At 43.6% G+C, this 72089-nt stretch overlaps 1 protein-coding gene across 6 annotated transcripts; it reads right to left on the bottom strand.

Annotated features, from left to right (window-relative positions):
* Positions 1-14193: 14193 nt before the first annotated feature.
* On the bottom strand, positions 14194-43227 carry GNG12 (G protein subunit gamma 12). Of its 6 annotated transcripts, none has more exons than XM_047085342.1 (3): positions 43176-43227; positions 16096-16214; positions 14194-14443 (listed from the first exon to the last, which is right to left on the bottom strand). In XM_047085342.1, the coding sequence occupies exons 2-3, from the start codon at positions 16186-16188 to the stop codon at positions 14318-14320; spliced, it is 219 nt and encodes a 72-aa protein (XP_046941298.1). In that variant the 5' UTR covers positions 16189-16214; positions 43176-43227; the 3' UTR covers positions 14194-14317. The 6 variants fall into 6 exon arrangements, with proteins under 6 accessions (XP_046941298.1, XP_046941297.1, XP_046941295.1 ...); XM_047085341.1 differs by lacking the exon at positions 43176-43227 and adding an exon at positions 42563-42907; XM_047085339.1 differs by lacking the exon at positions 43176-43227 and adding an exon at positions 42578-42906.
* Between the last annotated feature and the right edge of the window lie 28862 nt (positions 43228-72089).

The following is a 72089-nucleotide window of genomic DNA, read 5'->3' as shown; positions in this document are numbered from 1 at the left end:
ATGAGTGAAATCATAATATGTGTCTTTCTCTGGCTTATTTAGCTTAGCATAGTACCCTCTAGATCCATCCGAGTTGTTGCAAATGGCAAGATTTCATTCTTTTTTATGGCTGAATAATATTCTTCTTCTTGATCCATTCACCTATTGATGGACATTTCCATAATTTGGCTTTCATAAATAATGCTGCTATAAACATAGAAGTACATGTATCCCTTTGAATTAGTGTTTTTGTATGTTTTGGGTAAATACACAGTACCATCATTACTGAATCATAGGGTAGTTGGATTTTTAACTATTTAGTGAAACTCCATACTGTTTTCCACAGTGGCTGCACCAATCTGCGTTCCCACTAACAGTGCAAGAGGCTTCCTTTTCTTCCCACATCCTTGCCAACACTTGTTGTTTCTTGTGTTTTTGATTTTAGCCATTCCAATAGCGGTGAGGTGATATCTCATTGTAGTTTTGATTTGCATTTCCCTGATGATGAGTGATGTTGAGTATCTTTTCTTGTGTCTGTTGACCATCTGGATGTCTTCTTTGCAGAAAAGTCTGTTCATTTTCTGCCCATTTTTAAATTAGATTATTTGGTTTTTGGGTGTTGATTTGTAGAAGTTCTTTGTATATTTTGGACACTAACCCTATATTGGACATGTCATTTGCAAGTATCTTCTCCCATTCAGTAAGTTGTCCTTTAGTTTTGTTGATAGTTCCCCTTGTTTTGAAGAAGCCTTTTATTTTGATGTAGTCCCAATAGTTTATTTTTTGCTTTTATTTTCCTTGTCTCAGGAGACATATCTAGAAGAATGTTATTATGGCCAACGTCAGAGAAATTACTGTCTGTGCTCTCTTGTAGTATTTTTATGGTTTCAGGTCTCACATTTAGGTCTTAATCCATCTTTAATTTATTTTTGTGTATGGTGTAAGAAAATGGTCCAGTTTCATTCTTTTGCATGTAGCTGTCCAGTTTTCCCAACACCATTTGTTGAAGAGACAGCTGTCTGTTTCCCATTACATATTCTTTCCTGCTTCATCAAAGATTAATTGACCACATAATTGTGGGTTTTCTATTCTGTTCTACTGATCTATGTGTCTGTTTTTGTGCCAGGACCATACTTATTTCATTACTACAGCTTTGTAATGTAACTTGAAGTCTGGAATTGTGATGCCGCCAGCTTTGCTTTCTTTTTCAAAATTGCTTTGGCTATTCAGAGCCTTTTGTGGTTCCATACAAATTTTAGGATTGTTCTAGCTCTGTGAAAAATGCTGTTGGTATTTTGATAGGGATTACATTAAGTGTGCGTATTGCTTTGGGTAGTATAGACATTTTAAGTTTTTGTTCTTGCAATCCATGAGCATGGAATGTCTTTCCACTTGTTTGTTTCATCTCCAAATTTTTTCATCAATGTTTTATAGTTTTCAGAGTAGAGGTCTTTCACCTTTGATTAGGTTTATTCCTAGGTATTTTACTATTTTTGATGCAATTGTAATGGGATTATTTTCTTAATTTCTCTTTCTTCTGCTTCATTATTAGTGTATAGAAATGCAACAGATTTCTGTACATTGATTTTGTCTTTTGTGACTACTAAATTCACTGATCAGTTCTAGTAATTTTTTGGTAGAGTCTTTAGGTTTTCTAGATATTATTTCTATATATTATGTCATCTGCAAATAGAAGTTTTATTTCTTCCTTACTGATTTGGATGAATTTCATTTATTTTTGTTGTCTATCTGCTGTGGCTAGATCTTCCAGTACTATGTTGAGTAAAAGTGATGAGAGTTGACATCCTTGTCTTATTCCTGACCTCAGGGGGGACATCTCTCAGATTTTCCCCATTGAGTGTGACGTTTGTTGTGGGTTTTTCATATACGGCCTTTATTATGTTCAGGTATGTTCCCTCTAAACCTACTTTGTTGAGGGCTTTTATCAAGAATGGATGTTATACTTTGTCAAATGCTTTCTCTGCATCTATTGAAATGATCATATGGTTTTTATCCTTTTATTGATGTGGTATGTGACATTGATTTGTGGATATTAAACCACCCTTGCAAACCAGGAATAAATCCCATTTGATAGTAGTGAATGATATTTTTAATGTATTGTTAGATTTGGTTTGCTAGCACTTTTGTTGAGGATTTTTGCATTAATGTTCATCAGAGATGTTGGCTTGTAGTTCTGTTTATTTTGGTATAAGGGTGATACTGGCTTCGTAGAATGAATTCGGAGGTTTTCCTTCTATTTTTTGGAAGAGTTTGAGTAGAATACGTATTAACTCTTCTTTAAATGTTTGGTAGAATTCACCTATGAACCATCTGGTTCTGGACTTTTGTTTGTGGGCAGTTTTTTGATTACTACTTTAATCCCCTTGCTGGTGATTGGTCTTTTCAAATTTTCTGTTTCTTCCTGTTTCACTTTTGGGAGGTTGTATGTTTCTAGGAATGTATCCATTTCTTCTAGTTTGTCTAATTTGTTGGCATACAGTTTTTCATGATATTCTCTTATAATTATTTGTCTTTCTGTGGTGTTCATTGTTATTTCTCCTCTTTCATTTGTTATTTTTACTTGAGTTCTTTCTTTTCTTTCTCCCCCCTTCCCTTTCTCTCTTTCATCTGGCTAGAGGTTTATCCATTTTGTTGATGTTTTCAAAGAACCAGCTTCTGGTTTCATTGATCTGTTTTATTGGTTTTCTTACTTTCTAAATCATTTGTTTCTACTCTAAACTTTATTATTTCCCTCCTTCTTCTGGTTTTGGGTTTTATTTATTGTTCTTTTTCTAATTCTTTTAGGTGTAAGGTTAAGCTGTTTAGTTGAGATTTTTCTTGCCTCTTGATGTAGGCCTGTATTCCAATATACTCCCCTCTTTAGAACTGTTTTTGCTGCATCATACAGGTTCTGGACCATTGTGTTTTCATGTTTGTTTCTTTTCTTTTCTTTCTTTCTTTTTTTTTTTTTTTTTTTTTTACTTTTTTATATTTTTTTTCATTTTTGTTTGTTTCCGTGTATTTTTTGATTTCTGCTTTTAATTCTTGGTTGACTCACTTATTGTTTAGTAACATGTTATTTAACCTCCATGTACTTGTGGACTTTCCAGATTTTTTTCTTGTGGTTGATTTCTAGTTTCATAGCATTGTGGTCAGAAAAGATGCATGGTATGACTTTGATCTTTTTGGATTTGTTGAGGCTTGTTTTGTAGCCTAATATGTGATCTATTCTGGAGAATGTTCCGTATGCACTTGAAAAGAATGTGTATTCTGCTGTTTTATGGTGGAATGTTCTGAATATATCTAGTCCAGTGTGTCATTCAAAGGCACTGTTTCCTTGTTGATTTTCTGTTTGGATGATTTGTCCATCGATGTAAGCGAGGTGTTCTTTTACTGTTATTTGTTTACTGTTATTGTATTATTATTGAATTGTTCCTTTGTGTTTGTTATTAGTTGCTTTATGTATTTGGGTGTTTCCATGTTGGGTGCATAGGTATTAACAGTTGTCATATCTTCTTGTTGGATTGTCCCCTTCATGATTTTATAGTGTCCTTCTTTGTCTCTTTTTACAGACTTTGTTTTTAAAGTCCATTTTGCCCAATATAAGTATTGCTACTCCAGCTTTCTTTTGACATCCATTTTCCTGATAAATGTTTCTTCATCTCCTCACTTTCAATCAGCATGTGTCTTTAGTCTGAAATGAGTCTCTGTTAGGCAACATATAGATGACTTGTTTTTCTTTTTTTTTTTTTTAAAGATTTTTTTTTTTTTCAACGTTTATTTATTTTTGGGACAGAGAGAGACAAAGCATGAACGGGGGAGGGGCAGAGAGAGAGGGAGACACAGAATCGGAAACAGGCTCCAGGCTCTGAGCCATCAGCCCAGAGCCTGATGCGGGGCTCGAACTCCCGGACCGCGAGTTCGTGACCTGGCTGAAGTCGGACGCTTAACCGACTGCGCCACCCAGGCGCCCCTATGACTTGTTTTTCTATCCATTACATCACCTTATGTCTTTTGATTGGAGGATTTAGTCCATTTACATACAGAATAATTATTGATAGATAACTATTTGCTTTTTTTTTTTTTACTTGTTTTGTGGTTGTTTCTGTAGTTTTTCTCTGATCCTTTCTCCTCTTTTTCTTCTTCATGGTTTGCCAGTTTTCTTTAGTGATATACTTAGATTGCTTACTCTTCATTTTTTTGCATACCTATTTACTGTTTTTTGGCTTGTGATTACCATTCAGTTTATATAAAACATCTTCTGCTTGTAGCAGTCTATATTAAGCTAATGGTTGCTTAATTTTGAACTCATTCTTCTCTTCCCTCCAAGGTTCAGATATTTGGTATCATATTTTACATCCTTCTATTTTGTTCCTTCCTTGACTGATTTTTACAGATTTATTTATTTATTCACTTATTTATTTTGCTTTTGTGCTTCCTATTTTCCTTATTCTTATGTTGTTATTGTTGTTTCCCCCCTCAGAGTCCCCTTTAACATTTCTTGTAGGGCTGGTTTAGTGGTCATGCATTCTTAACTTTTGTTTGTCTGGGAAATTCTTTATCTTCTATTCTGAATGATAGCTTTGCTGGATAGACTATTCTTACCTTAAGATTTTTTCCTTTCCACACTCTGAATATATCATGCCACTCCCTCCTGGCCTGCAAAGTTTCTGCTGAAAAATCAGCTGATAGTCTTATGGGATTTCCTTAACTGTCTTCTTTTCTCTTGCAACTTTTAAACCTCTTTATCACTATTTTTTTTTTTTTTTGGTCATTTTAATTATTATGTGTCTTGGTGTGGACCTCTTTGGGTTGAATTTGTTGGGGGAATCTCTGTTTACTTCCCCAGAATCATGACATTTTCAGCTATTATTTCTTTAAACACATTTTCTACCCCCCTTTCTCTCTCTTCTCCTTCTGGGATCCCTATAATGTGCATGTTATTATACTGAATGCTGTTGCTGAGTTCTCTAAGTCTGTTCTCATTATGCAGTATTTGTTTGTCTTTCACCTCTTCAACTTTATTGCTTCCCATTACTCTATCCTCCAGGTCACTGATCTGTTCCTCTGCTTTCTATAGCCTACTATTTATCCCATCTATTACATTTTTAATTTCATCTGTTGAGTTTTTCATCTCTGATATGTTAGTTTTTATCTCCTTTTAAGGGTCGCACTGACATCCTCCACTCTTTTCTGAAACTGGTAGCTTTATGATCATTACCTTAAATTCTCTATCAGGTATATTACGTACTTCTGTTTCTGCTTAGATCTCCTGCTGTGATTTTGTCATGTTCCTTCAGAGCCAACTTCTAATAATAGCATTTACCACAATGCATAGTAATTTATGTTTACCTCCTACTACCCATCCCCATAACCCCTGCCTCAACTATCCTGGGAGATCCCTGTCTTTTCTGGGTTTATCCTAGGACATATTTAGCACACTGCCAGTGGGAACTACTACATTCCTAGCAGGGCATTAACAAATGAATGAATTCCTCTTTTTCTTGCTTCTAAAAACCAAATTCTCTGTTACTCACATTTAAAATTTGGTTGAGCTATTTTTCTTTTTGTCGTTATGTTTTTGAACTCCTCTTAGAAAGGCATTGTTGGCACTTTGCTCTCTTAATTCTATTAATTGCCTCTAGACAAAATACCTTTCTGCAAATCATTTTTACTTAAAAATTCTTTCCAGTCCTGTTGATGAGTCAATAGCTGAAGTATCAGGAAGTGATTCTTTAAATATCTTTTAAATACCTATAATTACACGCAGCAAACCCACATATCCTCTGACCTCATACTCTAGACTTGGTTCTCCTGATTTTTAATTCAAGGAAGGAAATATAAAATGACTTGGGGTGGAGATGGCAAAATGCACCTGAAAGTGAATTGCTCACCTCTCTCAAATTTGTATAAAATGTAAAGTTAGAAGAAACGTTAACAATTACCTAGACTAAGTCCTTTTTAAAAAGTAGATCCTTTCTTTTTTTTTTTTTTTCCTGGAAGCAGGACCAGAAGTCATAAAGGTCCTAAGGTTGCATAGCAAATTAGCGGCAGTTGGACTAGAACCTGCATTTCCTGATTCCAGGACATGTGTTCTCTTACCTCATACTAGCTGCTCATGAAAAATTCGGTGTTTTTTTTTTTTTTTTTTTTAATTTTTTTTTTCAACGTTTATTTATTTTTGGGACAGAGAGAGACAGAGCATGAACGGGGGAGGGGCAGAGAGAGAGGGAGACACAGAATCGGAAACAGGCTCCAGGCTCCGAGCCATCAGCCCAGAGCCCGACGCGGGGCTCGAACTCACGGACCGCGAGATCGTGACCTGGCTGAAGTCGGACGCTTAACCGACTGCGCCACCCAGGCGCCCCTGAATTCGGTGTTTTTAAAAGACCTAGCAAATATGCATTTGGATCTCTTCACACTTGTATTTCCTCATATGTAAAGTAGGGATAATAGTAGCTGCCTCGTGGGTCTGTTGTGAGATTTTAAAATTGACACATGTGCAGTGTTACATTAGTTTCAGGTATACATTGTGGTGATTCCACAACTCTCTCTGTTATGCTATGCCCACAAGTATAGCTACCATCTGTGACTATACAGTGATATTACAGTATCAGTGGCTATATTCCTTGTGTCGTCCCTTTTATCTCCATGACTGACTCATTTCATTACTGGAAGTTTATACCTCCCACTTGCCTTCATCCATTTTGCCCATCCCCCAACCCCCTCCCCTCTGGCAGTCACATTTCTTCTCTGCATTTATGGGTCTGTTTCTGGTTTTTGTTTTGTTTTTTAGATTCCACATAGGAGTGAAATCGTATGGTACTTGTCTTTCTCTGACTTATTTCACTCAACCTTATACCCTCTAGATCCATCCATGTGGTTGCAAATGTCGTTTCATTCTTTTTTTATGTCTGAGGTAGTAGCCCATTGTGTATGTATCTCACATCTTTATCCATTCATTTATCCATGGATACTTGGGCTGCCTCCATAATTTGGCTGCAGTGTAGCATTATTTACAATAGCCAAGACATGGAAGCAACCAAATGTCCATGGATAAAGAAGTGTTTTATATATATATATATATATATATATATATATATATATATATAAAATGGAATATTATTCAGCCATAAAAAAGAATGAAATGTTGCCAATTGCAACAGCATGGATGGATCTAGAAGGATATTACACTAAGCAAAATAAGTCAGAGAAAGACTAATACTGTATGATTTCACATATGTGGAACCTGAAAAACAAAACAAATGAACAAAGGCAAAAAAGAGAAACAAAAAAACCCCAGACTCTTAACTATAGAGAACAGATGGTTACCATAGGGGAAGTAGGTGAGGTGGATGGGCGAAATAGGTGAAGGGGGATTAAGAGTACACTTATCTTGATGAGCACTCAGTAATATATAGAATTGTTGAATCATTATATTGTATACCTGAAACTAATATAGCACTGCATATTAATTACATTAGAATTAAAATTTTTAAAAATGCAATAAACATAGGGGTGCATATATCTTTTCAAAGTAGTGTTTTGTTTTCTTTGGGTAAATACCTCACAGGTAAATTACTGGATGATAGGGGTTTTTTTTGTTTTTGTTTTTTTAGGAAACTCCATACTGTTTTTCACAGTGTATTTGTGAATATTTGTATTCCCACCAACAGTGTAAGAGGATTCCTCTTCTCTACACCCTAACCAACACATATTATTTCTTGACTTTTTGATTCTAGTCATTCTGACAGGTGTGAGGTGATGCCTCGTTGTGGTTTTGACTTGCATTTCTCTGATGCTTAGTGATGTTGAGCACCTCTTCATGAGTCTGTTTGCCACCTGAATGTCTTCTTTGGAAAAATGTCTATTCAGGTCCTCTGCCCAGTTTTAATTGGATTATTAGTGTGTGTGTGTATTGAGTTGAATAAGTTTTTTATTTATTCTAGATATTAACCCCTTTTCAGATATATTATTTGCAAGTCTCTTCTCCCAGTAAGTTGCCTTTCATTTTGCTAGTTTCCTACCCTGTGCAAAAGTCTCTTATTTTGGTGTAGTCCCAATAGTTTATTTTTGCTTTTGTTTTTGTTGTGTCTTGGGGAGACAGATATCTAGAAAAATGTCGCTAAGGCCGATGTTAAGGAAATCATTGCCAATGTTTTCTTCTAGGTATTTTATGGTTTTGTGTCTCATATTTAGGTCTATAATCCATTTTATTTGTATATAATGTAAAAAATGGTCCAGTTTCATTCTTATGCATGTAGCTGTCTAGTTTTCCCAGCACTATCAAAGAGACTCTTTTCCTCATTGTATAGTCTTGCCTCCTTCGCCATAGATTGGCCATGTAAGCATGGGTTTATTTCTGGGTTTTCTCGTTTGTTCACATGCCAACTTTTACTTAGGGTTATCCTTAACCAGATCCCAGGAGACATGAATGCTCTGTGCCAGTCAGTGCCAGGAACAAAGCAGGTACTGCTGGCCATGTTCTTCCAGTGAGTGCCTTAGGCTTGCCCCCAGTAGAACAACAACTTCTAGATCCACAGGGTCCCCCATGATGTCACAGGATGAATATTTTATGTTAGGACCAGATTTAAAGTCTCTTAGTCAATGAAGCTCTCATTTCTACCTAAGTAGGATGTGTATGTGGAAGGATGGGGGTGGTGGTGGGTGGGTGACCGGATCTAGAGACCAGAAGTAGCAACTTGTACATAGATGTTTTGGCTGCAAATTTCTTAGACCTCCAAGCCTGGGATCTTGCCATTATGCATCTCAATGATTTCAATTACTTGCTTTTATAATTAAGAAGATTATCTAGGATTTATAGGGTATAGGAATGCTTCATATGAATAATTCTTAATGATATCTAAAACTTTACTATTAACTTCTCCTCCTTTATGCTAAACATTGCTCTTTCCATAGTGATCTTCTAACCATTAAGTCATTAGCATTTTAGAATGAATTTATTTGGATTGCATTTTCCCTCAGGATAAAGAGAATATTGGTTTCTGAAAAAATTGATAATTGAAAGGTTCTTGAGACCAACTGTGCATGTTTGTCCAAGGCTGGCCTACAGTTAAACGGCCTTGATAGACATGAATGACTCTGATAAGGAGATAGTAATTGGAATAGCAGAAGGGCTCATCTGAAGGCAAAGGTTGTTTGCTGCTTACAGTGGTAAAGAGATTAAGTAAAGTAGCCAGTAGGGCCATGCTCTGAAGACAAGCTAAAGGTGATATCCATGCTAGATGGTGCAAAGATGGGTATAGCTGATGGTGGAATCAGGTTCTACAGAGCTGTAAGCCAAAGGTTTGTAAACCTAGGGACAGGGAAGGAAGGAGGGAGAAATCCTCAACAGGTGTCTACCTACCACCAAATAAGGCGGCTTATAAATACTATACACATGTATATGTATGTTGTAACTGACCATCTTGCCAATGAGAAGGTGTTCACCCCCCCACCCCCCCCATCTTGGAGAGTTGGAAAGCCACGTGACATGAATCTCCACACCAAGCTACCACCATCACCTGTAGGTTTGAGTTCCTTGTTCATAACATTAAGGTAGTATAACATTTCATCTGCCATGTTTACTTACATTGTCTATCCTATGCATTACCTTCTCTTCCCTCACTTTGTTTTAAATTCACCCCTACCCAGTCCCATCTCCTAATACAATTGGCCTCCACTGAAAGTCACAGGAACTTCTGATACTTTGGTCTGAACCAGTGAAAGTGCATGTTAGCTGCTGTTTTTCATGATCAAAATCTCAATTCTTCAGTCCTTTCCTAGAAAGGGCTGAAGGACTCTTTTGCTCCTACCCTTTATAGTGTGTATGTACTGATTCTCAGAAGCCAGGGTCATCTCTGTAGCTGCCCAGATCCATAACCACTCACTGGCTGCCTTTTTTTTCCTTTCTGGATGATGATATTGTTCATCTCTAAGGGAATCCCAGCCTTAGGGGAAGGAATTGAGGAGGAGGCAGGGTACCTTTGGCAAATACTTGGTGAATATGAGTCATTGTGAGCGTAATGGCTTTTTCATTTGTTATCTGTTTCCATGGTCACAGCTGGGTCTCAGGCTGGGAAACCACCCTCTCTACACATTGGATACCATTACATCATTCCTCTTTAATAACCTCCACTGCCTTCCTGTTGCTTGCAGGACAAACAAGTAGTTTGGGAATTACTCTGTACTCTAGTTTTGAGCCCACTCTCCTCCTCTTCCCTCACTTTCTTCCAAGTCTTCATTCTAGTGCTTACAAAATTTCTTCTTTTCTCAAGACCCAGCTCACACATCACCTCCCTTGGAAGCCTCCTCAGACCTCACTGTTGTGGAGCTGGTCCTTCCTCCTCTGGGCTCTCACAGTACCATGTACTCACCTTCACACAGGGTACTCTGCTACTTGATTGTCAGTTTCTCTATCTGCCATGCCACCCTCCTTGCTCCGGACTGTGAGCTTTGCACGGGCTGGTGTGAGTCTTACTCATTGGAGGGTCAGAGCCTGGTATTCAACATCTGGCTCTTAGCAGGTGTTAAGAAAATGGTAACTGAATGAAGGAGAATGGAAGAGAGCTGGTCTTCTATTAATTTATTGAGCAAAACACGAGTAAGATGATACAGTGAGGCACGGATCCAGTAAAGAGAAGGATGTTTTAATGAAACTTCTTTTGAATCTGTGAAGTACATGTGAAGGAAATGTTTCTATTCTTTCCATAGGACAGATTTCCAAACAATGATCACAGTGCTTAGGTTAATAAGATGCTGGACAGATGAGTAGCCAAAGAATGCCATAAAATAACAAAATCCCATCCCAGATTACTGGGACAAGTGAATGATGTTTAGAGTTACACGGCTAAAAACAAAACATTACAGTAATCAAGTCCATAAAACCAGAAAAAGCTTTATAACAAAAAGGACTTTCATAAGCTATTAAATGAGCATATATGATAGACGAACCATTTTATATTTGAAGCAGCTTATAGCACCAACACATTGGCAGGACCTGTAGAGGGGTAGGCCATTGGACCGAGGCTTCGGAGAGTGGAGGTGCGGGGGCAGGGGGATCTCCACCATCATCTACTTCAAGCCCCTTGTTTTACAGATGGCAAAACGGAGGCCCAGCGAGATGAAGTGCCTCGTTCAGAGTCACAAGACACAGCGGCACCACATTGGCTAAAAAAGGATCCAAGGCTATGATCCAGGCCACCCAACTTTAGGTAAGTGCTCTATTTTAATTTACACTTAATTCTATTTGATTCATGTGTTTTGTTCCTGTTAATAGATCTATCATAAAAGAAATCAATACAATTCATAACACACTCCAGTATTATATTTTATGGAGAAGGACAGACATGTACTATAGTTCATTTCTTGGGCTTCTACAGATCTTCAATCAATAGTTGGAGTAATCAGATGACACTTAGTTGTAAATTAGCTGAGAAGAAGGCATCTGAAGAAAAAGTATGGTGCATCCTCTACTACCTAAACTAACCTATGCCTCAAAATTACTAAGTCACTGGTATAATTTCTTTGATAAAAATTAGTAAAGTACAAAAACAGTATGGAAAGAAGGCAGGTCCTTCCTTTAAAAGATAATTATGGCACTTTCATTTTCATAAGGTAAGGAAATGTAAAAACCTGATTCTCTGTAGAAGAAAAAATAGCCACAACCTATACTTGGTGAACAAACTGGAATAATGTGTTTCTGTAAAATACTTTGGAGTCATGAAATTTTATCTAGCATATCTTGCCATGGTCCTGAGGCCTCAATTGGACAGATTTAAGCACTAATGAACATATAAGAATGAAAAAAAGTCACCGTTAACAGAAACAGCATTAAAGGCAAAAGTATAATGAACACATTTAAATAGCTTCACAGATATGAAGCCAAAAGTTGCATGTATATATGTGATTGTGTTTTTATAGTGGTAGTTGGAAAAACAACACGTACTGGGCATTTGTCCATTATCATAAACCAGCTGCTGTAGAACAGTTAAAAATGGTGTTTCATAAGTAAAATAAAGCCTGACAAATAAAAGTGATTTCTATATGTCCTATACATGTACTTTCTCACATAGACATCTAGTTTTAAGTAAATCAACATTTAACTACAATTTTTCCCCACTGGGTCCAGCATCAAAGGATGTGATTTCACTTTTCTTAAACATGCCCTATACATCATTAGGAAGCTACATGATATTTATACTCGTAGTCTTTATGATATCTGACCAGGAAAAATGAAATCTCCAGGGACCTCAAGTCCATTCCTTACCACTATAAGCACATTAACAAATAGGGAGCAAAACATATTTGCTTTCCATTAGGTAAAAGAACATAACTTAGTACTAAGCAATGAACTATGCTACTGAAAAAGTGCACATATAATGAAAAGGTATAATAAAATTTCATAAAAATATTTAACAAGCTGTATTATAAATATTTAAAGAAACATGTTAAAAATCAGAGTGAAAATAAGATTAGTGTTCTGAAACTATCGGTAGAAAAATATACTTATTAAAAGAAAATGTCTCATTAAGTGAAGCATTAAATGCAATGTTGTCTTTTTCGTGTACATTTCAAATTTCACCTTTATCTCTCCTAAACAGTTGCCTACAATTTATGTGGAAACTGGTCATATTGCAAAACCCAGAGGCAGAGGACAAGAGGATAAGGCCAGTGGCATGATTTTCACATGATCTTGGAAAAGTGAGGGCAGTTCACAATACTGAACAGATAGGTGACTGGGGAAATACTGACTATATATTTGAACAGTTTAAAAATAGCACTACATTTGTTCACCCACAATCCGCTTAATACTTAAAACCAGACATTAGGTTTTAAAAGGGGCTTGTGTTGCAGGGCAAGATTGTACAGAACTAGGGAAAACCATCAGAAATAATTCCATTTTGGGGTTGACTCCTTTTTGAAAATAAGCTTTTAATCCTTCATCAGTAGTTATTTTTAATGAACTAAAGATGAATTAAAATATCAAAGGCTTGTGAATGGTTTGAGCCCTTAGGTGAGCTTTTTTTTTTTTTTTTTTTTTTTTAAGAACGCTTTCTCTTTCTCTGATAAAGTTAAAATACTCTCTCTGGGCACAGGAGATTCTTGGGATGCCCACTGGAAATTCCAAGGATGTGAGGGCTGTACTCATGTCCAGAGGAAAATCAAGGAACCTGCTGCTGGAACCCTGAAGCCCAAGTCATGTACCCCTGAATCCAAGCCTGCCTCAGGTGGTTTGTGGACAAGGTAGGGAACACACTGGCACTATAACTATTTGAAAAGTGCCTGATACTGTTGTGTTTCATGTATTTCCATCCCACCATGTTCCACCCACTTGGGGCTGGGGAGGTGAATACCACCTCTGGAAAGAGATGTTCTAGTGGGAGAGGAAAGACAAAGGGCAGGGCAGAGAGAGTGAAATGACAAAGTTTGGCTGAGAAAAGCAGCTGGTTTTCACACATTCCTGCTCTCCTCTGGGCGGGGCTCATGTGCACTCTAGGCATTAGGGTGGACATTTCAGAGGTGTCTCTCCACAATCTAGAGAACATGAGCCCCAGAGTCTGGCCCAGAGGCCTCCCCCCCTCTTCTAGACTCAGGATCATGGGAGCCTTTTTAGGTTCCCTTGTCAATACCTGATAAGAGGTTTTTAGTTCAGTTTTTAAATTTTAATCGGTCTAGTTAATTCTAGCCTAAGAGGTCAGCAACATTTCTTCACAATTACAGTGGATACCTTTTTGTACAATAACTATACGAAAAACTTTTATTCTATCTACATACAGCTCAAGACAAAGGTATAACTTCTGGAGTCGAACTGATGGCATGGAGAGAGAAATTTTAAAAAGGAAATAGCATTGATATGTGTATATACAAAGACATATATATATACACAAAACACTCCTCACCCATGTACACTGTACAGGTTGGCACAACCCTATTAAAAACATACTATGATATAAAGGTTTCAGTAAGTTATTCTTGGCATTTTAACCTAGACAGGTACTTAGGTAATTTAAGTCTTGATATGACTGGGTTATTCATATATTTAAAAGCAGATAATGTTTTTTTAAAATGGCCCAGACCAACTTTTCTGAAGCAGTAACCCAATAGGACACCATAGTTATCAAATGGAAAAGAAGATTGTTATTCTGTATTAAATGAGTAAAAGGTGTTTTAGAGAAAGGGCAGCTTGGAAAATAAAGACATCAGAGTCAATCGTTCCAAGTTAGAGTATTTTAGTTATTAGCAGTGGTTACCAAATAAGCTGAAGGTAAATGTCTTCCAAGGAGCTGCTCATAATTTGCTTTGTTGAGAAGAGGCGAGGGACAGTTTCCGTGTTCCTCTATAAGATGATGCAAGTTTTTTTATCCTTGAAAGGGTTTTCTGAGGTTGGTATCCCGATCAGCAAAGGGTCGCTCCTGGCGTGCTCCTCACAGTAGGACATGAGGTCCGCCGATGCCTTTGAGACCTGACGTGTGGATGAACCAAAGCAAACACACAAGAAAATAATGTATTCACAAACTTTAAAAGGGTAGTTGAATGCTGGTCCTCTGCGTAGAAGACTGGTGGAGTGATCTTTCCAGACCCCGTTTCTCCCAGATTACTTGTCAGTTAAAAAGGAAAAAGATTTGTAAACGGACAAATCTGGTAGCTCTGCTTCTTTAACCAAGTGATCGGATTTAAAGATCGGAGAAAAATGACATCACGTGTCTCCTAGGGTGAGCACAGATGACGCACCACCAGCTAGCAACTATTCCCGCCAAAACATTTAGCCGGCATCGAAGCATCGGCAAGCAATGGTATCCCATGGGAGGGCCATTCTGCAAAATGAGTGGCCTGGATTCTTCAAAAGTGGCCTGTGTGTTAGATATTATTAGATGATCCCGAATGTTGTAACTGTAGTGTGGTTATGAGGAAGGTGAAGTATTTGAGGGTGAAGAGTCACGATGTTTGCAAATAACTTTCAAGTGGTTTAAAGGGTATGTGTTGTGTGGGTGTGTGTACAAGACACAGCAAAAGCAAATGAGGCAAAATGTTAATAATTGGTGAATCGTGGCAAAGGGTATATGGGTGTTTGTTGTGATAGCTCTTTTACAGGTTTGACGCTTTTCAAAATAAGTGTGGGAATGGGGAAGTATATGTGAATCAAGGGAAGGCTGTATCTTAGTTTGTATTTGATACAAAATTGGAACTGAATTATGGGCTTGGAGTCCGTATTCTTGAGAGAAGAGCTTTAGGTTCTACTGTTAAAGGTTGGTCTTAGAAAAATAAAAGGAGGGATAAAACCAGAATGGGAAGATTCAGTGCCTTCCTCTGGCATGAGTTAAAAACAGAAAATGCCACACCCTGTTCAGAAGTCTGGGTGGGCTATTCCACAGAATAATCAGATCAGTGTCCTCAGGCAAGGAACACAGGGCAGCCGAGTCCCGTCAAATACAGCATAAGCAGCCTCATGTTTTGAAGACAGGTGACTATCTCCAGGCCCAGAGGAATGTATCAGGTGACTGCTTCAGTTTCTAGGAAACAGCATTACTCACAACATTCCAGGGCACACACTGCCTAGTTCTCTCTTGGGATTTGGGGAGAAAAGACTTCGAAGTCAGGTGACCTAACAAATGCCTTCCCCTTTCTCGTAGATCTCAACTAAGGCTGGCATTACTCACCCCGGGTACAGAATGTGGTCATTAAAATAGTGCACACACATTTAAAAAAGGAGACCCCGAGTGTTGACTTGCTATGCCAGACTATACTCTAACGCACTTAGTAAATTCCAGAGGGATAACAAGGGTGTTTATAAAATCCATCTAGAACCCCTGTCCCAGTGCAGAACACAGAGATCACGGGACTTGGCTGTGTTCCTTCAGGGAAGGTAGGTTCTTGGGGAATCCTGTCATTGGGTCTAGGTTTTCTGTTCCAACAGAGAGGCTAACTCAGACACTTTGGCTTGCCTGTGCTTTTGAAATGAAGTCCAGGCTGGGCAGAAATGAACGTTAGATTCTGAGGCTCTCAGCCGGCCCTAGGAAAATCCTGGCCCCAAGCCGCAGGGAATGGCACTGCCTTCTCGGAAACGCGGCCCCGCCGTGGGGAGCAGAGGGGCCTGATCCCATCCAGGCCTCTTACCTTTATTCTCTCAATGGAGGCTTCCATTCTCAACTGCTGCACAGTTCTCCTTGCCTGGGCGATGTTGTTGGTGCTTGCTGTTTTGCTCGACATTGTCAGGTATTGTTTTTACCTGAAACCTGAAAAGAATGTAAGTTGTTTAAACATTCCTAAAGTTTGCATTACTTAGGGGAAAAGGATGCATTTTTCCCAGTCATCACGGGCTCTGTGAGGTAGTTACGAGAATGCCCTCCCATTGGAGCTCCTTCATAAATCTTTCCTTTGCAGAAACCCAGTACTAGTTTCATCCGTCCACCCCAACACGCAGCACAATGGAGCCTTTTCTAGCATCTTCTGAGAGGAAACAAATATACATAAACATTTGCAGTAGTTAGGGGGCCTCCGGCACATATGAGCGTATGCAAGCACAGGCCACATTACGTGTGTAGTTTAATATTACTGCTATGTCCTTTAATAGAAGGTTTGATTTTATTTCATTTTGGCTCTCTTACCCAACTATTACACTGATTCAAGTCCTGGCAACAGAAAACAGCAAAGGAGAGTGCCTCTGGAGAACTTTGCACAAAGGGTGCATTTTTAGGTGCTATCGAGGTTTGCAATCATTTGAGGAATGTTAGTTAGGCAGATAAGGAAGCCTTTATTCAAGAAAAAGTGGGAACCTTTCAGCTGAAAGACTCTCAATGATGAACCCCCTGCAAATGTCAAAGGGGATACACTGAGCAGCCTAAAGCCTGAATATTTAACAGAACTCTATCTTTCCCTCCTTTACCTCTCTCTGGCCTCAGCCGGGGCGCCCAGGGCACTTGCTAATCCTGTACCCCCACCACATGTTTGGGGGTTGACTCTCCTCTCGGGCCTGAGCCCTTGGAGCCAAGGCTGCTCTTTTCCTCTCGCTCCCCAGCCACCTGGTAAAAAGGAAATGAAACCTCCTGGACCTTGAGCTTTAACCCGGCTGGTTGTCCAAGGACATATTCCAAAAGGCAGGCAGGCTAGGGAAAAGCACTACTGGTGCCCCTGCCATATATGGCTAAGTTCTGTCTTGGCACGGTGGCGAGTAGGGGAAAATGCAGAGCTGGCAGGCCGGGTGGCAGTTTTGTGACTCATAGAAGCAGGTGGACAGTAGGTATGCCTCCCTCGTACTATGCAAGGGCTCAGCAAAGTCTTGGGGCACCGTGGCGCCTGCAGCAAACCCAGACTGACTCAACCTTCTGGAAGGGCCGCACTTGGAAAAAGCATCTCTGCCATAAAGGCCTAGGACCAGGCAGGGCTACAAAACATGCCCGCAACCCCCAGGCTCCACGGTGTCCACCACGTGGGCACCAAGGTGCTCTGCCTGAGCTCTGCCACACTTGGAATGCTCCCAAGGGCTGGGCTCCAAGATTTAGACAGGGCTTTGGTCAGAGGTGGCTTTGGGTCAACTGTACAAATAAACCTGTGTTTTTAACTGTGTGCAGAACTCTGACATCCAGCCTCATCGTCATGCTTCATATTCCTGGGTTTGGACCCTGCCTCTGCCACTTACTAGCTGGGTCAAACTGGGCTGATCACTTAACCTCTATGAGCCCAAGCTTTCTTCTGCATAATTTGAGGAGATGATGGTTTTTGAGGAGCCACTTTGCTGATGCACATGTAGTGTTTATCAGAGGACCAAGGCACCCCAAAAATAGCAGCTGCTCTTGTATTTATCCTTGGGAGGCCACACCCAGCACGATGAATCAGAATTGCCTGTGTACCTGGCTGCCTCGCCCAGGTCAGTGAGGCTCCAGGATTCTGATGACGGGGCCTGGGTGGGCCATGGCATGAGGCCCCTTGTAAGTGCATCCTTAGGTGATTCTGCTGCACTCTGCTGTCAGGGTAGAATTGAATGGCTGGTGACAGACAACAGAGGATTCCCCTAGAAATAAGGATGTCCCACCAGTGCAGGAAACTGGGAGGAGGAATCATCCATACATCATACACAGGGCAGGGTGGCCCGGCTTTAATCCTAGGCCTTGGCGACCTCATTTCAACACTCCCTGACTCGCTGCCTCTTCCTCAGATTCCAATCATCCCGCCCCACCCAAGGGAGAGGCCTAGGGTCCTCTCCCAGTGGTTCTGCTCATACCCAGCGGCCTGGCCCAGTGTTGTTCTGTGCTCCCAGGCAAGCATTTGTTAACAGAGCCTTTGAAAAGGGACCGAGGCAGAAGGCAAACCTCCCTGCAAGCAGAGTGAAGCATCCTGATTCATGGCATTCTAGTTCCACGTTTTGTGCCCTGCAGCATGTTAAACTGGGCTCCTGTGCCAGTTGGCAAGGTTTCTGAGATTTGGCCCCCAACCTCCAGAATGTGAATATGATACCATTCTGAAGGGCTTGTGGTTTCCAGGCTGCATCCTAAGGACTTTCTAAATGTCGCTTTGCATGAGAATAACGCCAAGCATTCTCTTCTCAGGCTCCAGGGCATAAAGTTTCCAAGGCCTGAGCAAGTTTCCCTGTAACTGCACACCAGTTTACATCGGTCAGGCCTGGACCACTCGTTGCTCCCACCCGCATAGCTATGAGCAAAGAGCCCACGGTCAGGCTCTATAAAATACTGGGGTAGGGGCACCTGGGTAGCTCAGTCAGTTAAGTGTACAACTTCGGCTCAGGCCATGATCTCACGGTTCGTTCGTTTGTTCGAGCCCTGCGTCTGACTCTGTGCTGACAGCTCGGAGCCTGGAGCCTGCTTCAGATTCTGTGTCTCCCTCTCTCTCTGCCCCTCCCCGGCTCGCTCCCCCTGTCTCTCAAAAAATGAAATGTTAAAAAAAACTTTTTTTAAATACTGGGGTAGGTCCCTCTGAAATCGGTAAGAAACTTTCCCTCTAGTCCCCGTGAGTTTCTTCGTGTATTATAGTTGTGATTGAAAACAGCAATTCACAGATCACACTTGCAGGTTTAGCGCCTCTGGCAGGTTTCCCCTATTCTGAGATCTGCTCCCTTCACAGTCCTCCCTGTTTCTCAGACAGCTTCCTGCTTCCTTCTCCTGGGGACCCTTTCTCTTCTGCTTCAGGGGGAGTGGAGCCCGTCCTCTGGCCCCACCAACTTATCTTGGGCTCCCAACACAAATATGAGTTCTTTTCTCAAAGTCTGTTTCCCTCTCCTAGCATATGTCTAAACTCACCCAGAAAAGTAGTTAAAGTTTAGGAGATGGGTGATTTTCACAGCTTCACAGATTATTAACCACCACCAACTTCCTACTGAATATAGGAATAGCGCTTGGCAGGTCAATTAAATGGGGTATTTGTGGCCATTCCTAGAAAAAGTTGTGTACCAGGCCACTGGAGAACATCATCTCTTATTACAACATTCTTCTAACTCAGGGAAAAGTCAGATCAAAGTTACACTGTTTCAACTTAAGGAGCCCCATGGAGGGACCCAGGGCTGAGATGCCTCCTGTCACTGCAAAAACGGCCACTGCTATTTGGTTGTAGAGAGAGAGGAGGTGTTTCCAGGAGCTGGAGGTCTAGCTGAGGACTTCCTCCTAACCTGCAGCTTCTCTGAATCTCCTCAACAGCTGGACAGAGAGAACAGGTATCTCCAACCATCTTTGTGCCTTGAGCGGGTTTTCTTTGCTCTTCCCTCAAAGGCAAGGATGTCTGTCTGTTTGTGCTACCACATGGATAAAAAACTTGCTTTATTCTTATTTTAAGAAAGCTTCCAAGGCAAACACCACCAGATATTTGTATGAAACCCTAGACTGCACACGTTGCTTTCATGCGCAGCGGTCCGTGAAGCCTCACTACGATCCTGAAAGGTGTTATTACTATTTCATACTCATTTTATAGATGAGGCAACTGAAATTAGAAAAACTTGCTTCAAGTTAACCCAGCTCATAAGCCCTGAACCAGCTCATAAGCCTTTCACCCCGGAAGCCATGCTTCCTACTGCACCAAGGAAAGGATACAATTCCAATTAATTTGATTCACAAACACTCAGGGCTAGGGTGACCTTGACACTGATGACCTGGAGTTGTGGGCTTGCTGACTGCTTTGTGTCTGTGCAACAGCCCTTCTGGTGCAGAAACCATCTGTTTATCCGGTGTCCTGAAAAACAGGCCTCCCCTCTCCTTTCCGCAAGCTAAGCAAGAATGTTCTAGCTATCACGACCAGGCAAGGACTGAGGTCAGCATCTGGAGATCCTGAGCCACCAGCCCTGCCTCTGCCTTCCTAAAGGGCAGAGGCCTGCAGAGAGACCTCCAGTTTCATGAAACCCTGGCTGTAGCTTCTGCAGCCTTGTTCACATTTTTACAGGTGGCTAGCAAATCTGAATAAACATACGTAATATTTAGTGATTCAAATAGTTGGCATTGGTTTTAAGGCTGTTGTTCATCTGAATTCTTAGGTTCCTAGAAATTCCTAGGAACAACATTTCCCATTAGGGAAAGAAGAGCATCTTAACCTTTGTCCAGAGGGGTCTGCTGCACGGAGAGGGTGGGGATGGAAAGTGTGTGAGGGAGCACACTTGGGGAAGCAGCAGCTGAATCACAAGGTCATCCTGGCCGGGCAAATAACTGAAGCACTGGACCGAAGCCAGTGTTCTGAGCAAATACACCCCTTGTGTCTATAATAAAAGAGCAGGTTAAAAAAAAAAAAAAAAAAGGCTTCCATCTGATCTTCCTTCAACTATCAAAGTCTTAATGTCTTACCCTGGCTTGGCCCTTTATCAGTCCCCCTCATCTATTAACGGGGTGCAGGCAGCAACACTTAGCTCACAGGGTTGTTGGGAAGAGAAACAAGAGTGCCTATCAGCACGTAGCTTGTACACACAGATACTTAATAATGTTGGGTCCCTTGGTTCACTGACAAGACTGAAAATCATGCATTCGGGTGTGAAACAGGAGAAAAATTCACCCAGCAAAAGAGCAAAAGAAGAATGTCAAGGTAATATGATTGGGTAGCAACATGTTTCTAATATGGCCTTAGAGGGAGGACAGTCAGATCCGTAGAACAGTGTCTCTATCTCCTGAACACTTCTTTTAAATCAGAGCCTGCAGGCTGAATCCAGACTACTGATGTGTTTGATTGGGCCCCGCACAGGGTTAACTCAACTGTGTGTGTGTGTGGGGGGGGGGGGGGGGTGTTTTAACTTTAAATTGTCAACATTTGAAAAACTGAGCTATCCCTTTAAGGCAAAGAAAGATTTCTGGAAAAGTCAGAAAATTTTATAAAACTGGGCTGAATCTAAGTAGAGGCTGCTGCTTTAACATTTGCTGGCATACCTGCCCATCCCTCTATTTGAACTTGTGACATGGCCTTTGTACTATGCCTTGGACATTTAGTTCCAGGGACATACTCAAGGATTAGGGCAGGGGACTTGAGCTCACTCCTGCCCTTGCCACTGCCTAGTTCTGGGGCCCCAGGGAAGGACTCACAACCCATGTAAGCCTCAATTTTCTCATGGGAAAAGTGGGGATAATAATACTTTCCTATTTCAAAGAGCTGTTAAGAGCATCAGATAACATAAGCATGTGAGTATAATAAATACAAAGAATACTTTTGCTGAGTGTTAAGTACCTATACCTTCTGATCACATCCTCTGAGAAGTACTCTAGGCACCTGTAGTCCCTGATGGTTGGCACTGAACAACTGCCCTACCTTCCTCCTGGGGCGCCCTACTGAACCGCCCTGATGGAAAGAAAAGAAACCCCCCATAACTAGAATAAAGTGTATTTGGAGATAGGGCCTTTACAGACATGATTAAGTTAAATGAGCTTATTAGGGTGGGCCCTGATCCAATATGACTGGTGTCCTTATAAGAAGAGGGAATTTAGGGAGCATCAGGATGGCTCAGTCAGTTAAGCATCCAACTCTTGATTTCGGTTCAGGTCATGGTCTCACAGGTTTGTGGGTTCAAGCCCCACATCAAGGCTCTGTGTTCACACTGCAGAGACCGTTTGGGATATTCATTCTCTCTCTCTCTCTCTCTCTCTCTCTCTCTCTCTCCCCCCCCACCCCCGCCCCTGCCCCTGCCCCTACCTTGCTTGCTTGTGCATGCTCTCCCTCTCAAATAAAAAAAGAAAAAAGAAGAGGGAATTTAGAGACAGATGGGCACAGAGGGGAGAACATGTGATGGTGCAGGGAGAAGACGGACATCTACGAGCCACGGCTCGTTCTCTTACAACTAGGGATCTGGAGGATGCGGGCTCCGCCAAAGGGATAGGGATGTGATCATCAGAGATCTGAAGGTGGAAGTGAGAAGGCCGGTGCTTGCGGCTTGGCTTATTTTCTGCTGGCAAGCAGGGCGGTGAGCAAGTTGCTCTTTGGGAGCATCCCAGCATGCAGTCTCTATCGATGTGGTGCTAAGAAACTGTGTGGCTACAACAGTCTCCCAATTCTCCACCTCCTGCTGGGCCCCCGGGGCCAGTTCTGTGGTGATGTCTGGAAGCTGGTCCCGGTCGAGAAGTCAAGAACCAGTTGCTCCGGCCCTTCTACTGATTACACAAGCACCTCATCCCCTGTACGAAAGCCCATTCTGCTCACACTGCCAAGCACGCTGCTTGCGGTAACTGAACCCTGACTGATACACAATTGTTAATCTGTTGTTTTGTAATCTGTAAATAACTTACAAAGGCTAGCTATGATTTCTACTATTATCATGCCACGATTGAACACATCAAACCCTAAGACCTGAAAACGTGGAGATGCAAGCCATAACATTCTCTTTCTCCTTCTCCCCAACCAGAGCTCACAGGCTGTAAGATCAAGAGTGGTGAACCTGTGACCAGCCCCATGTCCTGCCCTGTTCCTGTCCAGTTTTGAGAGCAAAGAGCAAAAAGAACAAGTTACCGGCCCATGGGGGAGAAAAATGAGAGGGCGTGATGAGGAAGGGCTGCATGGAACAGTGGAAAATGCCACTGCGGCTGGGGAAGACAGAGTGACTGGAGCTCTTCTAAGAGTTTATATGGGCTCAGAATGAGAATGAAAAAGAGTAAGAACAGCATTCTCTCAAGACCTCAAGAGTGCATCCTCTAAAAGTAGCATGCTTTTATACTTGCAGACCCCTGCGAGGTCCTCATCTGGTATCTTTGATGAGTTCACTTTACCTGCCATCCAGCCACATGTCCCTGAATAATGATGATGATGGTGGTGACAATGTTACTGTTGTAGGTATAATGACAAAATGTGACAACTACCACCATTTATTATGTGCCCGGTAAGTGAATTCCATGAATCATTTCATTTAATCCTCTTAGAGATGAGTTCTTCTATCATTTCTGTTTTACAGATGAAACACAGAGAGGCCAAAAGAGTCTTGCTGAAGAGTATGCTGATTTATGTAGCAGAGCTGGGACTCAGGCCACCTGACTTCCAAGGTCATCCTCTTAATCACCACCCTATACTGCTGGTCTCTGAACATTAAGAGTACAAGGAAGGAATGGGAAGGAAGGGGGGGAACTGTCAGGAGCCCTGGACAAAAGAAGACATGACCTCCATTTAGGGCCCACTACTCATTTAGATAGGTGGTCTCCATACCAATGACAGCAGGTGTTGAGAAAGTGGCCATGGAAGAAGACTGAAGTGAAGAAGAATTGGTTGCTCTTCATTAAGAGAAGGACTGTCCCAGATTCTAGGTAAGGCTATTGCTGAAGACAGAGGATGATCCCATCATCCCTAGCGAAGCTGGTAGGAAGCCACGAGAATGAGCCAATCTGGGTAATAAATCCAGGAGAGAGCTGCAGAGCCTGAGTAGCGGGTTCCTAACTTCACTGTATATCTAGAACATCTGAGGCACTTATTAAAAAAAAAAAAATCTGATTCAATAGGTCTGCAGCAGGGCCCAAGAATCTGTATTTAAAGCTTCCCATGTAATTTTGATTTGGTCTTCCTGAGAAACACCAATAATGATTGCCAGAGTCTTGCCTCTTGGTTCTATTCACGTTTATTTTTGCCTGGGAATAAAATATGTCCATTTAAAAGAACGCCACTTCCTATCCATGCTTAACTTTCCAGGTTCTGAACAAGCCCCGGAAAATACTCCTTTTTAATAACCTGAACTTACAGGATTCAGTGCCCTTCAGCTTGAAATAGCTGTTATCATCTAACATAGTTCTTTGCTATAAAAGTCTAACTTTGTTTTCTGAACAGCCACTTCCTTCTGGAAAAGTTTCTCCTCTTGGTGACGTTAGACTATCCTGTTCTTGCTTGTCCAGTGATATTCCTTTCTACAGTACGGCTCCTTCCTCTGACTCTCATTTTCTCATTTATCCAGGGCTCCGTCCTGGAGGACTGATGTAGCAGAGTGAACAGGGCTTTGACAGATAAATTTGGATCCTGGCTCATCACTACTACACCTCAAGTTGCTTCACTTCTCTGAACTTCAGTTTCCTCATCTGTAAAATAAGAAAGGATAATAATAGTACCTACTTCACAGGGTTGTTACCAGGAGGAAATGAAAGAACGTATATACATTACACAGCACCTGCCTGACCCACACTGGTCCTCAGTAGACGTTGATCTACCCTTATGACGTCAGCTATGACCAACGCACTTCGCATACAATGCTTTACCACAATCTCAATGTCTTAAATGAAAGCCTGTTTAAATTTACATGCAGGGCACCTGGGTGGCTCAGTCAGTTGAGCATCCAGCTCTTGATTTCGGCTCAGGTCATGATCTCACAGTTTGTGGGGCTGAGCCCCACGTTGGGCTCTGTGCTGACAGTGCAGAGCCTGCTTGGGATTCTCTCCCTCCCTCTCTCTCTCTGTCCCTCCCCTGCTCACTCTCGCTCAAAAAATAAACACTAAAAAATTTAAAAAAATTTACATGCAAAATGGTGCCCAGTTGCTTTAAACACAACACATGGAAAACCCAGTGAAACACCACTGCCTGCCTTCAACCTTGCTGGTGTCCCTTTCTCTATGAGTGACACCACCACTGTCCTGGTCACTGAAGCATCCCCTTTTGCCTTCTCCTAATTCCTTAGACCAAGTGTTATCCAATAGAAATGTGAGCCACATATTTGATTATTTAAAGTTTTTTCTAGTAGCCACATGAAAAAAAGAAAAAAGTGACATTTTGATATCTTCTTTAGATGAATATGACCAAAATTGAAATGTAATCCATGTAAAAAATTACTGAGATGTTTTACTTTTTTTTGGTACTAAATATTTAAAACCCGGTCTGCATTTTACAGATACAGCACATCTTCATTTGGACTGGCCGCACTTGAAGTATTCATGAGTCACACAGTGGCTGCCTCACCAGACAGTGCATCCTCAGACCCTGGCACTTCCCAAATTCTCTTGATCCCTATGTTTTGACAAACCCCTTATTTTTATTCTTCCCCATTCTCCCCACTGCTATTTGACCTCTGTCTTGGCTCCCAGCACCTCATGTTAGGGCCACTGTATCAGCTCCCTAACAGGACTCATGCCTCTCGCCTTTCTTTCTCCGATCTAATCTATCCTGACCAGTATGTGCACAGATACAATGGCACTGTCAATTTATTTCCCCTGGTCTCAGAAGAGGATTCTCCAGTCCCCCCAGAAGAGTCCAAAGGGCTCAGCTTTGCAATCCAGATCCTCTCTAATATTTCTGCCACCATAATAAAAACCTTCTCATCGCCAATGAAGGAACTGAGCCATTGAGAAGTTAAGTGTATGCCTCGTATCAAACAGCTAGCAAGCTGCCTGGGTGGGATGCGAGCCCAGGCGGTCTGATTCCAGAGGCCAGACCCAGAAGCTTCATTGTGATGCTGCTTTAGTGCCAGGGAGCTGTCACCACACTCCCCATTTTTCTTGTGGGCTGTGTTTACAAGTCCTCTTGCAAGTATCTGAGCAAGTTCTCTGCCTGCTTCTCTTGGCCTATTTACATTGTCTCTTTTGGGGGCACCTGGGTGGCTCAGCCAGTTGACCGTCGACTTTGGCTCAGGTCATGATCTCACGGTTCGTGGGTCTGAGCCCCGCGTCGGGCTCTGTGCTGACACAGCAGAGCCTGGAGCCTGCTGTGGATTCTGTGTCTCCCTCTCTCTTTGTTCCTCCCCCACTCATGCTCTCTCTCTCTCTCTCTCTCAAAATAAACATTAAAAAAATAAAATAAAATAAATTCTCTCTTCTTTTAGGCCCTAGTTCACATTTTTATCTCTTCTAGGAAGGCCTCTCTGCTTTTGCTTACAGTAATTTATTCCCTTTACAAATTCCTGCTAAATGCTTAAAGCTTAGGAGTTCAAGGACCCATAGGGGATGGCCCAGGCACGAGAGAGGCAGGGAGCAGGAGCTGTGTGTGTACTTATGTTTACTCTTTCTGAAGGAAGATGTATAGCTGTCATCCAGCAGTTTTATTTTGGTGCTAATGATATGGCAGCTAATGCTTATTGTTATGTAACTGACTTCGTATGTACGAATATTGTCTTCCCACCAGACTGTGAGAAGTTTAGCTGAATAATAATAGTATACCAGTAACATTTATTCATTACTTATTCTGTGCTAGGTACTATTTAAAAATACTCTATACCGTTATTAGTTCATTTGCTATCATCTGCAACCGTAAGAGCTCAGTTTTATCATATCTGTCAAGACTAAAGCTTAGGTTAAATAATTTGCTCAAGATCAGATAGCTAGTAAGTGGTAGAGACAAAATTTGAACTCAGATCTCTCTTACTTCAAAGCCACACCCTTAACCAGACAGGTGAGTTATCGCACGCCATCTTCTCTGTCACACTGACTAATGCAGAGAATGGGGCCTTAATAAACAGTTGGGTAAGATGTAGCCACCAACACATCAGCCAGTGAACGTCTCACTCTGGGGTGTTTGTGTCGGGTGTTTGTTTTCTTAGAAACAGGATACACCCTGCTGCTCCTTCCCACAAGTATCCCACAAAATACGGACTGTTCCAAGCCAAAGGTTACCCACCTGTTTGGTTCCCTTCACAGCTTTGAGAAGCCTGGGTGGAGTCCCAGGGACTTGACGGGGTCAAGCTGCCCGTGAACATTCACCTTCAGCATGGGCTGGCCACTTGTGTAGCACCCAGATTCTGAGGGCAGTGCTGATTGCTTTGTACCCCCATACTGTGCCCAAACAGGTTTTCAGGCAGTGAAGGGGGGCCGTAGGGCACAGCTGTGTGATGGTGACCTACAGGGGTGCAGGACCCAGCCCCTTAGGCTGTATGTCAGGCCAGGATCCAGCAGAAGCATGTGTTTGCAGTCAACAATGAGTATGACCTTTGCAAACAAGTTTTCCTCTCTACCTAACATAGCAAGACAGCTTGAGAAATGATTTGCTCATATTTGCATGGCTGGCTTAAGGGGCAGCTGGCAATCTTGTCTGTTAATAAATACATGGATGAATTCTATAATTATTTAATATTCAACATTTATTTTTGGGACAGAGAGAGACAGAGCATGAACGGGGGAGGGGCAGAGAGAGAGGGAGACACAGAATCGGAAACAGGCTCCAGGCTCTGAGCCATCAGCCCAGAGCCCGACGCGGGGCTCGAACTCACGGACCACGAGATCGTGACCTGGCTGAAGTCGGACGCTTAACCGACTGCGCCACCCAGGCGCCCCAATTATTTAATATTCAACACAAAAGCTAACAGTTACAGAGTGATTTTCTGTGCCAGGCACTGTTATGGGCTTTATTTAAAGTTATTTTATTTACTCTGAAAAAGAACTTATTATTTCATTAACTAATTTTTAAATTTTAAAACAGTATGCTGCTAGTAAAAATTTTAAACAACAAATTTACCCAAAGGGCATACAACAAAAATTAGCTGTCCTACTCTAGACTACATGAGGTGATCACTGTTATCAGTTCCTCATGTCGCCTTCTGAAGACATGTGATGCATACACAAGCATGATTATTTACATATCTCTCTTAAAAAACACCAACGGGAGCATGCTATATGCATGGCTCTGTAGCCTGTTTATTTTATTTTATTTTATTTTTTATTTTTTTTAACGTTTTTTTATTTATTTTTGAGACAGGGAGAGACAGAGCATGAACAGGGGAGGGTCAGAGAGAGGGAGACACAGAATCTGAAACAGGCTCCAGGCTCTGAGCTGTCAGTACAGAGCCCGACGCGGGGCTCGAACTCACGGACCGAGAGATCATGACCGAAGTCGGCCGCTTAATCAACTGAGCCACCCAGGCGCCCCTATTTTACTTTTTAACTACCACTCTATTCTGGAGATCATGATGAGGGTGGGATTATTAACCACTTTCCCAATGAGGAAACCAAAGCTCTCTGGGATACCTTGCGAGTAAGTGCCAGGGCTGAAACAAACCCTGGTGTTCCTAACCATCACTGCACACTGCAGCCACCTGCAGGTCCTGTGTGAGGAGCTTGCTGGGGCTGGAAAGCGGAAGTGGGAATGATGAGAGAAGCAGAAGACAAATCTCCTGCCTTAAAAGGACTCACTGTTTTGGGGGGGGGGCCAAACGATGTTATATGAAGTGAGAGAATGATTTCCAAACAACATAAGAACATATTCGAGATACAGTTCCCTGGTACCCTGAGGTGCTAATAAGCATTTGTGAAGGGAAGCAGTCTCAGAGTGGGGAGTGGCCCCAGTGGAGAAGTCCCCATAGACTGGTTAGTCTCCACACCAGCAGACAGCAACATCGTCACTGGGAACTTCTTAGAAATGGGGATTCTTGGGCCACTTGGGTGGCTCAGTTGGTTAAGTGTCCAACTCTTAATTTCAGCTCAGGTCATGATCTCATGGTTCATGGGATTGAGCCCCATGTTGGGCTCTGTGCTAACAGCACGGAGACTGCTTGGGATTCTCTCTAACCGCGCCCCCCCCCCCCCCACCGCTTCCCCACTCGTGCACATGTGGGGGCATGCTCTCTCGTGTTCTCTCAAAATAAATAAACATTAAAAAAAAAAAAAAAAGGAAATGAGGATTCTCAACCCCCCACCTGGACCTCCTGATTCAGACACTCTGGAGGGGTGGGGTGTCCCAAGCAGTCTGTAGTTTGACAAGCCCACCAGGTGGTTCAGATGCTCCCTAATGAAGAACCACTATGTTAGGAGGAGGTGATTTCTGAATTAGAACTTTTTAAACTGGAGCAGAATCCAGCTTTTAAATAAATCAACAATTGGTCTATTTAAACCAAGCCTGGTCCATATCCCTTGCATTATCCTAGGACTAAACAGGCACACAGCCTTCATGTTGAGGAAGTTATTCCTGGCAAAGTACACAGGCCCAAAGCTGGCAAAGGAAGGGGGCATACATTCCAAACAAACTCTGACCTGTAATGTTGTCTGTGGCCTTTTTGATACCCACACCCAGAGAACTTGTACCTTCCTTTCCATATGTCTGTGACCAACTGGGAGTCCTTCCCATCGGCCTTCCTGGACCCCCTACCACCTGCCCTAGCTGAGCAGGGATGGAGGTGATCTACAATGGGATCCCTTGCCCAGGACATTCTCTACAACATAGCTCTTCTACCCTCAAAAGCAGAAGAACAGAGATATTTTGGATTCTGGTCATAAGGGCCTAGCATCTGATCTACTTTAAGCAAAGGACATGCTTTCTGATATTGCTAAGCAGACAGATGTTCACTTGCTTGCCTGCAGTCCATTTGGACAAACCAAACACTTAATAGGATGACTGAAAGCGAAGAAACAGGCAAGTGCTGCTGCATCCATTTTAGATTAAGAGGCAACCAGGCAGCCGTTTTATTGCTTTGAAGGGGCCAGGTGCTTGGAGGCACTGGAGGAGCAGGGTCAAAGAGAAGGCTGACAAGAGTCTACAGTCACGGTGGGGGCTATGCCACCTAACAAACAAGGCATGTGGCATATACCAGACCGATAGTTAAAAGGCCAATAAAGCAAGACAAAGGTAAGCATAGGAGCTTGGGGAGGGGATGGTCAGTGGGGACTTGGGGCAGCAGAGAGGTGTGTGAAGGATACATTTCTTAAACGAATCAATCCTTGAAGGGAAGGAACTGGGTAGGTGGTAGCCAAGGAGTGAAGAGAATTTCAGAATGGATATGGAGGGAGCAGCAGAAAGTAGGTTAAAGCTGACTCTGTTATGTGAAAATGGGAGCCCCACAGGTTTCTGAGCAGAAGTGATAGACCTAGGGAGTATTAACAGAAAAAGAACCAAGCAACATTGGATGGAACAGAACTGGGAGACACAGAAAGACAAGACAGACTATTTCCATGGAAGGCCTAGGGACAGGCAATACAGTAAAGAGCCCAGGCTTTGGGGTCAGATGGAACTGGGTTCAAATCTGGGCTGTGTCACTTAGTGTTGCAGGATGTTGAATGAATGATTTAGCCTCACTGAACTCTTAGGTTCTCTGCCTGTAAAATGGGATAAACAAGAGTGCCTACCTCTCAGGACTGTAATGATTAAATGCAATCCTACAAAAAAAGAGCCTGGCACAGGCTGTCTGTCCCCGTCATTACTGTTCCTAGGACTTCATCAAACAGATGAAGGTGACCGGAACACAATGAAAGAGTGGATCCAAGAGCTAGGAGACATTAATAATGAACAAGACTTCCTTCTTGGGGTTGAATGGGGATTGACAGCCCAGAAGTGGTGGTTTAGCACCACACCGGAGGGAGGGCCTGAAGAAAAGAGCAGGAAGCTTCCTGGGGTCTTCCTCACACGGGTGTGGACAAAAAGGGCAGATTCAAAGGAGCAGAGAGGGGGCCAAGGGGGCTGCCAGGACAGGGTGACACTGGCAGGGACAGCTAAGAGGAGAGAGGAATGTTGGGGAGAAGGGCAGAAGTTAATGCTATATAGTATGCTTGCTTAAAAATGTTATACCCAGAAAACATACTAGAAGGATATATATTCTAAAATGTAGCTATTGTTAGGTGGTGAGAACTGGGGGATTTTTAGAGTTGCTTTTATGCACTCCTGCAGTTTGTAAGTTTTTACTTTTTTGGTCTCACCAGCTACCACGTCTATAGCACGTTGTATGCTTGCCAAGTGTTGTTCTAACACCTTTACAGATACTAACTCTCTTACTTCTGAAAACAATGCTATGGGGTTATTACTATTGCTTTCCCCAGTTCAGGAGTAGATGCAGAGGAGCTGGTACTCCGATTTCAGCAGCCTGGTTCCAGAGTTTGTGCTTGCATCCACATGTCATATTTTTACGATCTATATCTATATCTAATCTCTCTCTCTCTCTATCTCTATCTCAATCAATCCCAGCATTTGTAACTCACAAAACCAGGAGGAGGGCCAGTCATTAGCCACTTTGGGGGGGCGGGGTTGTGTACAGGAAGGAAGGAGTGACCATAGCTCATAGGACTGGGTAGTTAAGGGGTTCCTGGGGACCCCTGGGTGAGCTTTCCAGAGCACGAAGTGAACGCAGGTCAAATGAGAAGGGGCACAAGAGAGAACTATTAATCCAAGAACTCAGGTGGTTGAGTGTCAGGAATATTTAGAGACGTGGCAGTGTAGTGAAGACAAGGAACTTGACAGGAACTCTGAGGGGTGGGAGGATTGTTTCAAGAGATGGCTGTCATCTGAGCATTTTCAAGAAGCGGAGGAGGAGCGTTGAGCAACCAGGGAGAGTGTGAGGAGGCTAGAGAGATTAAGTAAGGGCCAGAAAGCATGGGCTGAGGTTGGAGCTCCAGGATGATGAAGGAGGCCTGGAAGACACAGAGGTGGAAAAGCAGGGAGGCAGGCACCCAGCAGCTCAGGCCAGAAGGGAGCTTACAGGTGGGAAGCAAAGAGAAACCAAGCAGAGGTGCATGCAAACAACATGCACGGATCTCTCAGACATCACAGTGAGCAAAGGAAGCCAGGCACAAAGAGCCCTTGCTGTCTAATTCCATGCATAGGAAGTCCAGGGAATTTTCTCAGCATCAAGCATCACCATTAAGAAAAACCCCAGTTGGGGCTCCTGGGTGGCTCAGTCGGTTGAGCGTCCCACTCTTGATTTCAGTTCAGGTCATGGTGCCAGCATTGTGGGATCAAGTCCCACGTCAGGCTCTGCACTAAGCACGCAACCTGCTTAAGATTCTCTTTCTCCCTCTACCCCTCTCCTCTGCTCATGCTTGCTCTCTCTAGTGCTCTCTTTCTCTCAAATTAAAGAAAAATCCCAATTGCATGTAATCACTTTAGCGTTATTTTATGGAATTAAAGACAAGTGTTATTAGAGACTTTGTCAGGTCATTTCATGGGCAAAGTTGAATTAGATCTCTAAGGACAGAAAAAAAAGGTTCAGGGCAAAACAAATGTGATAGAAACTAGGCGAGTGGGGAGAGTGGGGGAGGGGATGGAGGAAGCAGGACTGGCCATTTGACAATCGCGGGCTGATTGCTGAAGTTGAGTGATGGGTACACAGAATTCATTCTATTTTTGTATCGGTTTGTATAGGTTTGAAAATTTCAAGAATTAAAGGTTAAAAGTAAAATTCAACGATCCTAAATACTTCACAACCTGTAACACAATAATAATATGCACTAGAAGATGAGCCCTGGCATTAAAGAATGGAAGATATGTTAATTATTATCTACCATTTCCTCCTCCAGATCATGATATAGCAAGTATGTCCAATGTCCACAGTGTGGAGGAAGTAACTGCCTTTTAAGGAGGCACACAGGGGCCTAAAACAGCCACAATCCGGGCCCTTTGCCCACTTTACACAGTGCTCAGGCTCTGGGTCACAGATGCCGATGTTAACCGGCCAGGAAGTGCTTCTCCCTGCATTCACCCACACACAAAAAAAGGCCGTGGTCCACATACCCATAACCATAATACCACAAGACAAAATAGGATTCTTACTTTTCCTTTCCTCTTTCATCTCACCTTCCGTTAACTGTATAGCAGGAAACATGTCCTACCTCCTTTCCAACATGTCCGGACTTGATAACCGCTTTGAGGAAAAGCAAAATCTACGGGATTCCCAGGGTGACCAGCAAGATGAACATCTGGGCTGGCCCTCACAGTTCAAAGTACTTGTTATTTTGTATGCAGGTTCCTCAAAACATTAAAAATAGAAGTAACACACAATCCAGTAATTCTACTACTGGGTATTTACCTAAAGAAAACGAAAACACTAATTTGAAAAGATGTATGCGCCCCTATGTTTTCTGAAGCATTATTTACTACAGCCAAGATATGGAAGCAGCCTAGGTGCCCACAGAGAGATGAATGGGTAAAGATGTTGTCTATACATACAATGGAATATTATTCAGTCACAAAGAGAGAATGAAATCTTACCATTTGCAACAACACGAATGGACCTACAGGGTATTTTGTTAAGTGAAGTAAGTCATTGGCCTTGGTAGGAAGTGACAGCTTTGCAATTTTTCCTCTTCATAATTTAGGAAACGAAAGGGATGATATAGTCCTGGGGCCGGGCACAGAGCAGGAACTCAATAACTACTTTACTGTAAGTGGTAAATGATAAATAATAAATGATGACACAAGGATCTGTGGCAGTATCGTAGGCGAGTGGTAAGGGCCTGAACCCCGTGTATGAACATCAGAATTTCTCAAATAAATGGAATCATTTCACATGACAAAAGGATTCCTTCAGAGGGCGCCTGGGTGGCTCAGTCACACTTAAGCATCCAACTCTTGATTTCGGCTCAGGTCATGGTCTCAAGATTTGTGAGTTCGAGCCCTGTGTCAGGCTCTTCGCTGACAGTGTGGAACCTGTTTGAGAGGCTCTCTCTGCCCCTCCCCTGCACGCATTCTCTCTCTCTCTCAATAAATAAATATTTTAACAAACAAAAAACACAAAGGATTCCTTCAGATAATACTTTCCCAGATGCATTATCTACTGGACCAAGAGGTTAAGTCAGAGAAACTCATTGTTTAGCTCTGATTCTAATTAAATATCAATTAGGAACCATACTAAACATCCCTGAACTATAATGTAACATTTTACACAACTGCTTCTCTGCCTTGAGTACAGTTCTACTTGGTTTCCAAAATACAGTACTAGTGTGTATATGGTCCTCCTTCCTGTACGTGTGAAAGGGAGGGTGGTATTGACTTTGCTTTTAGGAGACCTGTGACCCCTTAAGGATAGATACAGGAAAGTAAAATTCTGCTGCTGCAAGCCTTGGGAAGAAAGAAGTAGCCCCAAATGCCTCCACTGCTTAAATTCACCTGCACAGGTCAGTTCCTTAAAGTGGAGGGAGGGAAGGCTGCTTCCCAAGGGTAATTCATTTTATGAGCAGCCTTGGGCATAATATATGCTTTCAAGCAAATCCTAACAGTTCATACAGCAATATCAATACTTTTTATTCATTCATGTATTTAACTGTAAAGTTACTTAAACTTTTCTAACACTTAATGAATCCAGGGATTAAACTCCTGAGAGAGATCACAGGAGATCAGCATTCAGTTGTCTGTGGCCAAATAGGAGTTCTAGAAGGTTGAGTTGATTCTATCAAAAGTTTGTCCTTGGAATATTTTCAAAAGTGCATGAGATTCTTTGGAACACTTTTATACAGAGTGTAAGTCAAAATAAACAGCACGTGTTTATATTACAGAGAAATCCAAGTCTTACACGCATCCAAGAAATCCACACATCCAAGTCTTACAAACAGCTATCGCCTGTCAGTGTCAACATTTAAAAACGAACAGACTCAGTGACCACATGACCACTGGAGGCCTGTGCCTTCCCTTACAAATGAAAGCCATACCAAGCTCAGTTCTGGGAAAACACACTTAAGTGTCACATGCAGATGTGGCCACGTGTTTGTATATTACTTCTGCCTTTACCCAATGTAGAATCTGATATTCTATTTCTAATGTAGTAAGCCTGATACAACAATAATGCTATTAAAAGACTGCAATTTATAAAGTGCCTTCTCATATACTGTCTATATTAGATGGGGTCAATTAATGACTGAATTGTATTTTAATTTCTACTAATGGACTTGTGTGAACTGCTTGAATTTAGCTTACAAATTTATGCAGTTAGTAAGATATTTTTGTAGATAATTGGTAAAATATTGGAATTCTTTTACCTCATGAGACTTCTGTTTCTTAGTAACCTGTCAGGTGCTTCCCCTCTTAATATGTAGTGTATTTCCACTTTTAATATATACATGCTTCTTTTTCATTGTTATTACTTTTTAAATGTTTTATTTGAGAGAGTGTAAGTGGGGGAGGGTTAGAGAGAGGGGGCAGAGGATATGAAGAGGGCTCTGTGCTGACAGTAACGAGCCCAACACGGGGTTGAACACCAGAACCTCGAGATCATGACCTGAGCCGAAGTCGGACGCTCAACCAACTGAGCCACCCGGGCACCCTCACATACTTCTTAAATGGAGGAAAGGATTGGTTTTTCCTCTCTTAAATATAACCCAGTTGATAATGTTTTCTTAGAAGCAGATTATACCTGCACTTAAGAGGTAATGTGGAGCCAAAGGCAGAAACCACAAAGTGACTAGAAACTGAATTTCTAACAGGCTGCCTTTCAGAATCACCTGGGCAGCTTGTTCAATGCACCTGCATTCCTAACCTCACTCCCAAACCTCCAGAATCCAAATATCAGGGGTAGGTCCTGGCAAAAGCTCCGGGTGATGTGGATGTGTATTCTAGGGAAAGAGCCACAGGACTTGAACGTGGTAGCAGGGCTATTAAGGTATAACGCCCGGGTCTCCCTCATGGCTCTGCCTGAATTAAGCTGGTGGCCTTGGACAAGTCACTTCCTCTTTCTGGGCCTCTGCTTCCTCATCCTTAAAAAGGGAGAACAATACAAGTGCTCTGTGCCTCTTCTATGTATCTTTCTTTCTTTTGTAATTTTTAAATCTGAGTACACAGTTACATTAGCTTCAGGCACACAACATAGTGATTCAAATTCTCTATGCTACGCTCATATGTGTCTGTCACCACTCGCTATCACAATACCACTGAGTATATTCCCTATGCTGTACCTTTCATCCTGTGACTCATTCATCCCAGAACTGGAAGCCTGTATCTCCCGCTCCCCTTCACCCATTTTGCCCTCCCCCAACCGCCTGCCCTCTGGCAACCATCAGTTTGTTCTCTGTATTTACAGGTCTGATTCTGCTTTTTATTTGTTTATTCATATTTTTTTTTAGATTCCTTTCCTGCTCTTCAGAACTACCCAGACCACTGGTTTAAGCTCTTAATATTTATCTATTATCATAATGACCAAAGCAGGGACTATATGTGCTACTAAAGTCGACTGGGAAGGGGACAGAGCTGCATCTAGTGCCCTGAAAGTATTACGCACGTAGGGGGCGGGGGTCAGTACAGAGCTACTCCTGAAGCCCCCAAGACATTACAATTGAGGACCGGCCTAAGTGAGGGAGGGGCAGGACAGCTTTCCCACCAAGTGGGTTTTAAAGCTAGCAAGCATACAGGAAAGAAAATAGTGCCTATAGGCGTTTAAAATTAAAGCCACGCCCACAAATACAGTAAGTTCTCTTTTAGCCTGGATATTCTGGGAAAGGGTATCAGAGTAAACTGAAATTTCTGGTTACCATGTGCAAGGGCACACTGTTGCCAGTTTTCAAAGATAACAGCACAGTATGCACATAACCTTGAATATAACTGGTGGTTAAGAAGACACTTCCGTGAAATTTCATGATTCTAGATAAAGCTGAAGAACTCTTTGGACAAGTCCATTTTCTGGCACTGACACTGCTGGACTGTCCCACCCTCCTGACTTGTCTCCTGTCCTCTCTGGTTACATCTTCATGTCTCTGATCGCCTTCTGTCTCCAGGCTGACATCTTCCCCTGTCGGAGTCCTTGAAGATTCTGCCTGAGTGCCTGTTTTTCCTCTCTCCAATCTCTTTTTCATCTGCTCCCAAGGGCTGGCAGAGGCTCTTACATCTATATCTGGCCCTACACCTGTATGCAGGAACCCCATCCAGATAGCCCTGCCTGCTCCTAAAACTCACCAGAAGTCGGACTCCCCCTCTTTGACATAGGGGGTCCTTCATTGGATTTGGCTTCTCAATCTCCCTGCTAATACAACAGCCTTTATTATAGTTATCTAGACTCAGGACATTGTCTCAGCAACAATCCCCTTGTTCCTTGACATCCAGTGAGGTGACGGGTCCTACATGTTCTATTTTCCAGTCCACATTTCCCCCCCTGGTGGCCCTGCCATTGACCTTTTGGTCAGGCCCTCCCTTGATGTGTGCTGGGAGAGGACAGCAGTGGCCTTGGCATTCTTGGTTTCCCTGAGTTTTCCCCCAACAGCTGTCCACCTGTCAGATGGCTGGTGGTGGGCCAGCAATCCTAGATAATGGCAAAAGCTAATCAACAGATAAGAGCTCTCCTGCTCTGCTAGAGGGTGGTTGGGAATGAACAGCACTACCACAACTCAACCTTCCCTTCTCCCTCCCCTGGCGCAGCCCCCAGAAGGGGACTCTGCAGATTCCCAGGGCTCTTTGAAACACAATTCGAAACCAGTGCTCTGGGCCATCAAAGATACCACAGCCAGATAAATCTAAAATTCAGCTCCAGTCATAAGATGTTCCTTAAAAACCATCAACTGGTTGGTGGGCATGTAAATTATGGCAGTATTCACTTGGGCAGAACACTTACACATTGCCATTCTAGTCCTAGGTGAATACCAACAGAAATGTGTTCAAAAAAAGACATGCATTAAGGTGTTCAGAGCAACACCATTCATAACAGTCCCCAATGGAAACTGCCCAAATGACCAAAACTGGAGAATAATAACTCACTCGATGGAATACTCTACAGCAAATGACAACAAACAAGCTTCAAATACATGAAGCAATATGGATGAATCTCACAAACATAATGTTAACTGAAAGCCAGATTCTTAAAAGAATATATACCATAGGTGTCCATTAAGTACAAAAATGTGGGGAAACTAATCTATGCTGTTAGACATCAGGCTAGGGTTTACTTTTGAAGGAGAAGGTGGCAAAGGGGGCACTAAGGGGCTTTTCTAAGTGCTGGCTACATGTGTGTGTTCAGCCACAGACATGGGTGGGGGGGGGAATTATGCTTATGATCTGGGTAAGTAGCTGCATGAGATTATACTTCAATAAAAAGTTAAAACAAACAAAACCATCACCTGCCCCAATGAACTGTTGAACCAAACACAACTTTCACTGTGACTGAGAAGCCCATTACAATACGGCTCTAATTCACCTTTCTTGTCTTTTCTCAACCTTTTTTTTTTTTTTTTTGCTTTGGGGATTCTTTTCCTCTAGAGGGTCCAGGTACTCTCTGTGAAATGCTGTGGGTATGTACATTTTCTGGGGAAAGGGTCTATAGCATTGATCCAAGGGGCCACACAATCCAAGAGGAAAAGACAAATCATCCTACTTGCAGCAACCCAAGTGATCTCTGAAACTGAATGCTGTGACTTACTCTGTTAGTTTCAGAAAGCCCTGGACCCTCCCACCTTCCCCTGTTGAGATTCCACCCCTGCTTTCAAGTCATGTCAGGTTACCTCTACTACCAGGTCTCTGATGATCCTCTACCCCAAAACTACCCTGTCCCTCTCTCCCACAACTGTTTACCAGGGTCTGTTCTGATCCTCCCCCAAGCACAAGCATGTACAAATAAACTAATCCTCAAGGAGCTTTCAATCCAGTAGAGGGGAAACAGATGTATCCACAAATAACTGTAAGCAGAAAAGTATCAGAACAGAGAGAGGTCAGTCCAAGGAGAGTTCAGGTTACAGAGGGATTCCTTCTGGTTGGGGGAAATCTGGGCAGGCTTTGTGGAAGAGGTGACACAGCTTTGCATGATTTGGAGCTGAGAGGGGAGGGCATTCTGAACAGAGGGGCAAAGGCTAGAGCCATGAAAGCCCTGGTCCTGTGCAGGGAAGGTCAGGTATCTATCCCAGAGCAGAGACATTATGAAAAGGAGTTAGAAGGGGTGTGAGATGGGGGTCAAAAGGTTGGCTGCCAGGCTCTTAAGTTTGAACTTTTATGCTGTAGGCAACTGAGAGCCACTGAAAAATTTTTGAGCAGGGAATGATCTGATCAGAGATGTGCCTCCTTGTTATGTCAGATGGATGCAGATGGTCTGCTCTTCCCCTAAGGGTCTAAAACACATTGTTCTGTGTTCTGTTTGTGTGGCATTGAACTGCCTCTTGCTTTGTAATGTGGTTATTTGGGTGCTTCGCTTCTGTGCTCCCCACCCCTACAGGACTTAAGCTAATGGAAGACAAAACTGGTTTTAGTGCTAGCATATGGTCTTACACATGGTAGCACTCAATAAACATTTACTTAACAAATCAATATGCAATGTCTACTTAAAATGGTTTTTGAATGAATGAGGAAAGAAAGTGGGAAAATGGGAAAGAAAAGACACACAAATGAGCTGGCCAGTTCAGGTGCTCCATTCAACCTTAAGATTTGAATTCTATGCCTAAATGCCTTCACTATTCTGAATGACTGACATCTGAAGGAAAACTCCACAATCACAAAGGAGAAGTTTAAGTTTCCTCAAGGCCCTTCAGGAAGTGCACGTGGAGAGTGGAATCTCACCCTATGTTCTTAAATGAATGCTGACAATCCTCTAGGAAGGCCCTCAGAATCAAAGGGACTCTTCTCTCAGGAGAGTCTGGTTAAATGCTGAGCCCCTAGCCATGGAATCTGGGAGTGTGGGGAAAAGAGACAGACTGTTCCACCTCTCGGGTCCTTATCTGTAAAAAAGGAATTTCTGGGACAGCAGATACTCTGAATGCTGCAAAGAAAGGGGCTCTGCCTGCAAATCAAAACAGAAAGAGAAATCAACCCAGACACTGCAGGTGCCCTAACACAGTACTGCTCATAATACGTCTACAAGATCAGTTTTTCTTTGTGTATCACCACCTTTTACTTTTTGAAGCGCTTCCAATTGCTATCACGTCTCTCAACCACCCTGTCATTAGATTCTCTGTCCATCCATGAGAAAACTGAGGCCAAAGGAAACTTGATGACTTACCCAAGGCCCCCGGGAACTGAGCAGAGAACCCCAGACACTGGGGCTCCTGACTCCCAGACAGGGCTCCCCGCCTGATCCCATGCTCTCTGATCTTGTCCACTTGGCGGGGCTCCAGGTTTGGGGGAGTAGCTTTCATAGGGAGCAAGAACTCTGCAGAGGTGGCTCGGTGACCATGACTGCCTTCCTGGCAGTTACCCACTTGTATATGAGCTTGGGGTGGGTCTCTGCAGGTGGTCAGGGCCTGGGTGATGAAGGTGATTTAACATGACTCAGGGCAATTTCGGGGGAGCTGAACTCTGGAGGATCTGAGCAGCCCGTGTGGCTTCCCCCAGGGAAGGGGTAGGGAAGGAAAAGCAAAACTCAGCAGCACCATCTGCAAGTGCACAGGCTCTGAAGCCACACGCTGCCGAGTGCGCACGGCTCGGTGACTGGAATTGGCCCATTTTCTGGTCTGGTCTGGGTTTCCTTCCTTCTTACTGCAAAACCTCCCAGCCAGTCAGGCAACACCCATCATTAGCCACTACTACTTAGTCTGGCCCTATTTGTGGAACTAGCTTGGGTGTTTGCCTTTTATTATTTTCTTCCCTTTTTAAATAACAAAATGAATGTGGTGAAAAATTCAAACTATATGCATGTGAATAGAATGAAAAGTACAACCCTTCTAATTTCACTCAGAAGAGGTACCTACGGTCCATACAGTCTTTTTCTTTCCTTCCCCACCTTCTTCTGGCCTTCACAAACACACACATCCTACACATGTGTATGGGTTTTGAAACAAATGGGATATTTACATACAGTTCTGCAAATTACTTTTTTTTTTTTTTTTCACTCAACAATACATTATGAGCAACCAGGCTTGCTCATACAGAGAGTGGTACATTTTTCTAATTTTCTCATTCTGAGATACCTAAAATGTACAGAAAAAAGCACGAAGGGCAACATAAATATATAGGATTCATTTTTAAAAAAGTAGTCGATTCCTGCAATTGCCCCTCCTTCTCCCCAGTGGACTTCTCCCTAATCATCCTGGGAGTCACTGCAGGACCAACCTCTGAACATGCAGGGGAGGGGAAGAGCAAGCCTCCACAGGGCGATATCTGCCTGCTGCAGGCCGTTGTGAAAGGTAGCTCAGGCAGGCTGGGTGCTGGGAGACCAGCACCCAGAGGCTGAGTCTACAGAATTGCAAGACTCCTAGCCCAGCATCCACTTCCCTTGGCAGGGCTCTTCTGGTCAGATGCAGGTGACAGAAGCACTGGCAAATTCAGTGAAAGTGCAATGCTTTGCAATTGTTTCCCCTTCTGGAAATCCAGGGGCCCATGGGTTTGCAAGGGCAGCTATCTTGTTTAAATAGGGAACTTGAGTTCCTGTCTCACTAGCACATTCTCCCTGCAGATTCTACCCAGGGCCACCCACAAGCATGTGGCTAAGCCAGATAGCTATCCCCTGTCCCAGGAGGGGTGCATGCCAATCCTGACTCAAAGGCTGAGGCCCAAGCCCAGGTCTGAGCTGCTATCTGGATCAACCAGATGGTGAGGGACAGAGAGAATCCAGGACAGCTAGAGAGAGCACCAGGGGAAAAGTCGGTCTCTGCTCCTGAGTCAGGATCTGCAGAGAGAAAGAGGGAAAAGAGAGGGTGCGCCTCTGTGATGTTTTCTGAACATCGTGAAACAGCATTTTGGTTGGTTGTGGTCAGACCCCACAGGTAGCACATGTTTTGATTTGTTCTGCTACATTTAGAACATCAACTACTGCTCTCCGCCAGCCCACAACACTTTTCTAGGTCCGTTAGATGCACTGACTAACTTAATTCTCACAATCACCCTGGGTGTGAGAAGGTGCTTGTATGTTTCTCTGTTACACAGAGGGGAAAAGTGAGGCAGGGGAAGCTACATAATTTCCCTAGGTAGTAGCAGGCAAGGAATCTGAAGCTTACCCACCAAGCCGCATGCCTTCCCACGCTAGTGTGGGGTTTCTCAAAATATGTTTCTAACTTCATAGGCATATACAGATATAAGGTTCCATGTCACATATATTTTGGAAATTCTAGTGAAACAAAGATAAACAGGCTTCTTTCATGTAAGACTTCTCGTGGTCTTTCTGCAGTAAAGTGCATTTATGCTCTGCAAGAGGCATATGGTTTGCAGCATTTCCCCCAGTTATTTGAACACAGACATGTTTTCCGAGATCATCTCATGAGATCAGTGTGTTTGGCTGACCACACTTTGAATAAATGCTGGCAAAGGGAGTTGCTAGGAACAGAGCTTAAGTTCTGGCTCTTGCCATTTAACTAACTTTGGCACTCTGGCAATTGCTTAACCTGAGACTCAGTTTCTTAATTCGCAAAATGGGAATAATGGTTGTTTGTCCACCTCATGGAGCTGTTGTGAGGATTAAGTGCATGAGCGAAGTTCTTAAAATGTGCCTGGCTCTAAGCATTCCATAAAGGCAGCCATGAAAACGACTGGCAAGAATACTGATTAAGAAGAACAAGGGAATTATGAAAATTCCATTAAAAGGAGCCGAGAATCCCCATAAATACTATAACTTCTAAGTGATCTTCACTAACAACAGCTCCTCCTGTCAGAAAAACATGAAAAACATTTAACACAAAAGAAAATCCGAACACACCATAGACTGCATTACCATTCCAAGGGAAGGAGACACAAGGGAAACTATTTTCAAAGAGCAGTTCAGGCAGAAAGTTTCCTTGGCCAGGAGGGTCCTCTGATACTGTGACAGACTCAGACGGAGGACACCAGCCAATTTCCTGAGCACTAAACCAAGCTGAGACGTCCTTCACAAGCCTCAGAGCCAGGTACTGGACTCACTGCGTCAGGGGAGAGGAGGACGGTGCACACTTTTTGAAGGGATCAGTTCTTTGAACTGAACTCAAAACGGCTTGGCATCAACAGGATGTCTTCCTGTTCCCGTCTGACGGAGTGACACATGCATCTGCCATTTCACTTGCAGCCGCTGTGGGAGAACTCTGTGCAGGAACTCTGCCTCCACGAGAGGCACCCCCTCCCCCCCGCCTGACACAGCAACCCCCCTTCCGGTCATGCCTGCCAAACATGTGACAGTTGACAAACAACAAGCCAAAACCCGCGCGCACACACACACACACACCCACACACCCACCCACCCACCCACCCACCCAAACCCCACCAAGCCGCAGTGGAAGACTGAAGCAAGAGTGGAAGCCAAGGGCACACACAGCCCAAGCTTCCAGGACCCAGGGCACCTGAAGTAGTTGGCTCCCAGTGGGCCACAGTCGCTCTAAACACTGGACTTGCTTCCTGTTGTGCAACTATGTAAATGAACCTGTGCTGGGGCCAGGGCCAGCTGCACTGTGTGGCAGGGATGTGTGAGTAATGGAGCCACCTCGGCTGCCTCTCAGGGGGACTTGCTCAAACAGCCCACAGGCTCAGACTTGTGATGCCAACCCCAGGGGCAGGGGCCCCTCATAGGCAGTTTCTCTGCCAGAGAAACTGTCCATGAGTATGGACAGGCAGTGTCCTGGCAAGTACAGCCTGGGTTAGACAGGAGCCAAGAACATCAGGAGATGGGATCTGAGTTGGAGAGTAATTAAAACCTAGGGGGACTAGACTCCAGGAGGCTAAACTCAGACTGGTTTCTTTGGGTTCCCGGGAGGCCTCAGTTTCTCCACATGCAAGATGAGAGGAGCTCGTCTCTTTCCCCAGGGACTCATCCGTGCAGGCACCACATGTGTGTGCTACCTACTGCCCACGGCAACACTGGAAAGGAAGTATGTCCCTGCCCATTTTGCACATATGTAAACTGAGGCTTGGAGCAGGGGGAATGGCCACGGTCCACACAACTGTTACACTGTGGAGTTGGGATTTGACTGAGAATGTGGATATTCAGATGTGCCCCATCCTGAAATTCCATACGGGTTTCTAAGCTTCCTTAAAATGATGTTTGCAACTAAAATCGAGTCTTAATTTTCAACATGAGAATCACTCACTTGGTAAATGATCTACTGCACATTAAAAATTTCACTTTCCTTGACCCTTCTTTGACTATTTATTCTTACACACTGCCAAACGGAATGTGTTTAGGCAACTATAAGTGGATTCTGAAATCAGCAAAAACAAAGTCTAATTATAATCCTTGTATTAAATCATTAGCAAAATAAATCACCAAAATAATTCCATGGCTAGATATGAATGATGTCCTAAAGCAAGACCTCGGTCACTGGTCTGAGAAAAGTTGGTGCTGAGAGACAGAATGGGCATAGGGGTGGTAGAGAGAACTTTAGGCCCAGCTTAAGGAGACCTATGGTATATCTAGGCCCATTTGGTTAATTAGCTGCTTAAATTACTCAAGTCACTTATTCCCACTCCTATTCCCTTTCTGGATCAATTGAAAAAAAGGGGGCATGGGTTAGATCGGTGTTTCAGATATGTCCCATCCTGAACATAGACTTGGTTTCCGAGGAACATCTCATGAGATCAGTGTGTTTGGCTGACCACACTTTGAATAAATGCTGGCAAAGGGAGTTGCTAGGAACAGAGCTTAAGTTCTGGCTCTTGCCATTTAACTAACTTTGGCACCCTGGCAATTGCTTAACCTGAGCCTCAGTTTCTTCATTCGCAAAATGAGGATCCACTTCAGTATAAAGACTCCTTTTAATATAGAAACACTCACTGAACTTTCTCCCCCCCGCCAAAGATAGTTGTTCTTTTGGAGCCTATTGGTTATGAGAACACATCAGGACAAAAAATTAACAGAAATGTTGTTCTCTTTAATTGCAACATCTTCATATACTTGAACGATAACAGTGCAGTGATGTTCAAGACATTATTTAATCAGCTTATTGTCAATGTGTGGCCCCTATAGACATCCTCCCGCCGTTGGCAATAAAGTGTCTACTCTCCTTACCATCCTCTGTCCACAGATTTTGAACTTTTGTATTAAATGGCCTCAAAGGTTCCTTTCAGTATCAAACTTTGATGTTATCAGAAGCCAATTATTTCTTTTTTTTTTCAACGTTTATTTATTTTTGGGACAGAGAGAGACAGAGCATGAACGGGGGAGGGGCAGAGAGAGAGGGAGACACAGAATCAGAAACAGGCTCCAGGCTCTGAGCAGTCAGCACAGAGCCCGACGCGGGGCTCGAACTCACAGACCACGAGATCGTGACCTGGCTGAAGTCGGACGCTTAACCGACTGCGCCACCCAGGCGCCCCAAAAGCCAATTATTTCTTAAGAAACTATACACCAGGTTTCTATTTTTTGCTGGGAATAATAAAGCAAACTTTCAGTTAATGATTTTGTTTGGCACTAAACCACATTCATTGTGCAATGGATGCATTTACTCGTCAGATACATTCTGAATGCTTGTGCTGGGTATACAGAGGTGAATAAAATAGACACGGTGCTCCCAGAGCTTTGGTCTATAGCAACTCTTTCCCACAATCCTGAACGCTTCCTCTTTTTAATCTCCAGCTTCAAACTCCCCTGGAGACTCTGGCTTCTAATATCCACCTGCCAGCTCAACATCTCCACTTGAAATGCATCCAAACTTAACACGTGTAAAGTTACCTCTGGCTTCCTCCCCCCACACCTGCCAAAATCCCTTCCTCCCTTGGCATTCCCCATCTCTGAAATGGCGACATCATTTATCCAATGCTCAGGCCCAGAATACTTGGAGCATCCCGGACTCCTTTCATATCCAGAAGTCAATCTTGAAGAAAGCACTGCTGGCACCCCCTACAAAAACACGTCTTGGGCTTGTTATTGCTTCCATGCCCCCAGCATGGTCCAGGCCATACTCGTCTCTCTCTCCTGGACTCTGAGATGCTGTGTTAGCTGGCCTTTTCCATCTCTCTCTTGCTGCCCTACAGTTTACTTTACAATCAGCAGCTGGAGCAAAGCTTTCTAAAAAAATTTTTTAAATGTTTATTTATTTTTGAGAGAGAAAGAGAGCATGGGCAGAGGAGGGGCAGAGAGAGAGGGAGACACAGAATCCGAAGCAGGCTCCAGGCTCTGAGCTGTCAGCACAGAGCCTGATGTGGGACTTGAACTTATGAGAACCATGAGATCATGACCTAGGCCAAAGTTGGATGCTTAACTGACTGAGCCTCCCAGGTGCCCCCAAAGCTTTCTAAATTTAACCCGATCACATGATTCAAAACCCTTCAGTGGCTTCCCATAATTCCTGGAATAATTCCAGAGTCTTAGCATGGTTTAGGAGACCCTAGATCTGGCTACTGGCCACTACTCCAGGCTTCTCTCCCACTCTCCTCTCCCTAATTTTTGTGGTCTACTGGCTTTTTCCATAAACATGCCAGGCCTGCTCCCACCTCAGGGCCTTAGCATCTGCTACCCCTCCTGCTTGGAATGTCCTTCCCTGAGATATGTGTATGGGTTATTCTCTTTGTTCAGGTTTCTGCTCACATCCTTTTTCTCAGGAAGGCATTCCCGATTGCCCTGCTTGAAATAGCCACTACTCTATTCTACCCATCACTTTCTTCTTACTCTGCTTCCGTTTTCTTCTGAACAGGGATCACTCAGTGCCTGGCACTCCATTCTATGTGTCTTTTGCCTGCCTCTGCTCCTAGAACCTGAGCTCCGTGAGAGAGAGGTCGGTCTTTTCCCAGCCTGGGCCAGTTCACCCCCTCCTTAGGCAACTCAGTGGTCCCCTGCTCCTGGGAGGTCACCACATTGATGCTGAACTTAGTGTGGACTCCCAACTGGCATAGGGGCCCACAGCCCAGAATTCATGGGCTTAGACAATCCTCCTGCTCAGTCTCCCGAGTAGCTGGGACCATATAGCTTTCCATACACACTATTGCACCCGACAAGGTCTGTCTCTTTCAATGCTGTTTGCCCAGCTCCTGGAACAGTGCCTAGAATGTATGTGTTGAATGAATGACCGAGTGATAGAAATACCGTAAATATCATTTATTGAATGTGTCTTACGTGCCTGCCAGCTTCTGTTTTTTACATTATCTGTAACCCATATGCAAACCTGACAAGGTGTATAATGTTACAACCATTTCACAAACAAGGAAACGCACTCAGAAAGTGTATGTGAACTGCCTGCAGTCTCACAGTCACTGACTGGAAGAGACAAGGTTTGAACTTGGGTGTCAGTTGCAAATGTGAGATAAGAAACCCAAGGAAATGGCCCAGTGTGTGGGTGGCTCAGTGACTCTGTTGGATGGGCCAGGGGTTAGTGGAATCCTGACACTTCTCTGAGAATGAGATCACAGAAATTGTTCTAGCAGCCACTGAAGGAGTAGTAATAGGTCCTTTAATGGATTTGGTGGTGATGATGGTGTCAGGGAACTCTGAACCCCTGGCTGCCCAGTGGCTCAACCAGGCCTAGCCATGGCCTGTCTTCCCACCAGCTCCTGCTTGCCTCTTATTAATAAGAGGTTCCAGGTTTGCTCAACTCCAAAGCCCATTTCTCTGACCATTTGTGCAGCTCTCCTCAGGACTGACAGTTCTGAGGCAGGTGGAAGGTACCCAAGGAAGTCAGGCAAGATGCCTGTCAGGCAGAATGCCAGCCACCCTTAGCTTTGGGCTTGGGCCGGGCAACACCACAGTGAGACACTATGGTCAAGTCCAGGCCTCAGCTTGTCAGGTTCTGAAACCCCATCAGTTACCTTCAGAGGGAATCCTCTCTGGGGATGACCCACACTAGTCAAGCTCAAAGAGACAGAGAAACCAGTAGGCTTGCTCTTCTACGCAGGTCAGCCCTCCCTGGGATCAGGTGCTTCAGGAAGGATGCCAGGGGACACCCTGGGAGGCTGCACGGGGAGCACATGGTCTAAGCAAAGGGAGGTGAATAACAGTGAGATGGATCAGCTGGGCTGTGGTGAGGCCCGCCGGCACACTGGCCCACTTCTCCTGTGACCTCAGATTTAGCAGGTATCGGCCCGGACAATGCTCAGTAAGCATCAACTGATTCTTCTCCCTTCCAGACTCCTGGCAGACCACCTGCTTTCCATTAACACATTCTGTCCTCAGACAGGGGAACCCCAGGGGCAGAGTTTCTGTTATACTTAGACACGCCGTGATTAGAATTCTGGGCCTAGCTCTTCCTGCTCTGAGATCCTCTCCCTGACATCTAGACGGTCCATCCCTCCCCTGTGTTTGGATTTTTGCCATTTTTGGACTCAGAAGACCATCTTAATTCTAGGCTGTGCTGCAGAGCACAGTGAGTCTTTACAACGTCCTAGCCACTGACCACCAATGCACAACAGAGATGCCACACAGGGACCAGCATGATCTTAATTCAACCTAAGTTTACTGCAAACCTATTGTATGCCAGGACCCACATGAGGTACCAGGGATAGAGCAGTGAGGGAAGGTTGGCATTCACAGGTGATAAAATGTGTTGTGGGTATTCTATGGGGTTGTGCTCTATGCCAAGAAAATCACAGAGCAAAGGGGTTCTAAGTGGCCCAGAGCATCAGGGATGGCCTTTCGGAAGTGGTGTTTAAGATCTAGCCTTCAAAGGAGGAGCTGCTTCAGAGTTGTCTACTTGGAAAGTTAGATATTTACTCCTAATGATCCCCCCATTACTAAGAATATCCGGCGGATCAGCTTCAGTGGGGAGGGAAGTGTTATGTTTCCACTCCTGCAGGCTGGAGCACCCCAGAGCTGGGCATGAAGCAGACACAGTGAGTTCAGATATTCCAAATCCAGTGGCCCGCTTAATCTAAGGCTGACGTGGCCATGAAAGCCACTGTGAAACAAGAACTACTGTGGGCAACAGTTACAACTTTTTCAAAGTCACTTTTCAATCCTTTTCAAAACGTATTTAAAAAAGTTCCTGGGGCGCCTGGGTGACTCAGTCGGTTGAGTGCCCGACTTCGGCTCAGGTCATGATCTCACGGTTTGTGAGTTCGAGCCCTGCATCGGGCTCTGTGCTGACAGCTCAGAGCTTGGAGCCTGCTTCAGATTCCGTGTCTCCTTCTCTCTCCGCCCCACCCCTGCTTGTGCTCTGTCTCTGTCTTTCAAAAATGAATAAACATTAAAAAAAAAAAAGTTCCTATCTTTTGAACCAATAATTCTAACTCAGGGAATTTATCCTAAGGAAACAATCCAGAGTACAAGGCATGTGCATAGAGATATTTACTGCCATATTACTTGTTGAAAAATTAAAAATGAAGGAAAAAAATAAAAATTCACAAAACACAGAAATGGATGAATTATGGTAAGTCAGCAAGAAGGAGTACCCTACCCTACACCACTTAAGGTATAATTCTGAACACTGTACTGCTATATACAGATGTTTAGGTATCACATTAAGGAAAACATTTTTACTTCCGCTACTCACAAGGTGTATAAAAATTATATATGCAGAGGTGACTGAGTGGCTCAGTTGGTTAAGCATCCGACTTCAGCTCAGGTGATGATCTCACAGTTCGTGGGTTCAAGCCCTACATCAGGCTCTGTGTTAACAGCTCAGAGCCTGAAGCCTGCTTCGGATTCTGTCTTTCTCTCTCTCTACCCCTCTCTCTGTCTCTCAAAAACAAATAAACATTAAAAATTACATATGTAAATGGACAAAGAGTGATTACAACATAGAAAGATGAAGTTGATTTGCCAAGGTAGGTCTATGCTTTTGCTATTATTGTTTCAGCAATGGAACCAATAAAGAATGTAATAAATAAATATAATGAAGTCTCCCATATTTCTTCCTCACTCAGCTCAAGAGGCAAATTACTGCCTGAAGGTTAAATCCAGTCTGCTGTCAATTTTTGCAAATAAGATTTCACGGGAATATGAACATGCCCACCTGTTTATGTATTATTCATGATTGCTTTCGCCCTCCAATGGCGGAACTGCATAGCTGTGACAGAGACTGCATGGTCCACAAAGCCTAAAATAATTACTATCTGGCCCTTTAAAGAATAAGTTTGCCCATCGCCGACACTGAGTAGGGAAAGATTATGGCTTCATTCAGAAGTCCACTACATATATAATGTAACAGGTATGCCACGGATATGGGTGAATAAAGGGGGTATATCACCTGTTTCATACTTTCATCCACAAGATCTTAAAAGAAAAAAAAAAGAATTAAAATGAACTACCTGCCCAAATACTTCTTACCACTGTTTGTTCCCACTTAAATTCAGATATGAAGGTCATGCATCAATCATACAGCTTCTTATCTAACTTGGACCTCAGTTCATTTTTATAAATTATACACTGGGGAAAGGAGACAGAAAAATACTTCTTATAGATTATTAGTGCTGAGAACCAAAAAGCATTTCTGATGATTTAAATTTTTTTGTTTGCTTTTTTTAAGAAGTTTTTTTTTTTTTTAGTTTATTTATTTTGAGAGAGAGAGAGGGAGAGGGAGAGAAAGCACATGAACAGGGGAGGGGCAGAGGGGGAGGGCAAGAAAGTCCCAAGAGAGAATCTATAGCACAGAGCCCGACGGGGGACTTGAACCTATGAACCATGAGATTATGACCTAGGCTTGAAATCGTAAGTCAGACGCTTAACTTACTGAGCCACCCAGGCGCCCCTTGTTTGCTTTTTAAAACTCTTCTGGTCTTTGAGAAGAATAAACAAGTCAGAATTCCTGGCTATTCTAAATGATTGCACACCTGGACTTCAAGGCCACCACCTTCTTGGGTTAAGGTCATTGACATGTGCAGCCAACATGAACTTTTCTTCCAAGCTGTTCCTTATTGCTTTACAAAAATGCATTGACTCTGGAAGAGAGCTCACTGTATTCTAACAGAAGCCCCTCCTACCAAGATGTTACCTGTGCGGTTAACTGCCTGGCATCTGTTTCCTTTGTTTGCAAAGAGGGGAAAGATCTGAGCCCAAGCTTGAGGGCCAACAGCTGGTTCTCAGATTTTGGAAGAGCTGGGATCACACCCAACAGGAAGTGACCACGAAAGTTACAAATTGCTCTTTCATTCCAGCATTCTCAGAGTTTATCACAATTAAACTAGCTGCCTGACATTAGAACAAGTTTTTGAAAAAATGTTGTATTATCTAAGGACAAACTCTAAAATCAAGTAAGTCAGAATTCACAAACTGGCAGCTGGAGGTCTGGGGCTGGCCTGCAGACCTGTTTTATTTGGCCCACAGAGAATTAGTTTAAAAAAAAAAAAGAGGGGGCACCTGCGTGGCTTAGTCTGTTGAGCGTCTGACTTCGGCTAGGGTCATGATCTCAAGGTTTGTGGGTTCGAGCCCTGATTCGGACTGTATGCTGACAGCTTGGAGCCCGGAGCCTGCTTCGGATTCTGTGTCTCTCTCCCTCTCTGCCCCTCCCCACTTGCGCCCTGTCTCTCTCTCTCTCTCTCTCTCAAAAATGAACATTAACAAAAACAAAACAAACCAAAACAAAAAAAACAAAACAGTGCCAACATTTTAAAATTGAGAGTTTCCACATAAAAATATACACTTCTGGCATCTTTCCAGAGCACGTATTCCCATGTGGTTGCTGGGCTAGGGCTGAGGAGCAGACAGATGCTCCTGGGGGAGGTGGGTCTCATTCACTGCTCCACTGTCCTTCAGCTGGAAGTTTTCGCCCATGGGGTAAAAGATGTTCTGGAAAGTTATTTCAGTGTTTCAGTGACCCAAACTTCAAAGTCCTGAGATGATTTCAGTCCTTTCTCCTCCTCTTAGAGGTGGCATAAATGAGGGGTAACCTGGCCAGAGACAGATTCTCCAACATCCTTTCAGAAATGACTTGAATAAGGGCAGTCACAAAAAGAGACCCATCCACAACAATGTGTACTAATATCGAGAAACGTTTTATCCTCTTGCTCCCAGTCTCTGTTTATTTTCCCTGACTATTCCCCAATTGTCCAATTTTTATTCATTTAATAAGCACGTGCTGGGTTTCCTCTGGCAAGAAGCCACTATACTATATATTCACAAAGAATTTAGGAATTCTGTGATTCCAAGGATTTGAAAAATTCAGCTGAGAAGAAGACACCCGCACCGACCAAAGAGGAGCTAACAGCCCTAATTCCGTGCCAGGCACTGTGCTCAGAGCTTTTATCCTCATATTATACCATAAGGATAATTATTATCTCAAGAGAGGAATATATTTTAGAGCCTTAAATGATAGAGTCCAAAGAAGCTGAAGAAAAAGAAAAATAGTGCAGAACAGTGTGTACAAAGCAACACACACGACCTAAAAAAAAAATTTTTTTTTTTTTTTTTTTTTGGTTATAAACAAAGTCACTACCCTGTGAAAGAATGCTAGCAAATTATACCATGTGATTGGTCTTGATGTCAAAGAGTGCTATTTTCCACTCTTTGGAACATTCAATAATTTTTGGTGGTCAGAGACATACATTCTTTAATAATAATTATAGTTAATGCTTGATGTTTGTTAGAAAAAGATAATCACACACTAGACCAATGGTTTTCTTGAGGATATGGCTTAGGGAAAGGCTACCTTAGAAACTGAGTTAAGTTGAAAGAGATTTAAAGAAAAACAGTAAACATATGCTGTTAGATGCTATACAGGTATGATAAATGCTCTTGGCACTGGTAGGCAAAATACTGATGTTTTTACTCATTAGAAGAGTGAAGTCACAAGCTGTCTACTTATTAATCAGAAGAACATAGGTCTCTGATCATGAAGGGCAAAATTCAGAGTACTGATGGATTCAGGAAGGAGAACATCTCTGGGTGGTGGTATCATGAAAGCCACCTTCCAGGGTCTGAAGTAGGGAAGGAGGAGGAGAAGCTAGGCGGAAAGAAAACAAAATGCCATGTGGTATTTTGGGAATCTGGATCTTGGATTCTCAGCATCAAGATTTAGTATGTACTGTACCTAGTATGTGATGCGGAGGCAAGGTTCTTCTTGCATAGGAAAGCCAGGTAAGCCAACATCATCAACACAGAGTTAAATAAAGCAAGATGCAACAAATTTTTGTGAACAAATAATGAAAACTCCTAATCTTGCGGCATGAGTATTCCTGTACAGCACGTGATGGAGATTTTTTATTTGTGCTGGCACAGCCAGTGTGAACCTCAGATATGGCTGGTTGGACTGGGAAGGGAGGATGACAGGCCGGAAAGGCTCTGGGCAGAAGCAGCACCCTTTGCAAGGTGAGGCCCCAGGGAAAGAAGGCGGTTGAGGTTACTCTTATCTGCCTATGTCTGAATTTGCTTCTTGACCGTCACCAAAACAAAACCCCAAAAGACAAAACAAACAACCACCCCAAGAGCCCCTATTTAAATTTAAGACCTATTTTTGAGACTTCAGAAAATTCAATTAATTATAGTTTATAATTATAATTTGTTAATTAGCAATATAATTAATAAAGGTGTCTGTAATGCTCTTGGAAGCAGGGGCTAAGTTATGAGGCAGGCCGGTCATCTAGCTTTCTTCGAAAGTATAGTTCTCTCAGAGACTTGGGGAACATAGATTGGATGCTAAATAATTTTCCGGAAATATATTGAGATGGAGAAAATGGTATTTACCTGTCTGTAGAGTACTGAAAATGGTCAGTACCTTAATAACGTAATAAGCCACTTCAGGTGTGTGAGAGAGAGAGAAGGGAGGAAGTTGGGGGGCAGGGTCCCCAAAGGATATTGCTTGAATGAGGAGAATACTATTAAGGACAATCTCAACAGTACTTACTGAGCTCTTACTATGTACCAGGCACTGTGCTAAATGCTATATGAGGATTAACTTATTAAATCTTCATTCTAATCCTATGGGGGGGGGGACCTACTATCCTCCCCACTTGACATAGGGAGAAACTAAGGCACAAGGCAATTAAATAAATTGGAGCTAGCAAGCGCCACAGTGCTGGGATCTGACCTCAGGTAGACATGAGTTCCGTGGCTACATTCTGAGCAAGATGGTTCCAGGTTAAGCAGCAGGGTTTTTGAACTAGTCAACTGCTACATGTGAGTCTAGAGCCCAAGCCAAAATTCTCAGATGTCCCAGGAAAGGCAACAACTACCCGTGGTATTTCTTCTTCACTAGGCCTCACATCGTACTCAGGCACCTCTCCAACTAATTTTCAGATAGGTAAAGAATGTTCATGAAAAGGGGTGCCTATTTGTAACCCACAGAGAGCTCACATATCTTACTTAGCAAGCTTTACAGAAACAGATGGAGACAAGGCTTGAGTCTAGAACCATGACTGTGTAACCGCTACCCGCTGAGTGGCTGCTACGACTGGGGTGTTTTTGTGAGGAGCTATGGAACTATCTTCCATCTTCACTACAACCCTATGAAGTATGCATTAGTCCCATTTTACAGATGGGAAGAATGATTTTGTGCCAAATCCCACACGTACTAAAGGGCAGATCTGGGATTTGAACTTAGGCCTCTCTGGTTCCAAATCTTCTATCCCTCCTAGCACATTGCCTAAGGGAAAATGTGATCCCATTTAGCAACCTGGAGTAGTGGCTAAGTTCATAGACTGGAGCCAAGCTGTCTGGGCTTGACCAGCTCTGCCCCCTACTAATTGTATGACTGAGGGCAAGTTACTTATTATCTCTGTGCCTCTTTCCTCATCTGCAAAGATGAGGGTGGTAATTGTACCTGTCCTCTCAGGTTGTATTGAGGAGGGAATGAGTTAATGTTTGTAAAGTGTTTGGAACAGTGCTTGGCACATAGTAAATATTTCATAAATGTTGTGAAATAAAATACAAATCTCTCTTATGTGGGCACCTATACATAGCTGATAAACCAAGCAGGGGGCAATGGATATATTATCAACGGAAGATGTATTGAAATTCACTCTTGCTGTGGCCAAGTTGCAAGCCCACCATGTCCACTGGCTGTGGGACCCAGCAGGCTTTTGATCTGAATTGCTGAGCTGAAAGAATACATTTAGAATAGAGATCTAGGCTTTAGTCCCAGATCTGACAATTAGCTGTGCAATTGGGAAAAGGCACTGTATTCTCCTGGGCCCCAAATCCACCTGCGTTAAAAGCTGCTGGGACCATTGTGACCAGGATGCACACAGCACAGGGAAAGAATGACAGAAACCGGGCCAAGTGCCCTGTTCTGGTTCTTCCACGTGGGGATTTTGTAACTTTGGAACCCACGGCTTCATTTCTTTCAATTTTAATTTTCTCTCCTCGAACATGAAGAAAATGGCACCTGTCCCCCTTTATCTCACAGGATTAGGGAAGAAGAATGAAAGCAAATTTGAGAGCCCCTCTGCAAAGACTGTTCTACAAGAGCATCTCCTATTTCTGGGTAGCAGGTGGACACTTAATAAGTATTTGTGGAAATGACTTGATCACTTACTATGGTCTGGAATAAGCCCCTTATTACTTGTCTCTGGTTCCCTTAGAATCTAAGGTTTCTGAAGGCAGGATAACCCTGCACTTAGTGAAAAGCAAGCACTTAAATGTTTATTGATTGAATTTGTGGGATGCAGAAATATGTGAATCAATGAGTAAATGACTTTAAGGAAAAAAAAAACTGACCTAAAGATTTTAATTAAAGCCCTAAGTATAGATTAAACAGAAGGGAAGATACGAAGGTATAAAGCTCTCCTGTATCACCTAACTCCTCTGAATTCCTTTCTTTGGGGAATTGGTTTGGTCGAGGAATGGCAGCAGAGTTAAGATGCTATAAAGTGGTTAAATTAACATACTCAGCAGGTACGCTGACTTTCTAAAGCTGAATACCAACTGGGATAATTAAAGGCCAGAGCCTTCTCCTTTTTTAAAAATTGACTCCCCTATAAACTACCTGCTGACAAAGGCATAATTAAGTTGACTCCTGTAAGAATACATAAGGAAACTTTTCTCTTCCATTCTTAATTAAAAAAAAAAAAAAGTTTCCATTTCCCCCCAAGCTCATTGAGCACTTTGTCAAATGCACTATAACTAAAAGGAAAGTTACAAAACACTTTTTGTTGTTTGCTTTCTTCTTTTTTTAAAGTAAGCCTGCAACATCCTTTCTTCCCAGTAACCAATTCGTCAGAGGTTTGGAACTGGCTTGTGCTGGGGAAGGCGTCAGGAGGGAGGCAGCTCCCCAGGGGAGGAGGTGTTCAAACCAGCTCTTCAGCGAGGGACGGAGAAACGCCCGGGAGCCTCCTCCATGACTGTCCCTCTGTGTGGCCGAAAATAAAATCTGTGATTTTTTTTTTTTACACTGTTCTAAAAATAGGGGTTTGGCTTAAATCCACCGGTTGGTGTTCTGATTTTTAAATTATGTGCAAAAAAAAAAAGAAAAAGTTATGCTTAACCTAGTGAGTAGCGGCAATTCAGAGAGATTGCAATTTTTTTTCTTTCGATTTCAAGGTTCTAAGACATTTATTCTTTTAGAATCTGGGGAAGGTGAAAGGTGATAATAGATGTGGTAGGCTTAAACTCCAATTTGAAAGGAAAAGTCTGCTAAACATCCCTAAAGCAAGTAATATATTAAGTTTTTTGATGAGGGTGAGTGCTGGGTGATGGGGGGGGGACTATAATTCATTCAAAATGAAGAAAAATTGATGAGATTCAACTTTTGTATCTTTCCTGATGTCATTTCTGGAACCAACCTTCATGTACACAAAACTGGAAATAATTTATAACGTGCAGTTTTAAAAGCACAAAAAAATTTTCTGAGTGTTGGATGGTCAAAGATTTGATCTTTGGGATAAGACTTTTAGGGTCACCTGGGTGGCTCAATCGGTTAAGCGTCCGACTTCGGCTCAGCTCATGATCCCACAATTCGTGGGTTCGAGCCCCGTGTCAGGCTCTGTGCTGACAGCTCGGAACCTGGAGCCTACTTCAGATCCTGTGTCTCCCTCTCTCTCTGCCCCTCCCCTGATCACACTCTGTCTCTGTCTCAGGAATAAACAAACATTAAAAAAAAAGAAAGAAGAGACTTTTAAAGTCTCCCTCATTAGATGCCAGTCATAATGTATTTCAAGAAATATGTGCTACTATTGCATCTTAATTAATGAAGATTAATTTCACATGAAATTGTCTTAAAAGGCTTTCCTCTGACGGCAGTGAGGTGAACAGGGAGGGCTGTAAGAACAAAGTATGAATGGTATCCCGCTTTTGGAAAGACTGAAGTACCTTCAATAATTGATTTCACTTGTGAATTTCGGCAGCACAGTGTTCAGCTCATCTCTAGAGTATAAGGATTTGGAATTTTATGTGTGTGGGTAGCATCATGTGTGAACCATGAAAGCCACTGTCTCTTCTCCCCCTCTCCCCGGAACAAACACCCACAAACCGATGGGGATGCTCTGAAGGTTAAACTGGCTAGTTCCATTGTCCAGGAATGTACGCTATGCAAACAATGTCAGCTCCCTGTGCCAAGGCAGAGATACCAGGGGACTTGAGGCCACTGGCCAGGAGGAGAAGGATGGTGGGGCATAGTTCTATTCACTGGGGCAGAATGGGAACCCGCAGAGAGCGGCTGCAATGTTTCACTCTCCTAATCTGCAAAAGACAAATAGTTACAGAACTTGCTATATTAAAACCAGAGACTGTTAGTGTGTAGAAGGGAGGAGAGGGTGGAAGGGAGGGGAGGGTGGGCAGGGATGAAGAGCTTTCCTTTTAGGGGAAAAAAAAAAGTGGGGGGAGAATATGCAAAGTGGACTACAATTCACTTTCAAAAAGATTCTTCTGCTTGCAAAATGGTTCTTTTGAAGAGGGTAAGTCCTGGGTATTTAAGAGTTTGGTTAAAGATCAATAAAGAAATCCCTGGCTTTTCAGATGCTGGTGGCAGAGAAGCTAGTGTTAGGGGGCAGGATGCCAAATCAAAGATCAATGTGATAGGAAGGTCAGAGAAGCCGAACAAGGATACCACTGGTTTCTGGGAAGAGTCAGTTTACTTCGCAAAAAAAACCTCCTTTATGCATTTTTTTTTCTTCTTCACAGGGAACTTTGGGATGTGGGATGCAGGCAGCAAGGGGGCAGGAGGCAGAATGACTGTGGGGGAGGGAGCAGCAGAAAGAGAGGGTGGAGGAAGGCTTGTCTGCAGCATCTCTCCTTGGGGTGGCAAGTGTTTTATTTGCACCCTCTTAGAGTTCCTGAAATAATTAACATGTGCTGCCATTCTTGTTTTTCCAGTGGTGATTTCATCCAGTCCTTGTAGAAACTCAGAATTAAATGTCACGGTTTTGTCTTCGGGAAAGCAAAACTCTCCTCCAGACAAGAGGGTTCTGCATACCGCCCGTGAGCGCGTGAGATCTGAAACGTTTGCAGAGTGCTAATCATTAACACACTGCTTTTGAAGGCAGGACTGCCCCTTTCTTTGCTGACTATCTCGTTTCCTTCTGTTGGGTCCTGCCCTGTCCCAGTTTACTTTCTGTTTCTCCCACTCATTTCCATGCATTCTTCCGCAATGCACGCGAAGTCCTGAATAGCCTCTCCTTCTGTGCCGGCCAAGTCAACACTTCCCTCACTAACCCTCCTTTTTCAAAATAAATTCATCTCTGGCTTATTTTTCCAACGCCTCTCCCTCTTCTCACTCCCCTGGGAGTGTCTGGGGGGTGCAGGGGGAAGCTCTGCTCCTTCCCAAGTAACACAGGAGAATAAAGTAAAAGAACTGTAAGCAATTGTAAATAACACTGTGTCTGAGAGGAAGCAAAGTCTGGTAATGAAATGTGGAGGTAGCCAGATCTGAGTTTGCTTACTGGCTTTGTAATTTACTAGCAGGGAGGCTCTGGATAGGTTACTTAACCTTCCTAAGCCTGGCTTGCCTCATCGGCAAAATGGAGATAATAATGTAAAAACTCCTCCAGGGCTCTATGGACAATTAAATGGGATGAAGCATATGAAGTGCTTCCAGTTCCTGGAACATAGTAAACACTCAACAAATTGTGCTTCGTTATCATTGCTACTATTATTATTATAATGTAAACACTTTGGAGAGGAATGGCATCCACCCCCCCCCTCCCCTGCTGCCTAAGGAGGCACAAGGACTCCCTGCTTCTAAACACTCAAGAATAGATCCGTAAGTACGGCTTGGATGCAATTATTTGCTGATCCGCAGTCCCTGGGAAGCACTTCTCAGAGGCTATGTGCAGAACAGAGCAAAGGGCCTATTTTAGGCGTTTCCAATCAGAGCACAGTGGTTGATCTGGATGGCGTACCTGGCAGCCGAAGCCGCAGCCACAGCCCCCTCTCCACAGGCGAAAGTCATTCCCAGGAGGATGCAGCACAGCCCCAGGCTCAGGAATTTACAGCCAACTTGCCCCCCCCCCCATGTCCCTTGTCACTTTTGGTGACCCCAGTCTTGAGAAAAATGAAAAGCAGTAGCTTCTCCTTACAAATAAGGCAAGGACCCTGCCTGCTGTTACTGAGTCACTGGTTAAGCCTTGTTCCATTTGTAGACTCTCCCAGAAAATGACACAAAACACACAAAGTCAGGTTCCAAATCTCAGAAAGGCTGATTCACCAGGGCGTGCTTCAGAACTGGAACTTTGGGGATGGGAAGTATACATCACAGCCTAGCCCACCAAGAGCCTACCTTCCAAAAGAAAAAAGAAGAAAAAAAAAAAAAAACCCAGGAAAAAAGAGATGAAAAAAAATAGAAAGAAAGAAAAGAATAGGAAAGAAAAGAAAATTAAAAAAAAAAAAAAAAAAAGGAAAGAAAAAGTCCGAACCTTTCCTAATAAGGTAATGCCACATGCCATTTGTGGTTTTGAATTGCTCAGGACTCTGGGATCATATGACATTCACTGCAGCCACTGCTTCAAGCTTGTGTGAGAGGCTCTCCAGGAAGAGGAGAAAGACTCTTCGGTGTGCCTCTGGGGATTACAAATTAATGGGGAACACACTTTGCCGGTGGAACCCCACATTGTCCTGATTAGCCACACTGCCTTGCACCCCTCCTCCCTGCTGCCCCCTGGAGGACTCCTGTTTTGCAGGCTCGGGCCCCAAAGCTCTTCGGTTGCTTTGCACGCAGGCTTTCTCTCCGACTGGGTACAAGCTTCTTGAGGGCAGAAATGCTCCTTTATTTCTTTTGTCTCACCCTGCTATGCTTATCACACACAGCATAATCCACCCAGCAGTTATTCAATAAATCCCTGATGACTAAATAGTGCTGAGAATTTTACAGATCAGTAGGTGATCACTTTATACCCTTAACCCCCGACTTATAAATCAGCAGGATTTCAAAAGCTGGTTTCAAAGAAGGCTCTTAGGAAGCATATTTTCCCACAGAAACAGTGTTCTAACTGGGGGGTTGTGTTGCCAGGCCCACTCATTTCTCAGAATATCCTGTCCATATTTATATACCCTCTTTTTGAGCCAGACTCCTATCAGATTGGCAGATCACACGCAGAATAAACTTCAGTTCTTTCTATTTACTTTAATGATTCACTTTAGTGAATTCACTTTAGTTACAGCATCAGTGACTTGCACAGGTATTTCCCCTCGTTGGATGTATTTTCTTATTTTATGACACTTCATGTAAGTAATAATCTGTATATCAGATACTTTAAAAATAACATTAACAAAGAGTTATTTTTGTTCACCACTTAAAAAAAGATAACACTTTTGTCTTTCCTTTTGTATCAAAATATTTTTTCAACAGTTTTTAACTATAACAATTATTTGGGCCACTCAGGATTTTTCCATTACACACACACACACACACACACACACCTGTATATCCATTCATACTTACCTCTTTTCAAAAAAGATTTATAGTAAAGATCATAGCCTCCATGACTGGCCATTCATATTTTTGTTACTACACCTATATATATTCATATTCATAGATATACTAACACATAAATATATATATATATTTATTACAATAAATAAACATATATATCATATATGTTTGTTGGCCACTAAATAAATAAGTGACATTAGCTTTTAAAGTAAAAGCTATAGGGGCGCCTGGGTGGCTCAGTCGGTTAAGCGTCCGACTTAGGCTCAGGTCATGATCTCACGGTTCGTGGATTTGAGCCCTGCGTTGGGCTCTGTGCAGACAGCTCGGAGCCTGGAGTTTGCTTGGGATTCTGTATCCCCCACCTCTCTCTGCCCCCTCCCCCCACCCCCTCTCAAAAATAAACAAACATTGAAAAAAATTTAAAGTAAAAGCTACAGTTGTTCGAAAGTAAGGCAGAATCTTTAAGACACTTTCTTGCTGGGGCATAAGGAGAATGTTTAATGGTCTGCCTTTGGGGATAATACTATATGCATAGAAAAAAATTTTCTGTGCTTCAGGGAAGGACAAACACCATCAGCTCCCTGGCCCATGGTGAAGTCTGTGGCTGAGGTGGCCAATCTCCTTCAAGCCTGCGGTGTGGTGGCTCTAAGGGAGCATTATTAACTGTTAACTGCCAGGGTGGGGCCTTCCAGCAAGTCTGGGTTGCTGTGTTTGTGATCATGAGTAGAAAAGGTCACATGTACCCAAATGCCTGCTGTTGTACGGCTCCCTGTAAGAGCCTCTGGACACAGGTAACCTAAACAGCCTTATCTTGGCCCTCGTTCCCATTCAAAAGTATCCCGAAAAGATAAACCTAAATGATTTTCCAACATGAAAAGCAAGAGATCTCTTGTATCTCTAAGACTGACAAAAAGGATTAACCTGTGGACAACTCTCGAAGTGGGAGACCAGAACAATAGTGAACAGGAAGATCTTCCAAATTTAACATGCTAAACTCATGTACTGAACATGCCTCTCTACGTCTTTGAGTTCTTGGCTGCCTTTCTAACCCAAATCAGCATTTAGCACAGCAAAACAGAGATGTCAGGTTAATGATTGTGAAGCATGACAAGAGCTAGCGCATTCGTATCACAGCTGTCTTTCAGCAAGAGTTATTGCCAATATACAAGCAACGGCCATTTCTTCTCCACCTCCCCGCATGGTGCCTGGTAGTAACTCAGTGTGGCTCATCCTTCACTGACTGATTGGGCTGACCCTTTAATGGGAAGCCCTGAATAACGGCATAGTCTCGTCAGCAGCTCCTTTCTCATATCAGCTCTTACAGAAAATCTAACATAAGTTCCTCTACTCTCCCACCATTGGGAGGAATATAGTTCAATCAACATGGCAATCAATTACTCTATATTCACCTTTCCTTGGTGTTTCAGGATTCTACTTCTGATCAGTGACAAGAAGACAGCTGTCTAGCTGGAGCCAATATAAGGGGCTGGGCTGAATGTACTTTAGATTCCAATAGACAAGTCTGAAGTATGATTACTTCCAAAAATTTCACATATGGACAGGGCGTTGTTGTTTGTCTCTGGAAAATGTGAAGTGCACAAGAGTGGGGTTCATAGGTTTTATGTAGTCAGATCTCAGTTATTTGAGCTCTTATTCTAATTTAAGGACGGCAGATGTGTGGCACGTATTCTGCCTCATCCCCCTCCGTGCCCATGGCAGACATCACTAATAGATCACAGTGCTTTCTTATTGGGCCCAGATGTGAGTTAATTAATACGTCTTTTCAACACCTGGCTCCCATCGACCCTAGGTGGCGCATATGTTGAAAACAGTTAGCTACTCCTGCTCTGATGTCAAACACTTTAATTTATGTAAATTTATGCAACTGACAGTTGACTAAAGGATCTACTTTTCTAGCAACATTCTCTTTATTCTTAGCTGATGCCTTCACTAATCTAGCTACAAATAGTATTAGCTATCATCCATTGCATGTTTACTATGTGCCAGATGCTGTTAGTCAGTGCTGACTTATGTCCCTGTGTCCTTACACAAGTTCCAAAGCAGAGAAGGGTAGCTTAATCTGATCTGTATTACAGCTTCTAGCAACTTTCCCTAGTGACTCCCAGGCGGAATTAGTGGCCTTCTTTCCGCACCCTCCAGTGCCACCACTGCATTGACCTCATCGCACTACAATGGCAAGTTCATGCAATTGTCTTCTCTACTCAATGAAGACCCCACATCTCACTCACCTTTGAATGGCCAACACCTGGAACACAGCTGAGTACACAGTGGGTGTTCAGTATATATGTTGCAAGAATTTTTTTTTTTTTTTTTAAAGCTCCTGTTTTCAAATACTCTCAGCGCTTCAACTCAGGCAGGTTTTACAGTGAATGGAGGACCCAGGACCAGTGCTGGTCATTTACATCATAAAGCAAGGTGTGCTGGTCAGGTAAGCCAGAGATAAAGGAGGCCCAGGGCAGCCCTCAGTGGACTTGCAGGAGTTTTCTCTCGCCCCCCTCCACCCCTCCTCCGTTCCTGAGCACTGAAAGTGCTGTGCTCACTCATAGCTCTCTTTCTGCCTTCATGCTTCATTGCCTGCATTTATTTATTTGTTTATTTGCTTGCGTGCCTTTCTCTGCCTGCCACACTGGATTGTGTTCTCCCCAGTTCTGTGATCCCAGCACTTAGTCCAGTGTCTGGGCAGTGGTGCATAAAGGCTCCTTGAAGGATCTGTAGTAAAAAGAGCACTGGCCTGAGTCAGGAGCGCAGGGAGCGGCTTCTAGAACTGCCCTGACCGCCCTGGGTGGTTTCGTTCCGTGGCTGTTTCTGTACTTGTTAGTAGGAGAATGCCCGCCCCCGACAGGTGGTGCGCCTTGAGCGTGACCACGTATTTAAATGCTCTGCTAAGTTATCACTTCTCCTTTTTTGTGAGGCTGTTGGGTATGGAGCTGGTGTTGTCGCTCTAGAATACCACCATACCCCTTTCAGCCACCCTGGGCCCCCCTCGACCCCACTTCCTGCAGCCCACTTGGCTGTGACATGTGAGAACCTGCCATCTCCCTCTTGTTATGACCTTTCCAGCATAGTTCACAGAATTTCCTTGCCTCCGTTTCTCCTCATCACCTCCCTGCACAGCCTCTTAGGAGGATCAAGTATAACCTCCCAGCGGGGCCCACAGGCCCTGAGAGTTCTGACTCGTGATTACCTCTCCAGCTTGTTTCTTACCCCACCCGCCTCCCACACACCAAGCTCCAGTCATACCTGAACTCAACATTCCCATCCCCACCACAAACCGCCCACTGTTATGGTCTCCGACTCAGGGAGTCGCCCCACTATACAGGCAGCTGCTTAAGCCAGACACTCTGCAGTCACCCTGGGCCCCCCAGGGTGCCTCTTCTTATAATCTCCTAGTCCTGCTCTCTCTGCATATGTGGGATTTCTCAAATTCATGTACTTTATAGCCCCACTGCCACAAAGCTAGCTGGGACTACAAGCAGCTTGCCACTGATCTCTGAAACACTGTGACAGCTTCCTAGTTGGTCCACCTGCCATCCGAACTCTGCCACTCCATTCTTCACAGCTAGAGTAAACTTCCTGAAAGAAAGATCATATTGTGTCCTTCCCCTTTGTAGACTTCTTCCACAGCTTAAATGTCAGTTCCTCCAGGAAGCCTTCCTGATGTGCTCCCACAGCACCTGTACTTCTTCCATTAAAACAGTAAGTGTGCTTGTAGGTCTTCTCCACTGGAAGCAACCTCTATGAGGGCCCACCTTGCTCTCCTCCTGAACAGTGTGACATTTTTTATGATTTCCTCTGTACCTGGCACTCTAACCTGCCACTCGATAGCCATTTCCCCCCTCCACTCTGCTGACAGAACAAGTGTGCCCTTTCCTCACATGACTAGGGTAAATGCAGATTGGTCTACACCACATAAATGACCTCATCCCATTTATTAGGGATGAGTTTTGGGGTGGGCATATGTCCCAGTTCTGCCAATGACACATGAGGAGAAGTCAGCTGGGGTTGGGACACGGGTTTCTAAAGGTCTCTTCATTCTTAAGGAGAGATGCATAAAAAACAGTTCTCTGTCTGCCTTGGCATTGACAGGAGAGAAGGAGCTGCCTGCAGCCTTTCTGTACCCATCAGGAGAGCTAGCTAATGCTTTGAGGATGACATAATAGAGGAAATGAACTTGATGTTGATGAACTACTAAATTGGTCACCTGCAGAAAGCCTGCATCTGAACTTCTTTTTAGATGAGTTGGGTTTTCTACTTGTAGTCAAAATGGATATAGCTACTTAGGAAATTTTTTCCACTTTATATTGTCTTAGAAGTACTTAGGTAAAAATCTTATTTTTCTGTTCCATTATGGGCTTTCTGAGGGTGGGGTTTATGTTTGATCTATCGTTGTATCCCCCAAAGGCAGTGTGGCTCATCCCATTTCTGTGCTGAACTAAGAGCCCACAGTGTCTTCTGGATTTATACTGTGAGATCCCAGTACTCTTTTTTTTTTTTTTTAATGTTTATTTTATTTTGAGAGAGAGAGAGAGAGCAAGCAGGGGAGGGGCAGAGAGAGGGAGAAAGAGAATTCCAAGCAGGCTCCACGCTGTCAGCACAGAGTCAGATGCAGGTCTCAAATTCACGACTGGGAGATGATGGCCTCAGCCAAAGTCAAGAGACACTTAACCAACTGAGCCACCCAGGTGCCCCATCTCAGTACCTTTAAAATAGGTCTTGCCTTCTTCAAGGGCTTAATTTTTTTGCTTTTTGTTTTTGTTTTTTGTGTGTACTTTTTAAACACTCAACATAGGAAGAACCATCAGCAAAATATAAAAGCTTTATGGTCAACTCTGGGAGGCTAACCCTACCTTATACATCCTTCTATACCTCGTAGTACCAAGCACATGCTTTGTGCAAAGTGGGTCCTCAAAATGTTTGCCAAATGAATAATTGAATTTCCCTGTGATGAGTCAAGGGCACTTAAGACTTTTACAGTGTCCCAGGGTCATGATGATGAACAGTAATTACCGACAAACCATGCTAAATATATCCTGGGCTTGGGATATCACTAGTGGTAAAATTCTGTTTGTAGGAAAGCCTTGACACCACCAAGATGCTAAGGCTTTCAGCTAGAACCACAAGCAGAGCTAGGCCTCGTAGAGTGAGCCAAAGACGAAGGTTCGATCGGCAGAAGTGGCTGGTGAATGTGCACTGAAGGCCCATCTTGTTTGTGCCAGGCCCTTGGGCTACCGCTAGCTAAGACAGCACCGTCGTCCTCAAGGGGCTTAGCATCTGGGAGCAGAGGGAGGGAGACAGACAACTTCACAACAGTGTGGAAACTGTGACGAGAGGTCCAGCAGAGGCTGCAACAGCGATGCCTGATGCACGCTTGCTGAGGTGGGAAGACCTCCCTGAGGAACTGTGGGCTGCACCTGATTGCAGACGGAAGTTAGTTCCTCAGAGAGACGAAGAAAGAAAAAGGAATGGCCCTGTCAGGCTTATAGTTTATAAAAAGTGCACTGCATTATGGGGTGGGAGAGACAAGGTAAGAGTCGGGGATACCAGCCGGGAGGCTGCCATGGTAAGACACTGCCGGGTAACACGGGCTTCTCAGGCTAGACACAGACTGAAGACAAATGCTGTCGGGCCCGGGTCCCCAGGAGCTTGTGGTGCTGTGGCTGCTGCTCAAAGGATGACAGCTCTGGACTTCAGCCTCCCACCTCCTGGGTTGAGGATGGGGAAGGGGTCTGCTTTGGACGTGGCATGGTACAGTGTAGCGATTAAAAATTTCTCTTTGGTGATACAATACTTTGTTAGAATGAAAATATGAAAACCTGTTACTTTAGAAGAAGTAGGGGTGCCTGGGTGGCTCAGTCAGTCAAGCGTCCAACTCTTGATTTTGGCTCAGGTCACGATCTCGTGGTTCGTGGGATGGAGCCCTGCACTGGGTTCTGTGCTGACAGCGTGGAGCTGGCTTGGGATTCTCTCTCTCCCTTTCTCTCTGCCCCTCCCCTGCTCACGTTGTCTCTCTCCTTCTCAAAATAAATAAACATTAAAAAAAAAAAAAAAGCACAGTAGTAGCTCTGAACCCGGGGTGTATTTGTGTGTGCGTGTGCACACATAACGCACGTGTGATATGAAGTACTTGCTCCTCGTTCACGCCTATTCTGTAGTTAGGCAAGAGATAGTTCTGGTCCCAACAATACTGCTGATCCCTCTGTGCAGGCTCTAGTCTCTTTGACTCTTTTTTTCTCACAAGGTCCACAAAGGATCTGGACCTTGAAATCTTTACAGCCAACAACTGCTTTGAATTTCCAACCTTTTGCAGCAGAAGGGTTTGGTAAAACACCTTGCTAACCTACTGCAGGGGTGGTCTGTGCTTTGAGGTTTCTGATTGTATGGAGTACAATGTCTCACTCTGTTCCCCTGGCTGAGGTTTAGGAGAGCCTCAGCCCACATGGCCAAGCATGACCTGGCTATCCGGGCCTCAGGCCATGGGCATTATCCTCCATACTATAGTATGACTTTTTTAAGCATGCCATTATGAAGAAGAAAGCAGGAAGTCCTGTTCTAGATGGGACAAGGAAAAACATCCACGTGAGGTGCTCTGAGTTAGTTTCATCCAACTTCGGCTCAGGTCATGATCTCATGGTTCGTGGGTTTGAACCCTGCGTTGGGCTCTGTGCTGACAGCTCATATCCTGGAGCCTGCTTCAGATTCTGTGTCTCCCTCTCTCTCTCTCTGATCCTCCCTGCTTCTGCATGCTCTCTTTCTCGCTCGCTCTCTCTCAAAAATAAACAAACGTTAATTAAAAAAAAAAAATCCACGAGTCCAGAAGCTCCTTTGGCCTATCCCTTACACATCTTCCTATCTCTCAAGTGTCCACTAGCTGTGTTAATGACAAGGCAAACGCCAACCTGCTTCCAACTGCATCCTGGGAAGGTGAACACAGAAGGTGATAAGTAAAAGGGCCAAAGGCGCAACGACAGATGGAAGCCTCCGTCCCTGTGCTCTCTCCATCTCACGCCTTTCTGTCTACCTGGGGACCTCCCTCTATTGGCTATCATCCCCACCCTCAACAGCTCCAAACTCTCCATCTGTCTCCTTTAATATGCATAATTTTGGTCACCATGGGGGAAAAATATCTCATTTTTAGATGGAAAAATATTCAGAAGGAAAAACACTGCTTTCCTTGGAAAGGCTGACCCCCGAGTCTCTAGTTCACACAGGCCCCCAGAGATGCTGACAAAGTTCGAAGGAAGATTCGAGATGACTCAGTTCACTTCGAGAGAAAAAGTGGTGGGGCTCCTGCATGGCTCAGTCGGTTAAGTATTTAACTCTTGGTTTTGGCTCAGGTCAGGATCTCATGGTTTTGTGAGTTCGAGCCCCACGTCCCTGTGGTGACAGTGCAGGGCCTGCTTGGGATTCTCTCTCTCCCTTTCTCTCAAAGTAAATAAACTTAAAAAAATAAAATAAGAGAAAAAGTGGCAACGAAACAAGTCTCAGTGCTCAGAACCACAGGTCTGAGAAGGAGGTTTCAGCCTAACATCATCTGGGTTTCCTACTGCAGTGGAAACCTCCCACACATAAGGCACACATAAAACACCAATTGATCAAACCGCTGGGACTGGATTATTATAGCTGGACAATGATTACTGTGGCCCAGGTCCTGTTTCCCTTCCTCAGAGCTCACTGGCATCGTGACAACCAAAAATGTTGTCTGGTAGCCGTGGCCAGCTTACTAACCAGGGAAGCAGGTCCTCTGCCGTTCATGTCCCCTGGGATGGGCCTGGTGTCAGGCCTGGGGAGTGCCCTATGCTCTGACTGCAGCACGGAGGGCTGGCTCGACACCCTGGCAACCCTCTGGTCGTGGCTTTAATGGGCTAAAGAGACACTGCTGGACACCACTCTACCAGAAGAAACCCAAGGAACGTCTACCAGACGTAAGCGAAGAAAATAAAGTCAGCTGAGAAGCCCCCTGTAGAAATGTTTCCTGAAAACATTCGCCATGGGAACAGCCTTCTCCTGACCGTTCCAATGGAAGAATAATGATCTTATTACGGACAAAAAGTTCAGTGCAAAGTCCAGCTCAGGGAATGTTAACGAAAGCCGGCAGAGGTGTGGTTTTGGGTAAAAGGAGTATCAAGAACTGAGTCCTTTCCTCAGAGAAACTTCTCTGTGTTGGCTAATTATAGTCTGAGAGCTATTCAACTCAGTAAACACTGATCAAGTGCCTACTGCATACATGCAAAGGGCTGTAGGAGGCAGCATAGTATAGTAGTTAAAAAAAGAACTTTGCAATCATGTGGGCCAGGGTTTGTGTCCTGACTGCTCCACCCACTCCCTGTGTGACCTCAACAAAGCTACATAACCTCTCTGTGCCTGGGAGTCCTCATCTGTAAACAGGGTTATTGTGGGAGGGATACTTATAGATCTTAGACTAATGCCTGACTTTTAGTAAGTACACAGTACTCATTAGCTATTATTATTATTCTAATCTTTCTGCACCTCAATTTCCTCATCTAGAAAATAGACATAAGAGGTAAACCTACCTCACGGGGTTGTTGTGAAGATTAAAGAGAATGATGCATGTACAGCATTTAGTATAATAACTTACACATAGTGAGTGTGTGATAAATACTAGTCACTGTTGTTCCTAAAAGATCCTCCCTGAAGTATGTTAAAAAATAAGACACCCACATATAAATGATGGTCCATGCAACAAAGAAATCCCTTCTTTGAACAATGTCATTTTGTGACAATGCTCCCATCACCCCTCTCCACCCAAGTTCTAGTTACTTTCCAGACATGCTAATTAGGCTCCATGCTGACTCTTCCAGGAGTTCTGATATTCCTCCAGATATTCTAGGCTTCCTTTTAACTTGATATTGACATGCCATCCATCCTGCCATTTAAGGGACTACTTAAAAGTGTGGTTTTGTAAAACAGGGAGCAAACCACAAAGGCTTCTGAAGCCCGTCTACTTGGCTTGGAGGGAACAGAAAAGTGGAGTTTTATGGTATCAAATACCAGAAGCAGCTCTCATAGCCGCTAACGTCGTGAGGCTCTTCCTCACCCCTGGCGAGGTGCGGAGCATGTTATATGCATGACACCACTGAGACAAGGGCCCTAGCAAGTTCCAGGGAACTGGAGGTCCTAGCTGGTGTGAACAGAGCTATGGGCTTTGACCCATACCTGGCTCCAAAGTCCATGCTTACAAATCCTGGGACAACTGCCTCCCTCCAACTCATCCAAGGGCAACGGTTTCTAATTACAAGATCACTCCCACTAATATTCTTCTTAGGGCAACCAGTTCACCAGTTAAATGCTTTTTTTTTTTTTTTTTTTCCCCTTTCTGCTACTTGGCCAATCGTGACACCTAGTGGCCAGTTGAGAGTATGTCTCCTTAAAAGGCTGGTGGGTGGGGCACACAGAGCTTCAGGACTAGAGGGATCTGATGGACACATCCAAAGTGAGGAAACAGAGGCTCAGAGAAATGAAGCAAGTTGCCTAGAATCAAAGAGAGAAGGAAGCCAACGTGGAACAACATGGAAAGCCTAGACCTTAGAGTTAGTACCTGGGTTCTGATTCAGATTTCATCTAATTTCTACCTTCAGCAAAATACTGTCTTCAATCATTTAGAAACAAGATGGAGCACCTAACCAAGTGCTGGTCACTGTGCCAGATGATGGGGACATGATGATAAGCAACAAATCTCTTGTCTTTCCAGCCAAACAGGAGAGGAAGACACTTGCACAGGATTCAACAGTAACACCACCAGTTAATATGAATTATGGACTTACTCTGCTGCCAGATACTGTGCCAAAGCCTGAGGTACATGAGTTATGTAATCCTTGCAATGGTCACAGGATGGTGGTGCAACTGTTATTCTTGTTTTAAAAAATGAGTGGGAGAACATTCATGCTAACAGCAATAAACTTAGGCCTCTTCTACCTTTCTAAGTTTCTGAAAATGAGGTTGTTAGACTAGATGCTAGGCGATTTGTAAGGCCTCTTTCCTGCTCAGATCCTCCTAGGACTGACACATCTTTAAAATGAAAATAATACCTGGGGCACCTGGGTGGTTCAGTCGGTTAAGCATCCAACTCTTGATTTCGGCTCAGGTCATGATTTCATGGTTTGTGGGTTCGAGCCCTGTGTTGGGCTCTGTGCTGACAGTGCAGAGGCTGCTTGGGATTCTCTCTCCCCCTCTCTCTCTCTGCCCTTCCCTGGCTCACTCACTCTCTCTCTCAAAATAAATAAACAAACTTAAAAAAAATCAAAAATAATACCTGAGTAAAAAAAAAAAAAATCATGCTCTCAAATGATTACAAAAAGAAAAAAGAAGGTCCCAAGATCAATGGAGAAGCTTTCAACATAACACAGTTACGGGATTCTTAACAACTGCTTTGCCTGTTTGATCTGGTTACATGGTAGATCAAAAATGCTTATATATTGGTGTCCTCAGGCTCTCACGACTGGAATGAATGATGGGCCCAGGTAAATGGTGGTTCAAAGATGAATTACTGTCCAATGAAGTAGGGAACACACTTCTCAACATTACTTTGGCATAACTCTGGGACTTCAGAAACAGCTATGGAGCCTGTAAGGCCAAGTGCCAGCTAGACCTGACCCCTGATTTATGTTTCCAAATGAATAAGGCATGTTTCAGGAGTGCCACTGAGGACAGAGTGACAGATCAGCAAACTCTCCAAAATGGTACCACCATCAAGCGTTGCTTGCTCCTCCCTGGGTGGGGGTGGGGGTGGGGGACAGCATTTGGTTTCCAGAGTGGGGGAAATCAGGCAAACTCCTGCAGTGATTCTGCAAGTGGAGGCATCAAGTTCATGGGCTATGGAAAGCACCTCTGGCTCCCTGCAGCAGGACCACTTCCTCCAGCACCTGGGATAGCAGCCCCTGAAGGACAGGACCCGTGCCCCCCAGGTCTTGTGAACACCTCGCCTCCCTGGCCGGGGGTTTCTCCAATGATACTGAATGGGCCACAGAGAGAACATGTGCTAGAGATGCTGGAACTTTCAGCTTGGAATGCTCTGCTACCTTGCTCTGAATGGCAACATCTCACTTAACTTTCTAGGTCTAGAGATCAACGCCTGCCTGGCCCGACCACCACAGCCGCCCCAAGCCAAGTCTGCCTCTCGTGGGAACTGCTACCCTCCCGAAGTTCCCAGCACAAGATTGTAATCACAGATTTGTCTGGCTGTGGGCTGTGAACATCTTTAGAAGACAGGCTGGGAGGCCCATCTATCCTTATGTATTTAGTACCTAGCATTGTGTCTGGATTGCAAAGGGGCTGACTTCCAAAGAACTGGAAAGTAAAGCAAAGAATTCAGAGTTGGGAAGAGGTTTATGAGGTACCATCATGTTTGAACTCCTGCTCAACACAAAATTTCCCTCAAAACATCATTATAGAAAAACAGAAGTTTTAAAAAGTGTGTGTGTATGCATGTATGCTTCCAGATCTCCCTTGACGTACTATGGGGTTATGTCCCAATAAACCATCAAAAGTTGAAAATACCATAAGTTGAAAACGCATTTAATATACTCACCCACCACTGGACCACTTTCTCACACGATACAC

The sequence above is a fragment of the Lynx rufus genome, unplaced genomic scaffold, assembly GCF_022079265.1.
Source record: "Lynx rufus isolate CCGP_SWC_20201006 ecotype Redwood Valley unplaced genomic scaffold, mLynRuf1.p SCAF_2, whole genome shotgun sequence".
Taxonomy (NCBI): Eukaryota; Metazoa; Chordata; class Mammalia; order Carnivora; family Felidae; genus Lynx; species Lynx rufus.
This window is presented reverse-complemented; position numbering and strand designations above follow the sequence as displayed.

What these genes read in the sequence shown, in the direction of transcription:
- GNG12 (XM_047085342.1), bottom strand. Translation starts at nt 16,188, where the DNA reads ATGTCGAGCAAAACAGCAAGCACCAACAACATCGCCCAGGCAAGGAGA. An exon ending in CCTCCATTGAGAGAATAAAG is followed by an intron (nt 14,444 to 16,095) that starts GTAAGAGGCCTG and finishes TCCACACGTCAG; the next exon opens with GTCTCAAAGGCATCGGCGGA.